Raw genomic sequence first — 72,089 nt, forward strand, 5'->3', positions numbered from 1 at the left:
CCGTTAGTATAACCTTCCCTCCATCAAATGGTACTTTTTCTCCATCATCACTTGTTATAAGGGTCTCTATCACATCAGTAGAAATTTTATCCACTTCAACGTAATGCGCTTGACTGAATTCTGTATAAACTCGAGAGAACTTCTTTCCACTTACTGGGACAACTCGTAGCAATCGTACATTTGCATCTCCAACGAGTCTGTTACTTACAATTGATGAATATACGTATAATGATGTAAATCCATAGTTGATATCCGGAGATGTGATGTTTCCGTGTTTTCCCACATTATAAGTTATCTTCGGATCTAATCCTAAGATATTTGCGAAATCTTGTGAAAACGAAACCTGAACACTCGAATCTCTTACATACAACATAGATTTGTTGGATATTTTGTCGTATTCGAATTCTATAGTTGGATGGAGATTGAAGGGTTTTAGAACATCATGAGTTCGTTGAATTACTTCATCTATATCTTCGTATCTTCCATTTCCAATTTTTATGTCGAAACGACGAAATCTCCCATTAAGTTCCGCTTTTGTGATGCTTATTATTCCTTCTACTACATTTGGCCAATTATTTAAAAACGATATATCTTTTAGAGCAACTTCCCATTGTCCTTCTGTAAAATCTACATATCTGGCTAGTCTAACTGTAAAGTTTGAATTAGTATTTTTAGGAAAGTCACTAAAACTAGCATCAGAAGGAAGAGTTACGAACTCCGACATTTTCAATTCTTTCAATGAAGTTCAATTGCTTATCATCCTCTTTTATTTAACAAAATCTCTTTCATTGACCCAGCTATTGAATGAATCAGGATATCCCATCCATTTAACGAGTATTTCCTTTGTTCTTCCTCGTTTCCGAGATTTGAGAATTTTCTCAATTCGAAAAAATGCGGGTTTTTTTACTTTCTGTAGTTCATCTTCATAAAAAGTTCCATCAACCGGTTCGTTTGCTAAATCACGTAATTTATAGATAATCGGTCTTTCAAAATCAAGCACTTCTGTAATTTGAAAAACTTCAACTGTCCAATTTATTGTGAAACCTCTTTCGAAAACTGTTCTAGCTTTACTAATACGAACGTAATCATCAATATTGAATTTGGGAGTACTGTCAGAACTATATTCTCCATTTTCATAAATCCTATTCCAGATTCTTTCTTGATTTTCATAATTTACATCATTCGGTTTTATTCCTAATGTTGTGTGAATAGTATTGTTATATGCTTTTACCATTTGTGGTAAAACATCAATATATCTACGATCATCCGAATATGTCATGAATCTATACATCTTCACCCGTAATGTTTTGTTGAATCGTTCTATGATGGAAGCTTTAATTGTCTCATTCTCAGATGTAAACCATTTTACTTTATTTTCTTTCAAAACTTTTTTGACATCTCGATTATTAAACTCTTTTCCTTTGTCTGTTTGAAAAACTCTATAATTAGTTCCATCCAATACTTTTTTTAAGGCTTTTGCTACCAATATACCTGATTTGTTAACAAGAGGCTCTACCCATGCTTTTCTTGAAAAAACATCAATCATTGTAAGTAAAAATGTAATTCCATCATTTTCAGCTCGATGAGATCTAACATCCATTAAATCAGCCTGTAATTGTTCACCAACTCCTGCAACAATTGTAGGTCTTCTTCTAAATTTCGTTTTTATTTGTTTGTGTAACGTATAAGCATCTTCACCACTTAACCAATCTCTAACTTCTTGTTCGCTTTCTTTTCTCCGAAGTGCTTCATTCAGTTTTCGTGCTCCACCTAATGAAGATGGTAGATCCGGGGTATAATAGAATTCATTTAGTAAGTCGTCCATTTTCCTCTTGTTCCTACATAAGGTTTTCGTGAAGACGATCTATTCGAATTGGATTTTGATTTATTTGATAAATTCGAGTTCGACTCCTTGATAATTTTTTCAAATAAGTTATATTGTTTCTCAAATGAACTTGGAGAAAAGGGAGAAGATACAATTGAACTATCTTTAACTCGAATCTTTCTTTCAAGAAGATTTCGTAAGTTCTCAGGTTTAATCTCTCCTGTAGATCCTGTTATTTTCCCGGTTAAAGAATCATAATTTCCAGACTTTTTCAATTTTTCCAGAAGATTTTTCGCTTTAGTTCGATCCTGAATCGAACCGAAGTCTTCAATTATTGAAGAAATGGAATAAGATCTAGAAGAATTTGACAATGGTTCTTCTTCGTTTAACTTCGGTGGTAATAATGTGTCTTCTTTTTTTGGCGATTCTTTTAAAACTGTAGAGTCTTGAGACGAATTATCTTCGGGTAATTCAGGTGTATCTTTCTTTAGAGTTTCTTTTGAATTTTGTGGAGCTGAAGGTGTTTGTGACATCATTGAAATCGGATTTCGAATAGTCGGAGACTGTTGAATTGGATAACTCCGAATTGAATTCATTTCATCTAAAAATTTTTGAAGTTCAGCTGCATACAAATTAACTTTGTTATAGTCTGAAATAGTGTTATCGTTATTAATTTGACGCATCCTATCTCTGGTCTTCTTAACCTTACTTACTCTTGGATTTTCTAATGGATTGAAACGAAGTGACGAACTATAGCCATCATTGATAATTTTTGAATCCTGTTGACTTTTAATTTGGTTCCTTTTGTACTCGTCTTCAGAAACCAAAAAAAATTTTTTTGTATACTTAGGAAAGCTCATCTTCCTGCTGAATGATTAATACAAGTTGAGGGATGGCTTTATAATCCGTTTCAATAATCCTTTTCCGTTTTGCAAAATCTTTCGTTTATATTTAAGAGGTTTGTTTTCATCGATAATATTCATCAACTCCTTTTTATGTTGACTCAGAGAATGGTATTGATTTTTCGTTAAAGGTACATTCCCATATATAATATTTTTAACAATTTCAAGTAATGTTCTAATTACTTCTTCTTTCATATGAGGTAAAGCAGAACTTGCAAGTTCATCGGTAAGACTGTTCAGTATTTGCAGAATTACTCTGTTTTTTTTCATTCTCTTAGAAAGTGGAGAATTATCCATGATAACTTAATTATTTTCTTCTTCGTGTTTTAAACAATCCTCCGAGCAATGGTTCAACTAATCCTGGGAGTATAGCACCCGCGATCGGACCTAGTAAAGCCGATAAAAACCCTCCTTTTTGCAAAAGTTGTTTCTTTTCCAAATTCGATGTTCTAGGACTAATCAGTCGAGCGATGTTTTTACTTTGTCGACTCAAAGCTTTATACTGAGCATCAGTTAGTCGTTCTTTTCTTTTAATGAGTAATTTCACACAATCAATAATTGCTAAAATTAAATCCGTTTTAGCATTTTTAATAATCGATTGTTGAGAAGAAATAGAATCTCCAACTAGAGATAATAAAGTTAGTAAATTTCGTTGAATTCTTTTTGTTTCAGCCATATCTATGTGATAATTTTAGTGATGTTATAGTAATCACTCAGAGGAAGATACAGAAGTGGTATGGTGAATATTTAAAGAGAACTTGGAATATATACTTGTTTTATTTAATTATGGAATACAAATCAAAATCGTTTGCTTAATTAGGCTTATAAATAATCATAGGCGTAGAGTCAACAGGAGGGAAATTTCCCATAATTCTCATTGTATCATCGGTTTCTTGTCGGAGGTCCAGTCTCATGAAGGAATATGGTGAAGATGTTGCATCTCGGTAGGATTCCTGAAAATATTTAACTTGTCCAGGAAAAACTTGTTTTCCTAAAAATGTGATTGATGTAGAATCCCTGGGGTTTTTTCCTATAAAAAAATAGTGACTATTCAGCGAAATTGTTCTAAGTTTACCAAAGAATAAGTTTTGTGTAATAGTAAAAATACTAATATTTAGATGGTGACTTTCTCGAGTATACAAATTGTTAGCCATCTTGATATTTGATGATAATTCCTCCATTAGATCATCAATGATCATCCATCTATTTTCTCCATCTTTGGGAAAAGTACTCGGATCTTTCAATCCTTCATGAAATTCCACTCCTTTCATATCCTCAAAAGCTTCCTGCCATATTCCATAGCAATATATAATTTCGATTGGAGGAGGAGTAGATATTAATTGAGATTGTTCAATCAACCGTTTAACGAGTTGAGTTTTTCCTGATCCTGTTGGTCCTGTTATCATAGATGTGAAAGGAGAATGTAACCTCACATCAATTGATTGTAGTCCGTCTTTCTCCATGTTTTGATAATTACTAACATTTGAAGTTTTCATTTAAACTAATTATAATGATGAGGAGATGTTTCAAAAATCATACTTTCATTATTCACAAAATTTTGAAAAAATACTTCTACATAGTTCACAGTAGCATTCATCTTTTCTCCTGTAATCCGAATAAAAAAATATTCAATCAAAGATGAAGCTACAGTTATTGCAAGTAATATTAAAACCACTCCAAAAAATTGAAGCAAACTTTGTCGAAGCGGTTTTGATGTAGATTTAGTGATGTTATCAAAATGATTATGTAATAATACAGCCTCTTCAACTAATCCATCTGTTTCATCTTTTTCTTCTTCACAAGAATTGTAAACTTTAGAATTATCCTTATGAATAGTTTCCATAATTTTATATTCCTTCTAGTTGAACTTCTCAATGATATAATGTTCATATATATAAAACTCTTAACTTATAAATAGTGAATGGACAGTTAATCGATTCCACGAATAGACACGCCCGAACTCGTCCAACATCAGCGTTCATTCAACCGAAACGACATAACACCGTTCACCCCACCGGTCGCCAACCCGACCCCAACCATTCGACGATCGATCGCTCAACTCGTCGACACCCAAACCCATCGCATCGAAACCCGAAACCATCGCCCTCTTCACCTCATCCTTCCCACAATTCCTCTCGACCAGCACCGCATCCTTCCCACAATTCCTCTCAAACTTCATAACCTTAGCTCCCAACACTCACACACCTACCCCCCCAAACTTTCCATCAGACAACACCATTCTCCGAGGTTCTCGGGCCAAAATGTACCCAAAATCCAACTTTAAGTGCATAGGTGTGTAGATCTGCTCTCACTATACTACTCCTGTTTAACAGAAAAAGACAAAGAAGAGAAACCTCGTTGTGTGATCTGTCATAAGGTGATGACTAACGATTCCATGAAGCCTGCTAAGCTAAAATTACATCTAGGTTTCCAACACCCTGATTTAGTGAATCATGACAACATTTTTTGAAAGACAGGTAACATCCTTGAAGAAGATGAGACTTTCTTCTGATGGAGCTTTTCTGGTAACCCAGGACAAGGTGGTTGAAGCATCGTATGCAGTTGCATTACAAATTTCAAAACAAATAAAAAACCTTACACAATTGGGGCGCAGCTAATAAAGTCCTGTGCTCAGCAGATGGTGAAGCTCGTGCTTGGTAAAGTGGCCAAAAGAAAGACATCTGTGATATCATTGTCAAATAACACTATTCGAAGGCGAATAACTGAAATGAGTGAACACATCAAGAAATAGTTGGTATAGGAAATTCGAAATGCACCTTTTGGATTGTTTTCTATTCAACTTCATGAATCCACAGATGTGGAATCGTGTGCTCAGCTGTTGGCCTTTGTTAGATATGTCAACAATGAAAACATGAAAGAGGAGTTCCTTTTCTGCAGTGCACTCAAAACAACTATGCGAGCCTCTGACATTCTTGACAAGGTTTCACAATTTTTTGAGACTGAAAAGCTGTCATGGGGAAACTTATGCGGCTGCTGCAACGATGGCGCACCATCAATGTTAAGATCTAGCTCTGGCTTCCAAGCAAGAGTGAAACAGCGAGTTCCAGATGTCAAAGGCGTACATTGTATGATATAAAGACAAGCTTTGGCTGCTAATACCCTAAATAAATCATTCTAAGCAATCCTCAATCAGGTTATTTGCATAGTAAACTATATCAAAAGCAGGTCCCTGAATTCTAGATTGTTTAAAGAAATATGCGAAGATATGGAAGCAGAGCATCAAGTTCTTTTATATCAAACAAATGTTCGTTGGCTTTCCTAAGGAAACGTAACTGCAAGGACATTCAAACTACGAGAAGAAATTAAGATCTTTTGTGAACAGAACAACAAAGCAGAATTCGAAACATTGCTAAAGAAGGAAGTTTGGCTGCTTAATCTGGCCTATTTGGCGGACATATTCAACCAAATTAACTAACTAAATTACCAGATGCAAGGAAAAAACGCAAAAATAGTCAAGTTCACAGATGCCTTGAAAGCATTCCTATATGCAAACTTGAATTATGGAAGAAAAAGGTAGCTCAAGGTAATTTTTCTATGTTTGAATCGGTTTCCTTGATTCTAGAGCCCAAAGATAAAGAGCCTATTTCGATGCCTGAATCATTACAAAGTAATATTATATTTAACTTGGATTCTTTGGAGTCAGAGTTTCAGCACTATTTTCCTGAGGTGAGTGAATCAGAACTGAGCCTTGTCAAAAATCCTTTCTGCTGTTTTGCTGAAAACGTTCTTGATAAGCTGCAGGGAGAACTCATAAATTTTCAGAACAACTCATCTGCCAAAGATGTTTATGAAGATAAAACCATTGAAGAATTTTGGCCTTCCATGATTCATTCATATCCACAGACAGCCAAACACGCCCTTTGAACTATGCTCTAATTTGTGTCTAAATACTTATGCGAGTCTACTTTCTCCTCCATGGTTGTTCTCAAATCGAAACCACGAAGCCGAATAGATGACATGCGATGTGCTTTGTCAACCATTTCCCCAAAGATTGAAAATTTGGTGAAAAACAAGAAATACAATCTATTCCACTAACCAACTGACTGCTGAAAATTAAAAATCAAAGCAAGTTAGTATAGCTTTATATAAATAAATAGAAACATTTCAAATCTACTGACTCTTATATTATTCTAATTTATAAAGTACGTCAATTTACAATGCTTTGTTATAAACACCATATATTATGTTTATAAAGTGGTCCATGACTTTTAGATAAAGAGCTCAGGGTGTCCATGCCTCCAATGTACTTGGGAACCACTGGTTTAGTAGCCGTTAGAGACATTAAACTCAAAACCTTTAAATTGGCCAAGGTCATTCACAAGTACGGAAATCCGGCCGGCGCCATGTTAAGTTAACTCTGAGTAAATTTTATTAGGTTCAATGTGAGAAAAGAAATCTGGTTTCAGATTTAGAAGCTATGGAAGATTACGAGTACACCTCTAAATCAAAGGGACAGACTTCTGAGATTACTAATTATAATTCATGCAAGAGACAGAAGGATGTAGGTGCACAGTGCTATTCCATCAACTGTCAAAACCGCAGGAATAAACTTTCAAAGGAATAGAAAAAGCATAACATTTCACAAGTGAGTCACTTTTACTACTAGTTGTGTTTCTAAAGTCTGCTATTACTACTACTACTACTAGTTGTGCTACTATTAGTTAGTACTGCCACTAGTTAGTTCTACTACACTAGTCACTAGGTGAGTGATAATCGATCAGTGTCACTACTGAGTGTGACTGTATGTTGTGGGTAATTTGACAAATCACTAAGTTGGTGAGTAAAATTTTTCCTCCTTCAGATTGAAGGTTTTTTATTATTTAAATTTGAAATTTTTATTGTTGTAATATATAGGAACTACAGACCATTGCGTTATTTCTAAAGTTATACATATTTAAAAAAAATTATTTGTAGTACCTATAATATTATTTATTGTTGTACTTAGATATAGCTCACAATAAGGAGGTGAGAGTAACAATACTACTGTTGTTACTACTGTTACTAACTAACTACTACAGTTTCATCTTAATTTTTAGGTTTCCAAACAAATTAACTGAGAACTTTCGTTATTTACAATGGTATCGCACCTGCAAAAGAGTGAATAAGCCTGGTCCTTGGGCACTTATCTGCAACGAACATTTCAATAATTCATGTTTTGACAGAACAGGACAAAATGTTCAACCAAAACCGAATGCTGTGCTCACACTGTTCACACTGCCTACTCATTTCAAGTTTTTTTTCAATATTGAATGGTGCTTTTCAATGATTAAATTCAAAACAATATTGTAAATCACAGTGCTACTAGGTTGTTCTAGTAGGTATATCTAAATTTTTTTCAGAAACCTCTAACAGCACACAAAATAGCAGCAGCTACGACAGCCAGCGCTTATGAATATGATGTCTGCAGCTTACCAGAAGATTTTGATGTGAATCTCTCTAGTAATGCGTCTGTGGCAAAGATTAGTACTTCTTTGCAGTATTTCTGCAATCTTTTTGTTGTCATTTCTGTTGAAATAATCTCATGGATGCAATCCATTTGCATGCCTGATAGAGAAATTTCCATTAAACGTTACGCCTAAGATGTGGGTAAATGAAAATTGAAGATGCCACATTTCCAGTGAATATTGCCACATTTTCATTTTACATAGCGAAATAGTAGCATTTTGACCTATTTTATTTTTAGGATTTTGACTACAGTTTTGAGCTGTAGTCATGATCATAGCTGTATTGTTGCATCTTAAAGGTTTACTTGCAACAAAATTCACATTTCAGTTATTTGGTATCAAAAGGTTCACCATGTCTTACTCTGTTGTGTTGTAGGTGCAAAATATGTGGAAATGTGATTACAAGCTCTTAAAAGCTAAAAAACGAACAGTTAATCGCAGCCATCACGAAAACCCATAGTTTGGAATCTTTTTATTTTGATGACGTTCTCAAACATTGTGGTTATTGTTTTGACACGTGATGTTATCACGTGAATTGGAAGGCCAATAAAAGGCTCGATATAAAGTGCCTCATAGCACTAGTTTATGGCAAACACTTCGGGTTTTACTAAAAATCCTGTTTCAAATATAGATGCTTACTAGTTTACAGTTTCGTTTCAGATTGGTCTAATCGTCTAGTCGTAATCTGATCATGTGACCCATACTTCCTGCCAAACAGTGTGAACAATTTCTGCAGCATTTTTTTACTATTACGGCTGATCAACAGGCTCCTCATGTTCACGAGAGGATGATATGCACTCTTTCGAACTAAAGTTAAAAAATTAAACAAATTTTTATGGTAGGCTTTGAGATATCAGTGTTTAAAGTGACAGCAATACAATGATGATGGAATAGACGCGTAATGACAAAAGACATAGTTTTATTGAATTGGATCCTGCTGGCTGCAGATCGATACTTTCATAATAATGCAAAGCCAGATCCACTTCATTGTGTGGCGTATGTTGTCAGTAGTGTAGGATCTAGTGATGTGCTATGCCTTGGGTAATGCCTTACAGACACAGCAGATGGCATATCCAATCATTGTGCTTCATTGATGAGAATCCTCATTTAGTCGTTTTATGATCTTCAACAGCACCATTATGTTAAAAATCGTACATTCAAACTGCAAGGTGCATCTTTGCGGCATATGAATACTAAAGCAGTAATATTTAAAGGCCAGTAACAATGTAATCACTGTAATATTCATCTGTAGCTGTTGTTGTGCTGTTGTTTCTAATATGATTTAGTTATAAGAAACTCTGATGCACCTTGGCTCAATATTCAGTGATGTGCAAATCTTTTTTACAAGGTTTCTGTAATGTCTATGTATAGGTTTAATCATCTGATTACACTACTTCCTGCATTAATTTCCTTGTTTGCATTAATTTGATTATCCACTATTACAACTGTTTTTAAATTTCGTTTAGTTGATGCAGTAGTTTATTCCATTTTTTACAGATACTGTACCTTACATACCATACATTCATTGGCGATTATCACTTAAATCTTGAAAACAGTTTCTGTTTTGGCAGCATGTGTTGTTTTTATCGAAATATTTCATGTGCAAGGTTTCTCCATTATGGTTTATGCATCTATAATATAATCTGTAATATAATGGAACATTGGAAATAGACATGGAATATTTACCTGAATGTATCATTTGCTGGGTTTATACAAGTTTGCATGAATGATATGGACCACTAAACCCTTGTACATTTAAACTAAAACATTTTACATCCATATCATTTATTATATCCTACTCCATATGTTATAAATATATTTCTTTTATCAGGGCACTCTAAACGATGTGTAGGAGAAGTTTTCATTAACACCTAAATGAAAAATAACCGTTCAACATGCCAACATGTACGTTTCCGTCATTTTTCGCTGTTTGTTTACATACCTGTAAGTAACCAGTACACGATTAGCTTTCCAATATGGCGCATGCGTTACGTATCGCTAGCAATAAAAAAAGTCACGTGGTTACCATTTTAGGGGTTAAAGGTCAATGGCTAGAGTTTCGTTGTTTGAGTACGGCCGAAACACACGCCTGACAAATATTTCATTTAGCCGCATCGGAGGCTATTTTTACTAGTACATGTATTGTAAATAAATAGTCGCCTTAACAAGCTGTTGGCGACATTGTGAACGCCCAGCGGTTCTTGTACGCAATATTGCTCTACATATATATATTCCAAACTATCAATCGTACCAAAGCATTGGAAGCGTATGGATTGTTGCTAACAGTAAAATGAGTCTGAACACTGCACCTTCTAGGTTGAGCAGAGTACCAATTACAGAGAGATATACTAACAACAGCTCTAACTCAGGTTAGCTCACATGAGTTTCTTCGTTTAATCACTCCTCTCTCATATTGCGTTTAGATTTCACTCTCTTTTATCAGTACATTTTTGAGTTCAAGTAATAGCATTAATGACCGGAAGTTTGATGTCTAGTCATATTGCTCAAACAATAAATCATTCGTTTCTTGTAATTAAAAAATCGAACCGGTTGCGGTAAAATAGCAGTTATGCGCCTTTTAAAAGACATTTACTGTTGATGATTAAGAACCGTTCGACTATATCTTTCTACTCCACTCTCATCTTCAGCTTGGCGTCGGTCATAGACTTGCAACTATAGATTGATGATGCGTCGTTTTTATATTGGAAGGAATTTTGGTGTCTGCAAACTTCATATATCGGCATTTGAGGATCACAGCATACTGCAATGAACTTGACAGTTTTGAAGCAGCTAAATATTTGCTTCCAAGTTTTTTTGTTTTCAGAAGGCTTTCCTAATATTTCATTTTAAGTTTTTGTTTCATGAATGCTATTACTAAAATTTGCATCAGGTATGAAATTTATACCTTTTTCTTCCTGACTATGAGACCAAGTCAGGATGGGCTGAATGTAGGAATGGGATCTGAGAGTTTGTATTTAATCAGTCATATTACCTCATTTATGCTTATAATATGACTGCTTTTCCTGTTTTCCTTCCAGCTTCAATTTCCTAAGGTAAAGACATTCTTATCATCCATTATCTCTTCCTAATTTGGCAGCTTTCACTGGCTTGTCAGCTGCAGACAAGCTATGGTTGATCACATAGCGCTCAACACAGTTCCCTTTAGTTTTACTATCCAAAGATGTGCTGCCACTAAATGGCTAGCTAATTTTACTCTGACTTAAGAACCATATTGGCTGTTCATGGAGTAAGATGGCGCCTTACAGTGCCTCGCGTTCCGTGTTCTCAGCTCGAGTTGTGTTACGCAAAACTAACCCGGGTTTGTAAAGAAAAGCAAAGTGAGTAATTGGGGTGTCTCATTCACAGAACTGCATTTGCGCATATTATATACTAGAAATTCCCTTGTCATACAGCCTATGACCAAGGTGATATTGGAAAAAAGAAAGGGTACTGATGGTTGAGAAAGTCAATATTAGCAGTCAAATGACACTGCAGTGCAATAGGAGAATTGCAATGGTAGCTGTAATGTATTGGGTGTTATCATGTATAACAAACAGCAATAATGAAAGAAAAGGATAATATGATTATATCTCTCCCCCTGCAATAGGAGAAATGCAATATTAGAAGTAAAATGCACTGATATTATTAGAATAACCAATATTATTAATATAGTAATACAGTAATAATAGAAAACCAATGCACAATTTTGTTTCCATTTCAAAACGTCATAGCTAACAATATCAAGAAGTTGTGATATTTACATAGATTTTTAGAAAATCTATTTAACAAAACTATTTAGAAAAAATAATAACAGTAACATATTGCCCATCATCGATGTTGTTAGTGTGACTATAACATTTCAATAGTCATCCAAACTTATAATTAAATATTTAATAATCTAATAAGAATCATTAGAAAAAAATATCATCGTCATTTCCTTTACTTTCACTGCATTGGACATCAGTTAGAATACCAAAGTACCCAAAAGTGTCTAAAATGTCAGTTACTTTGAAATCGGCAAAAATGAAACGATTTCAGTACTCCTACGTTAATTACAGAAACCTTCGGCAATTCGACAGTGCTCATAGACTGGTGAAATGTGCACATTATTTTTTCGTGAAATGCGCACAACTTGATTGTTCTATTCTCTGTCGCTCGGCGTTTCAATTGTCGGTCTTAATTTTGATAAAAAAGTAAGGCTTGGCAAGTTTTAATAACGATTTTTGGCAAAATTAATCTGTCTATTTGTGTATAATCTGTTCAGATGGGTAAGTTTTAAGATACTGTCGACACTTTTCAAAGACTTAGTAATATGTTTAAACAGGTTTACTTGCGTTTTGTATCATTATTATACTTAAACGACTCCACAGAAAAATGGTTAAATTTGTTGATGAGATTTCGGTACAAGGGTTTGCGACGTTGTTGATGAACAATTTTCGTGAGTTGTGTGCACATGCATTTATCATAAAACTCTCAAACATTCGCTTCGCTCGTTTGGTCGTGGGAAAATTTAATAATTGATTAATAATAATATTTCAAATATATATATACATATTTAAATTATTTATATTGCCAATATTTGCGCATATTTAGTTATATAAAAATACAAAGACAAAAGTATTTTCCCAATTACTCACTTTGCTTTTTTTTACAAACCCGGCTTAGTTTTGCAAAACACAACTCGAGTTCATCAAAAACCCTGGCCGAGTTCTTTGAACAGCAACTTGAGTTCAACAACTCGAGTTGAGAACACGGAGCGCGAGGCACTGTAAGGTGTCATAGAGTAGGGACCACTGGCCTAAAATCACTACATAGTTAAAAGCGGCTTCAGCTTTAGCTGTACTTGCAGGAGAGCTAACATGGTCGCGCATCACTCTGCGTAACACAAGCCAGTAATTAGACCCTATGGTATCATTAATAATATTGTTGTTGTACTCAGCCTTCTTGGCTACTTTCAGATTTTACGTGGGACTTTATCTACTAGCCCCACTTCTGCTAACTAACTAGCCTAAGATTTTACGATCATTATTCTCATCATTATTGTTATGCAATGCCAATGCCAATCAACGCAGCAATATCAATACTATCCACTCAATTATACATGTATTATAAATAATAATAAACACAACCCCAATAATTGCAGCCAAGTTTCAATACAGTAAGAAAGAAGAAATTCTATGTATACATATATATATATATATATGTATATATATATATATATATAAAATTGGGTAAAAATGAAAGTTAAAGTTAAGTTAAGTTTAAAAAAAATTTATTACCAATAGTTTCATATTGCCATGCAATAATCATCAGATCTACTGTATATATATATATATATATATATATATATATATATATATATATATATATATATATAAATATATAATTGTACGTATATATAGCCAATTTTCATAAATGCAAAATGTTACCATGGTGCTGATGTTATTTTACACTGAGGTCGTTTATCATTATTGATTCACAATGTGCGTGGCTTTTGAGGCTCTTTATATGTAACAAGTTCAGTTTTCATACTATCGGCTATAAAATAACTTGTATTATTGACTATAGCAAAGGCTAGAGCGTGAAATCAGTAATACAAGCTAGATATCACTCATGGCAGTTAAAATATTCACTGTTTAAAGTCTGTTCCTCTATCAGTTGAAGAATTCTTTGCATTTTTAAAGGTAAAGCAATTGAAGAAATAATATGACTGCAAAGGCACAATCTCTGTAGTTCATACGCGAAAAAAGCTAAAGAGCAAAAATCTTTGTAGAATAGAAACATACTTGTTATTTAATGCGTTGACAAGGAGTAGGAGTCAGGCTTTAGTTGCACTTGAATGTAATATTTTTGGAGATGGAGATATTTTTCTCCAGTATAAAAAGTCTCGCAGTTGGTGTTCTCTACAACTATTGGAAACAGCCACAATAATCTTAATTTACTTTCTCATATAACTTTACATTTACGCAACACGCTTGTTTTTGCAGCTGCTCTCAGCTACTGGCAGGACTTGTTCAACAACACCAAATTGTCACCCCCTGAATACAAGTACTTATTCCCTGACCTCAACAATGTTGATAGCCAGGCAGTTAAAGAGCTCCTCAGCAACAAGCTGACACGAGGTAAGTTTTTCACTGGTGGCATTTTCAGTATTTTCTTTTTCAATTTGTTGTTTTAATATGATTTTGGACTGTCAATGTGGAGTCGGTGAAACTTTATGTCCCTTCATCGTTATATGAGGTGCTAGTAGTACGAGATGCTAGTAGTACGAGATACTAGTAGTATGAGATACTAATAGTACAAGATGCTAGTAGTACGAGATGCTGGTAGTACTAGATACTAGTAGTACGAGATACTAGTAGTACGATATACTAGTAGTACGAGGTACTAGTAGTACGAGATGCTAGTAGTACGAGATGCTAGTAGTACGAGATACTAGTAGTACGAGATGCTAGTAGTACGAGATGCTAGTAGTACGAGATGCTAGTAGTATGAGATGCTAGTTGTACGAGATGCTAGTAGTACGAGATACTAGTAGTATGAGATACTAGTATTATGAGATACTAGTAGTAGGAGATGCTAGTAGTACGAGATACTAGTAGTACGAGATGCTAGTAGTACGAGATGCTAGTAGTACGAGATACTAGTAGTACGAGATACTAGTAGCACGAGATGCTAGTAGTGCGAGATACTAGTAGTACGAGATGCTAGTAGTACGAGATACTAGTAGTATGAGATACTAGTAGTATGAGATACTAGTAGTAGGAGATGCTAGTAGTAGGAGATGCTAGTAGTACGAGATGCTAGTAGTACGAGATGCTAGTAGTACGAGATGCTAGTAGTACGAGATGCTAGTAGTACGAGATGCTAGTAGTACGAGATGCTAGTAGTACGAGATGCTAGTAGTACGAGATACTAGTAGCACGAGATACTAGTAGTACGAGATGCTAGTAGTACGATATACTAGTATTACGAGATACTAGTAGTACGAGATACTAGTATTATGAGATACTAGTAGTAGGAGATGCTAGTAGTACGAGATACTAGTAATACGAGATGCTAGTAGTACGAGATGCTAGTAGTACGAGATGTTAGTAGTACAAGATGCTAGTAGTACTTGATACTAGTAGTACGAGATGCTAGTAGTACGAGATGCTAGTAGTACGAGATGCTAGTAGTACGAGATACTAGTAGTACGAGATACTAGTAGTACGAGATGCTAGTAGTACGAGATACTAGTAGTACGAGATACTAGTAGTACGAGATACTAGTAGTACGAGATGCTAGTACTACGAGACGGTAGTAGATTTTATATATGCATACATGTTTAGCATATTGGAATAAGGGGAGCTCAATAAAACTGCCCAGATATCCACGCCTACTGGACAATAACAGATTTCCTGCAACAACGTTGAAATACAGTCAAACATGGATAACTCGAACTTCAATGGACCGAGCAAAAGTGTTCGAATTATCAGAGCGTTCAAGTTATCAGAGCACTGTCACAAGTCCATATATTTACTTATTTATTAGTAGATACATGTACATATACAAACTATAATATAAATCAAAAGCACAAATGGCTTGTTTCAAATTAAATGCTTCTAATGTAAAGTTTAAAACGTTTTCATGAAAAAGTATAGAGATTTTTCTATCACTTGAGATTGGTTTGTTGTTTGAGGTGATGTTATTGCCAGGACGTTTTTCAGATTGACATTGGCAAAACTTGATCGTTGTTGAAATGCTCAAAAGAAAAGACATTTTTTTCTTTTGGGGTTTTACCCACGATCAATTTTGCCGTTTTTTCTTGAAGTTTATGCAGATTACCTTACTTTACCTGGGATTCGTTAAGAGCAACACTCCGAGGCAGTTCAATTAGAAGTTTTACGAGGTTTTACGGTACATTCTATATCACTCACGCTTTTTTAATAGATACTTATTGAATGTACACACGCATTCTGTGTATAGGTCAAACGATGAATAGTTTTTTTAACTAAGACAGCGTATACGTTTAATTACAACAATTTTTAAGACGTTTTAAACATTCAACATTCCGACGTTGATTCAACGCGGAATCAACGTCGGAAAACTATTCGTCACGGGCTAGCCGGGTCACGCACTCAAGGATTTTCGCCACGCACATACAAAACAACATGCAATTTTTGTTTTGTGTGTGCGTGGCGAAAATCCTTGCGCGCGTGACCCGGCTAGCCCGTGCTATTCACCATATCGCAGTATAAATCAAATTTCACCAAACTTTTAGAAAAGCCGTTGACAAAAATATTTTGCCGATGGTGGTAATAACGACGCTTATGAATTACGAAAAGATGAAGTTTACCTCTATGGCTTTGAATAAAGTGATTTTCTAAAGCGATAACAACCGTTTCGGTAGCCGTTGGGCAAAAAAACAGTTCGAATTAACAGTGTTGAGTTCGAGTTATCTATAGCAATTTATCATTACGTGGGAACGGACCAAAGGAAATGTTCGAATTAACCATGTGTTCGAGCTATCCATGGACGAGTTATCCATGTTTGACTGTACTTGATTTTGGTTTATCCAATTTTTTTACTCTCATTCTCATAACTGTAAGACTTTTAATAGTAGTCATAGGTAACTGCCTGCAACACCCCGTAGAGGCTCCAGCGATGCATGTGGGTCTCCGCTAACCTCAACGGTTTAGATTCAATTTTCAGAACTGAGCTTACTCTCAGAGACTGACTGGTCAGGTCTGAATGCAGTTGGTCTCACAGCCTTCTGGTTGAAAGTGCTAAGTGAGCCTCGAGTCCCCCAACTGAAGCAGTGCAAGCGGCTCTTCGTCCAGAGGCTCATAGCACAGCTTGCTCACACTGACCTTCTCTCCCAGGTACTATTCTCCCTTCTCCTTCACCCTTTCCTTGTTTGTCTTACGCTTCCTGCTGTCATCCAGGTCTGCCTTTTATTGTACCAGTTACCAGAGATGTTTATAAGGCGTTAAATATGGCTCGATTCAGTTATATTCTCATCAAAAAATTAACAATTCAGCTCCCATTTTTTCCCCGTCATATTTTCTGTAAGAATCGATTCAATCCACATTTAATTGCAAAACACCACAATTCATTTCTCAATTGTTTTGCTATCTTAAAGGTTGACTTGCAACAAAACTCACATTACAGTTATTTGATATCAAAAGATTCACCATGTCTTACTCTGTTGTGTTGTAGGTGCCAAATATGTGGGAATGTGATTACAAGCTCTTAAAAGCTAAAAAACGAACAGTTAATCGCAGCCACACGAGACCGCCGTAGTTTAGATTCTCTTTCCAAAACGGCTCAAATGTGATGTAGTTGTGGTAGATGGTTTCTGTTTACACTTTCATGCAACCTTATTCGTCGAAATATTTTCACAAATATACTTTACGCATTCAATAAAACCATGTCTATTGTTTTTACCCGTCTGTTTTATCGTCATTGTAATGCTATCACTTTTAGCAGGTATATCTTATAACTTACCGTAAAAATTCATTTAATTTTTTAACCTTAGCTTGAAGGAGTACATATCATTGTCTGATAATCATGACGAGCCTGTTGGTCATCTGTGACAATCGAAAAGTGCTGCAAAAATTATTTTGAAGTATTGCGTCACATGATCAGATTACGACTTGCTGATTAGACCAGGCCGAAACAAAACTGTAAAGTAATGAGCATCTATATTTGATACAAGGTCTTCGTTAAAACCGGAAGTGTTTGTCATAAACTAGTACTACGATAAGTTTTATATTGCGCTTTTTATTGGTCTTCCAATTCACGTGAGAACATCACGTAACAAGACAATAACCAAACTGTAATGACTACGTCAGAGAAATAAATAGATTCCAATCTACGGCGGTCTTTTGTTGTTGAGCTTTTAAGAGTTTGTAATCACTTTTCCACATATTTGGCACTTACAACACAACAGAGTAAGACATGGTGAATCTTTTGATACCAAATAACTGTAATGTGAATTTTGTTGCAAGTCCACCTTTAACTTCAATGACCCGGTTAAATTTAATTCTCTTAAATGAACACAATAAGTTTTTACCAAAAAATTAATTTATGCCATTATAGCTGAATCATTATAACAAAGCAATTACTAATTTTGCTACATGCATTAGCTCAGTCCATGGACTGCTTCTATAGCAAATATCAACTATTTCACTATAAATTTCATTGCTTTTATGGATGGAATGAAGTCATGTCCACCATTTTTGTTGACATACACTTGGTATTTTTCTGGTAAAAACAGAATTTTTGTCATCTAAGTTCAATATAAAGTTTTATATAATTAGCAAAATGTTCTGCACAAGAGTCAATGCATTTGAAAAACCAAATCAATGAATAAAATTGTTGTGTGAGACTGACTGCAAAAGATATAAATCTCAAAGTTTGCCAGCTATATCTACTATGGTATGTCCAGCTATATCTACTATGGCATGTCCAGCTATATCTACTATGGCATGTCCAGCTATATCTACTATGGTATGTCCGGCTATATCTACTATGGTATGTCCGGCTATATCTACTATGGTATGTCCAGCTATATCTACTATGGTATGTCCAGCTATATCTACTATGGCATGTATGCTATATCTACTATGGTATGTCTAGCTATATCTACTATGGTATGTCCAGCTATGTCTACTATGGTATGTCCAGCTATATCTACTATGGTATGTCTAGCTATATCTACTATGGTATGTCCAGCTATATCTACAATGGTATGTCCAGCTATATCTACTATGGTATGTCTAGCTATATCTACTATGGTATGTCCAGCTATATCTACAATGGTATGTCCAGCTATATCTACTATGGTATGTCCAGCTATATCTACTATGGTATGTCCGGCTATATCTACTATGGTATGTATGCTATATCTACTATGGTATGTCTAGCTATATCTACTATGGTATGTCCAGCTATATATACTATGGTATGTCCAGCTATATATACTATGGTATGTCCAGCTATATCTACTATGGTATGTCCAGCTATATCTACTATGGTATGTCCGGCTATATCTACTATGGTATGTCCAGCTATATCTACTATGGTATGTCCAGCTATATCTACAATGGTATGTCCAGCTATATCTACTATGGTATGTCCAGCTATATCTACTATGGTATGTCCAGCTATATCTACTATGGTATGTCCGGCTATATCTACTATGGTATGTCCAGCTATATCTACTATGGTATGTCCAGCTATATCTACAATGGTATGTCCAGCTATATCTACTATGGTATGTCCAGCTATATATACTATGGTATGTCCAGCTATATCTACTATGGTATGTCCAGCTATATCTACTATGGTATGTCCAGCTATATATACTATGGTATGTCTAGCTATATCTACTATGGTATGTCCAGCTATATATACTATGGTATGTCTAGCTATATCTACTATGGTATGTCCAGCTATATATACTATGGTATGTCCAGCTATATATACTATGGTATGTCCAGCTATATCTACTATGGTATGTCCAGCTATATCTACTATGGTATGTCCAGCTATATCTACTATGGTATGTCCAGCTATATCTACTATGGTATGTCCAGCTATATATACTATGGTATGTCCAGCTATATATACTATGGTATGTCCAGCTATATATACTATGGTATGTCCAGCTATATCTACTATGGTATGTCCAGCTATATCTACTATGGTATGTCCAGCTATATCTACTATGGTATGTCCAGCTATATCTACTATGGTATGTCCAGCTATATATACTATGGTATGTCCAGCTATATATACTATGGTATGTCCAGCTATATATACTATGGTATGTCCAGCTATATATACTATGGTATGTCCAGCTATATATACTATGGTATGTCCAGCTATATATACTATGGTATGTCCAGCTATATATACTATGGTATGTCCAGCTATATATACTATGGTATGTCCAGCTATATATACTATGGTATGTCCAGCTATATATACTATGGTATGTCCAGCTATATCTACTATGGTATGTCCAGCTATATATACTATGGTATGTCCAGCTATATCTACTATGGTATGTCCAGCTATATCTACTATGGTATGTCCAGCTATATCTACTATGGTATGTCCAGCTATATATACTATGGTATGTCCAGCTATATATACTATGGTATGTCCAGCTATATATACTATGGTATGTCCAGCTATATCTACTATGGTATGTCCAGCTATATATACTATGGTATGTCCAGCTATATATACTATGGTATGTCCAGCTATATATACTATGGTATGTCCAGCTATATATACTATGGTATGTCCAGCTATATCTACTATGGTATGTCCAGCTATATCTACTATGGTATGTCCAGCTATATCTACTATGGTATGTCCAGCTATATCTAGTATGGTATGTCCAGCTATATATACTATGGTATGTCCAGCTATATATACTATGGTATGTCCAGCTATATATACTATGGTATGTCCAGCTATATCTACTATGGTATGTCCAGCTATATCTACTATGGTATGTCCAGCTATATCTACTATGGTATGTCCAGCTATATCTACTATGGTATGTCCAGCTATATCTACTATGGTATGTCCAGCTATATATACTATGGTATGTCCAGCTATATCTACTATGGTATGTCCAGCTATATATACTATGGTATGTCCAGCTATATCTACTATGGTATGTCCAGCTATATCTACTATGGTATGTCCAGCTATATCTACTATGGTATGTCCAGCTATATATACTATGGTATGTCCAGCTATATATACTATGGTATGTCCAGCTATATATACTATGGTATGTCCAGCTATATCTACTATGGTATGTCCAGCTATATATACTATGGTATGTCCAGCTATATATACTATGGTATGTCCAGCTATATATACTATGGTATGTCCAGCTATATCTACTATGGTATGTCCAGCTATATCTACTATGGTATGTCCAGCTATATATACTATGGTATGTCCAGCTATATCTACTATGGTATGTATGCTATATCTACTATGGTATGTCCAGCTATATATACTATGGTATGTCCAGCTATATCTACTATGGTATGTCCAGCTATATCTACTATGGTATGTCCAGCTATATCTACTATGGTATGTCCAGCTATATATACTATGGTATGTCCAGCTATATATACTATGGTATGTCCAGCTATATATACTATGGTATGTCCAGCTATATATACTATGGTATGTCCAGCTATATCTACTATGGTATGTCCAGCTATATCTACTATGGTATGTCCAGCTATATCTACTATGGTATGTCCAGCTATATCTAGTATGGTATGTCCAGCTATATATACTATGGTATGTCCAGCTATATATACTATGGTATGTCCAGCTATATATACTATGGTATGTCCAGCTATATCTACTATGGTATGTCCAGCTATATCTACTATGGTATGTCCAGCTATATCTACTATGGTATGTCCAGCTATATCTACTATGGTATGTCCAGCTATATCTACTATGGTATGTCCAGCTATATATACTATGGTATGTCCAGCTATATCTACTATGGTATGTCCAGCTATATATACTATGGTATGTCCAGCTATATCTACTATGGTATGTCCAGCTATATCTACTATGGTATGTCCAGCTATATCTACTATGGTATGTCCAGCTATATATACTATGGTATGTCCAGCTATATATACTATGGTATGTCCAGCTATATATACTATGGTATGTCCAGCTATATCTACTATGGTATGTCCAGCTATATATACTATGGTATGTCCAGCTATATATACTATGGTATGTCCAGCTATATATACTATGGTATGTCCAGCTATATCTACTATGGTATGTCCAGCTATATCTACTATGGTATGTCCAGCTATATATACTATGGTATGTCCAGCTATATCTACTATGGTATGTATGCTATATCTACTATGGTATGTCCAGCTATATATACTATGGTATGTCCAGCTATATCTACTATGGTATGTCCAGCTATATCTACTATGGTATGTCCAGCTATATCTACTATGGTATGTCCAGCTATATCTACTATGGTATGTATGCTATATCTACTATGGTATGTCCAGCTATATATACTATGGTATGTCCAGCTATATCTACTATGGTATGTCCAGCTATATATACTATGGTATGTCCAGCTATATCTACTATGGTATGTCCAGCTATATCTACTATGGTATGTCCAGCTATATCTACTATGGTATGTCCAGCTATATCTACTATGGTATGTCCAGCTATATCTACTATGGTATGTCCAGCTATATATACTATGGTATGTCCAGCTATATCTACTATGGTATGTCCAGCTATATCTACTATGGTATGTCCAGCTATATCTACTATGGTATGTCCAGCTATATCTACTATGGTATGTCCAGCTATATAAACAGTTGGTGATAAAATTTTGGTTAAAAATTTACTAAAATGCATACTAAACCTTCTTTTGAGTATGTTTTAGTAAGCTAAATTCATTTAAGTTAGATTCAACGATTATGTTAGACGTCTGTCTCGAAAGTAAGAACTCTGCATGTAGTACATTGTAATGTTACATTATCTTGCATATCATAACCACTAAATTCACTAAAGTCATTGCAGATACAATTTTAATATACTCAATTCGACAATTTAAAGTTTTTTTAAACTATATGTATATATATTTATATATCTATAGATATAAATCTCTATGTTTGTCTGTACAGCTATAGTTATTAAAATCATGGAATGAAAAGCTCACTTTGGGCTGGATTTGAACTCACAGAGAATGCAAGTTTCTAGTCACGCATTTAACCACTAAGCTACACAGTCTTTATCATATATACCATATAGCCTTTTATTGATTGCACACATTAAGTGACGTATTAATTGATACGTTTCACCCACGAGTTACAATGTCTCCGCTATAAAATACTTTTGCCTGTTTTTATGAAGAATGATGCTTTTTGTCCTCGCCATACTATGAGGACTTGGTTGTCCGCCGTATAATATCAACAACAACTTCTCTCGAAATTAAAATTGGTAATTATTGTACTGATTTCGACAAAAATAACAAAAATGTTGATATGCTATTTTGCCACTATATCAGTTTGTCCGCTATGATAAAAACGGATTCGAAAACAAATGAGTGATGAAACTGAATTAAAAGTTTGAAGTTTACATAATAAAACCTCCTTCAAGTATGTTTTTAGTGAGCTAAAATCATTTAGCACAGTTTTATTCAAGAACAGTTAGATTCAGTGTTTATGTTGCACGCCTGTCTCGAAAGTAAGAACTCTGCATGTAGTTGATTGTAATGTTACATGAAGGTATTGCAGATAGCTATAGTTACTAAGGTTAACATATTGTTTTGTTACTATTTTTTACTGAGGATGATTTTCACTAAGTTGTGTTTGCATTAGACAATTACTATGGGTTTATATACCACTCTATACGTCTATACGATATTTTCGTCTTATGATGCCAACACTGAAATGAACTAAAATTATATAATCGTATACCAAATAAAATTTTATTGTAATTGTAGCAAAACAGACTATATTTAGCTATTACTAGCTAATGATTTCACATTTACATTTAAACACTTTTACAGTATTATTTTTCCGTCTAATTTGTTTCAACAAAACACTTCTTTCATTATATGACATTTAAAACTTACAGTTGTTTGAAAAAGTTTGAGAACCTTTACAGTTGTTTTTTTTCTCTTAATTCATTTGAACTGCACAAAAACACACTTTTCCATTGATATGAAGTTTGAAAGTTAGAATAGTAAATGTTGAAAAAAAAATTTCATGTCCAAAGACTTTTTTATTACTTGGGCAATGCCCGGCATTCATCTAGTTATCTAATATAAAAATGTAGTCAAACAGTCTTTGGTCCAGTGTTGAAGGATTTTACCAGCAGATATATGTTTAGGTCATTGTTTAAAATGTTTCTGATCATCCATCGTAAGACAAAAATAAATTGAAACCACGATTTTATGTAGTTTTTGTGAGTAAAGGAAAAACGACCTAACTGCTTCGTTTTTTTAGGCAAAATGATCACATACCTTCCAAAGTTTATTGAAGGAAAGTTTTGGATGTGTCTATTAGCACTGAAACGATTTGTAATCATTGTTTTTGTATAGGTACAAAGGTGAGTCGTTATAAAGGTTTTTCAATAGAATGAAAGATATTCATGAGCTCATATAAAGCTCATAAAGAAGTTGTCAGAGCTCAGGTTAAAGAATAGAGAAAGCATAATATTATTATGTTTTATTATTCATCTTGAGGTGTTGACTGATGTTCTAAAAAAAGAATCAAGGAGATTGACCAACCAGAAGCTGAGATATAGCCAGCCAAACACAGGTCTACCAAAAAACAAAAGTGTTTTGGTAATCATCAATATATGACGTAAAAATTCGACTTGTGTGCCATTGGTCAATTAAGCCAACTAATGCGCTCTCCTATAACAATCACGGCGTTTTAATTGGGTTAATCCCTGGGAGTATAGAACAATCAAATTGGGCCTAACAATCATCGCTCCTAGAATTCCGAACCAGTCCCACCGACGTGTAGATTAGTTTTAGCATAAAATAATTACACGCATCTATTATTTCGCAACATTTCGCTATCTTGCTAGTTCAGCTCAGTTTTGTTGTTCTCCTACTTAGCTTCCCTATTCAGACTCATCTTTAGCGTTGTTCAGATTTTTTTAATTATAGCTAATAAATGGAATCAATTAAATCAATCATCAATCTCGGTTATCATTTGGAATTTTCTACAAATTATATTAGTTACATCATTTATTCTATACGCAGTTATATTATTATTTTGTATAATATGCATTATGAATATTATATAAATCATAAAAAAATAATCATAGATAAGATAATAGATCAATAGAAAAATCAAAGCAAAAGTTATCGTTTTCTTTTCTTATAGCAACAGCAGCACGGTCAAGTTAGTCTTTTTAAGATTATGGCTGTAGTGAACTTCTAGTCTGTTAATAGTGACGATAATCATGAAAATCAACTGAATGCTGCAGTAGATACACAGTAGAAACATGATGAAGGAACAAAAAGTCCCATTCCTATTTCTTATTCTAAACAAACTGCAACTCGCGGATATCGCATATAGACTATACGCGCGCCGTTCGTTGAACAGATGATCTTCGGAGCATATCCGTGGAGAGCGAGTTAAAATTTGAAGCACAGTAGTCAAAATCTGCTCTTCTGCTTTGAAAAATCATGGCGAGGGGTTGTGGGCAAATGCCTTTACCACACAATGTTTGGTTGATTTTTCTGAGAACCCAGAGCTAGTATGTAAATTATTTACTATCGCGAGAAGCGTTTCACATCTCGTAGCCAAAACAATCATTATACATAACGGTGGTAAGAGTGCGCAACTCCGGCACATGACCATTAAGTCGATTTTATACGTCACAGTTTTCGGGATTTTCGAAGGGTTTTCCTCTGATTCTTTATTAGGTAGACCTGTGTTTGGCTGGCTATATCTCAGCTTCTAGTGGGTCAATCTCCTTGATTCTTTTTTTAGAACATCAGTCAACACCTCAAGATAATTAATAAAGCATAATAATATTATGCTTTCTCTATTCTTTAACCATAGAGGTATAATAATTATATTAGTGCATAGAACATGTCATTGACCGATAAAATATACGCAGTGATATTGAGATCTTTTAAAACGTGTGCGACTTGTAACACGGGACTGCATTGATGTCTTCACTTTGGTGCGTACGTAGTAACAGACTGGATTACTTAAGATATCACTGTTCGAGATGGATTTTTTTTCAGCGCAGGAATAATAAAGGTAGCATTGGTGCATTTTGAGTCGAGTCGTTGTGCTGCAATTAAAAACAGCGAATCTAGTCAATTTCTTACTAGTGGCAGTAGAGACTCGATTCTATTCTTACTGGTAGGACGCTCCGAGTCGATACAATTCTTACTGGTAGGACGCTCCGAGTCGATACAATTCTTACTGGTAGGACGCTCCGAGTCGATACAGTTCTTACTGGTAGGACGCTCCGAGTCGATACAATTCTTACTGGTAGGACGCTCCGAGTCGATGCTCGTTTGGTAGATGAGCATTGCATAGTCGAGCAAGGATATTAATTCGACTACCCATATCTGCCAGTTGCACATAGCAAACAAAACTGGCCTTGGTATTCACTAGTCACAGAGTTTCTCTTTCTCTACTTGAGGGTGCCATTCTGTGCCTCGATTGTGTAGATCTATCAATGTCATATCTATGTTATAGATGTATACTAGAAGAATGCCCGGCGTTGCTCAAGTATTTAAAATCAGCTTATAATGTAGTTGCTTGCCACTTGCCATTCGCCGGGCACATCGCCAATGGCTACCGTAATTTAAGCTAGCTATCTACTAGCTCTTGCTAATTTACATAGGATGACATTGCACCATGAGGGAGAGCGATAGCGTCTATTCACCCACATAGTGACATATCGCCCAAAGAGTCATTCAATCTCAAGTAGCTAAATTGGTATGGCAATTGCCTGGTAAACAGGAAGTTCCGAGATCAAATCCTCTGTGATACAGATTCTTCATTCCAATATTTTAATAGCTATAGCTGGACAATTGAACTACAGACTTTGAGACATATATATATATATAGATAAGCACACATAGGCCTATACATAAAGCTATTGCTAATTGCACTGTTACATAGAGTTATTGCTAATGGACCCTGTTCCATAGAGTTATTGCTACTTGAACCTGTTCCATAGAGTTATTGCTACTTGAACCTGTTCCATAGAGTTATTCATCTTTTCACCAGTGTTTTAACTCATCCATATTGTCTATTCTTGCTTCTGTTGGCTATTCATCCATGTTACTAAACTTGCATAGAGCTATCCATGCTAACAGCAGTTACATATAGTTATTTATTTTTAACTAGTTCTGTTTACTCACAGCATTTACATAGAGATATTTATGCTTGTTCTACATACATAGAGTTGTCTGTACTTGCTTCATTTAATTTTGTATGCTGGCGGCAATTACGTAGAGGTATTTAGACTTGCACCATGTGCCCGCATTTACGTACTTGCTTCACTTGTTCGTACTTGCTGGTTATTCGTACTCGCTTCACTTGCATAGAATTATTCATAGAGTTACTCATCCTTGTAGATAAAAGAGGAAGTGATAGAAAGCTCAAGAGATTCTCCAGGTCAGTTAGATGCTGTTGCTAACTTATTAACACGTTGTAAGTGGGAATAAGAGAGGGCAGAGGAATGACCGATGTGACCGACTCGCAGCCAATCTGCGATTAGTTCTGCCAGCCAATCTTTGAAAGATTATAAAATTGAGACCGATTCTTAAGCAGCGCCAATCTATATATATACATATATATATATATATATATATATATATTTCTCAAAGTATGTTTGTGGATATGTCGTATGTCTGTCTGCATTCCAGCTCTAGCTATTAATATCTTGATATTAAAATGCCGCCTTTTGATGGATTTGAACTCACGATGAATGCATTGACAAGTTTCTTATCCGGACGCTCTATCGCTGAGCTAGAACGACATATTTCATATACTGTATACCCCATGCGCATGCAAATTATTTTAGCCTTGCGCCCACGCGCGTTATTATGCCTCTGTTAAGAAATATTTTCGGGAACTAAGTTTATGCGACACTGCGCTTTTTCGTTTTATTTTTGGTTGGGGCTAATTTATTCCGCCCCACGATATCGACAATAATTTATCTCGAACTTAAAATTTGGCGATTTGTGTACTGATTAAATAATGTAGATTATTAAAGGATAATAAGGATAATGCATTATTAAAGGATAATAAGGATAATGCATTAATAAAGGATAATAAGGATAATGCATTATTAAAGGATTATAAGGATAATGCATTATTAAAGGATAATAAGGATAATGCATTGTTAAAGGATTCATCACTGAACTCGCCATGGCGAGTTATCAGTTATACGGTATATCCGGTGTCCGTTATAATAAAATTGTTTCGCAATTAATAAATTTCTGTTAAAAATTTAAAATTTACTAAAATACATGCTAAAACTTCCTTCAAGTGTGTGTTTAGTAAACCAAATTCATCTAAGTTAGATTCAGCATTTATGTTACACGCCTGTCTCGAAGGTAAGAACTCTCCACGTAGTCCATCGTAATGTTAAATTATCTTGGGCCCGCAGATCATAACCACAAAATGCACTAAAGTCATTGTAGGTACCATTAGTTACTAAGGTTAACATAGTATTTTGGTACTATTTTTAATTATGATGACTTTTACCAGGAGGTGATTGCATTAGATAATGATTATGGGTTTCCATACCACTCTATGTACGTCTATAGTCTACGCTATTAGCCTACATGCCAATTTTTGCATGCCAACACTGAAATGAACTAAAATCATTTAATTGTTACCAGATAATTTTTTATCGTAATCGTAGACTACGATTAGAAATAGACTATAATTAGCCATTACTTGCTAATGGTTTCACATTTACATTTAAACACCTTTACATTTTTATTTTTCTTTCTAAGTTATTTCAACGAAACACTCCTTTCGAGTTATGAAGCTTTAAATTAACAGTTGTTTGAAAACCTTTACAGTTGTTTAATTTAGCTGTCCTGTACAAGACTTTTCCCTCCTGACATGAAGTTTGAAGTTATAGTGGTTTGACAAAGTTTGAAAATCGTTACAGTTGTTTTTATTTTCTCTATTAATTTATTTCAACTACACAAAACACCTATATCATGATATGTAGTTTGAAAATTAGAATGGCAAATTTCGTTATATGTTAACACAAATCAATTTTCGGTTCAAAGGCTTTTTTATTCCCCGGGCAACGCGGGCTAGTACAGCTAGTTTATTTATATATATAAATCTCAATGTTTGTCTGTCCAAATATAGCGATAAAGTTTTAGGAATGAAAAATTCGTTGCTCACTGGATTTGAACTTCGGTATTTATCTAATGCACTGAACTGGCTGTACTATGGAATAACTTGTACACATACTAATTACACCTACTAATCTTTCATGATTTCATGCTCAACACTGCAGTTAGCGTGATGAAAAAGGCTTGAACTCAGATGTCCAACAAGACTTGCAATTATCGTAGGTTTGTAGTAGGCACTGCAGCCGATGCAGTATGAATTACACAGAAATAAACACAATACATAGAAATAAACACAGTACACAGAAATAAACACAGTACATAGAAATTAACACAGTACACAGAAATTAACACAGTACACAGAAATTAACACCGTACACAGAAATAAACATAGTACACAGAAATAAACACAGTGCACAGAATTAAACACAGTACACAGAAATAATCACAGTACATAGAAATAAACACAGTACACAAAAATAAGCGCTGTACACAAAAATAAACGCTGTACACAGAAATAAATGCTGTACACGGAAATAAAGAAAACTAGAGTTTAAAATTTAGAATGATAAATGTTGTATATGTTGATTAAAAATAAATTTTTTGTGCAAAAACCTTTTTTATTACCCGTGCAACATTGGACATTCAACTAGTCTGCTATAATAATAAGAGTGGTCACTGTCCGAATTCACGGGTAAATGTTGGGAAAAAGATTGCATTGTGCGGATTTAAACCCATTACCCACCATCAATGTCATTCATTAATCTTACAGGAATGCTGAATTAATGTGCGTATACTTATTCCTTGAGCTTTATTGACACATCTGACGATCTGTGACGCTCAGGATACTAGCGTTAATAACTACTCTGTTATTCTCTATCGTCAGGTTGTGCTGGTCAATTAGGCATGGGGTTTATTGTTCAACATGGAGAATTTACTTCTCATTTAACTTGTGACTTGTAACTTTAACTCATGTAACAGCGTGACTTGAGATGTTCACGACATCAGTGTAAAGTTATCTAAGTATAAATGCAGCAAATGTCCAGTTCACGTGTCTCCGCGTGTCCATTTTCTAGTTCACGTGTGTCCATTGTCCAGTTCACGTGTCCCCGTGTGTCCATTGTCCAGTTCACGTGTTCAATTGCCCACGTGTTCGATTGTCCTATTAGATTATTTTCCTATCATGTACTTTTTCAGAGAGAATTTGGTAAGATGTTATTTTACTAAAATTTTCATTTGATAGTTGATTTTACTGGAATAAGAATATTGAAAGAGATCTTGGTACAAACTAGTTACAATGTTTACTAGTTACAACTGGTACAACGTTCTATTTTTTAACCCTTCCGTATAGTGGCGTTTAATTGAAGGTGGTGTTCAAATAAAGAGTGGCACTGTACTTTTCGACTTCCTCATCAGATTTTTGAAATGATAGATTGAACCTTTTCACAGACGAAGCGACGCTAACGTTGAATAGATTTTACACTCTCTGTTGAGCGGATCGACTTTAATATTGTGGGTCTCAGCATTCTGCGGGTCTACATGTAAACTGTTTTCCATTTATGTTGAAGTATCAGGTGGAGTTATATGAGGAACTACTTCGGTTATAAAATATTAGCGTGGTGCTGCTAAGTATCTCAATGGGGATGCTTTTCAAAGGTTTAAATAAAAAACCATAAAGATTTAGAGTTAAAAACCATACATAAGGTTTTTAATTTTTGAAGATGTTTTTAACGTTTTAAAGTTAAAATACGTCATAACAATGGCTGTTATTACATTGTACGGTGTTTCTAAAGAGTTGTCTCATCGTTAATCAAAACACGTTAAAGTCTTCAAGTCATATTGTAAACCACATTATGGATGAATCTGAAAACAATAGATATGATTTAGACCTTAGTAACTTTGAATCAGAGTGTAGTTCTGATGATTGTGACAAATCATGGCAACCACTACAAAAAGAATGAAAAAAATTAATTGTTATTGATGTAATTGAGTCATTATTAACACTTTTTTGTGGGTACTTTTTACTGATCACTTGCTATTATGGGTTCGTAGAGTTTAAAAATGTCAAAGTAGTAGGCAAATGGAAGTGGCGTTCAATTAAAGGGTGGCGTTGTATTTTTCAACCCTTCTTCTATAGTGGCATTCCATTAGAGGTGGCGTCCAAATAGAGGTTTTACGGTAAGCTGATTGTCAAACAGGCTTATTTTGAAGTTGCCTGCCCGTTTAGTGTGTGATTATTTTCGGTTCAGCTTATTTTAGTGAGAACCTGTTGATAACTAGATTCAAAATCAATGGGGGTTTGTCTAAGTAGTCTGGCATTCAGTTGGATTGCCGGTTCTGATATTACATGTATATTTAATTATGTTATAGTAGTACGTAATATATATGTTGCAATATATTACGATATATGTAGCACTGTTTATAGATATATATATATATATATATATATATATATATATAGAAGTCCTATATATACTATCTGTACTACCTGGCATTTCCCGGGTAATAAAAAGGTCTTTGCACAGAACATTTATTTGTATTTAACATATAACAGCATTTGCCATTCTAACTTTCAAACTACATATCATGAGAAAAGTGTTTTGCCTAGTTGAAATTATTTAAGAGAAAATGAAAACAACTGTAAAGGTTTTCAAACTTTTTCAAACAATTGTGATTTTCAAACTTCATACCAAGAGGAAAATGTTTTGTGAAGGTCAAATAAATTTTAAAAAATAAAACAACTACAAAAGGGTTTAGATGTAAATATGAAATAATTAGCAAGTAATTGCAAAATTAAGTCAGTTTTTCTACGATTACAATAAAAGATCACTCAGTAATGATACAATTAGTATGAATTAAGAAAACAAAATAAAAGTCCTGACTATGTTGGATTATTAATAACAATCCTCACACAGAAGCGTGTGTATAAAAAGGTTAATGTTCCACCAGAAGTTATCCATCAAAACTTTGAATACGACGATACTGGTACTGTCTTTGTCTGACCGAATGGAGAGAATGTCGAGGCTCCTTCTATAATTGTCCACTTTAGAAGAGTTGGCCTTGACCCCAAATATACTAATTGAACCGTACAAAAAATATTGCTTAACAGGTGCATCGGAACGCGTGGGTGCAGTGCTAAAATAATTAGCAAGTGAATTCGTTATATGGTATATGATAACAACTTAGTTCATTTTGTCTAGTATGGCTCAGTGGTAGAGAGCCTGGATTATAAACTTGCCTTAGCAGTCTCCATGCGTTCATATCCATCAGATTGCGGATTCTTTATTTTAAGATTTGAATAGCTATAGCTGGAACTACACAAATACACACAAACTGAGAAATATATGTATGTGATATAACTCGGTTCTCGAATGTTTCGGTTCTCCACCAATTCAGTTTTCTACCAAAACAATTTGAGATCTGCTCGTCTCGGATCTCAAACTTGTTTGAGATACAAACCGAATGTTTGTAAACATTCGGTTCACGACCAAACCGTAGCTTGCGCATTGGAATTGAACGTTTGGAACAGCATGAAAACATTCGTTAACAAAGGGAGAAGCGAGTCGCGCTTCATAAATTCTTTATAAAAAGGGAGGAACCATTTGGGACGACGTCTCCTCTACGGAAGAGATTTGCTAAGGAAACAACTCCTCCAGTCGAGTTACCCTAAATTGTTTTAGAGGAGGATTCTCCTTCAGAGATATGAATGAAGTAAATTTTTGATGTAACCGATCTGTTGCATTTTTTGCTGTTTCATTATCAATTTCTGCAATTTTTGATATTGTATCCTAACCTAGATTGCTTTCGATGTTTTAAGCGCAAAACATACAAAACGTTTACTTTTCAGCTTCTTTTTTCATCATTCTAGATAGAATTTGTTTTATTAAAATTAGACACAATCTATATCTACCTGTTTTTATTTATAGTATGTTTATGGTACAGTTTATGTTTACAGTACAGTTTATGGTGTAAAATGTTAACAAAATGCTTTACCGAAGTTGATTTTCCGACTTGGAATAGATTAAAATTGTCATGCGTTAGTTCTAATGAGAATAATTGTTTCGGATCTCGAACAGCTCGGTTTTACAACAACTTTCTGGAATGGATTATGTCCGAGAATCGAGGTTCCACTGCGTATATACATGTATATGCATGTGCTATATATGCATGTGCTATATATATATGAGCTATATGTAAAAACTAGCTGTGCTACCCGGCGTTGCCCAGGTATTAAAAACCAGCTTATTAACAATGAGAGGTAATGAGATTTGCTTGCCACTTGCTATTAGCCTGGCACTTTGCTAATGGAAAATTTGAGTAAGCTTGCTAATAAGATCTATGGCTTTTACGGAGCCAAGCCATGACGAAAGCGCTAGCCTATTTGCTATCATATACCGACATTGCCTGGATAATCAATCAGGCTCTGTGGTTTAGTTAGTAAGGCGTCGGACTGGTGAACCGGAAGGTTTGAGATCAAATCTTCTGCGATACTATTTCATTAATCCAAGATTTCAATAACTATAGCTGGATGCACATATACACCAACAGTGAGCATCGTATACATATATGTATATATACATATATATATATATATATATATATACATATATATACATATATATATATATACATATATATATACACATTAATGTATACGATGCTCACTGTTGGTGTATATGTTATATCCAGCTATAGTTATTGAAATCTTGGATTAATGAAATCGTATCGCAGAAGATTTGATCTCAAACCTTCCTATATATATATATATATATATATATATATATATATATATATATATATATATATATATATATATATATTAGTGAAACATGGATAACTCGCCCTCGGATATAGCGAACACAAGGTTAATTCGAATGGATTTGCTTGGTCCGTTCCCACGCAATAATAAATGGCTCTATATAACTCGAACTCAACGCTGTTATAATGAACTGTTTTTTGCCCAACGGCTACCGAAACGGTTGCTATCGCTTTAGAAAATCACTTTATTCCAAGCCATAGAGGTAAACCTCAACTTTTCGTAATTCATAAGCGTCGTTATTACCTCCATCAGCAAAATATTTTTGTCAACGACTTTTCTAAAGGTTTGGTGAAATTTGATTTATCCTGCTATACAATGAATAGCACGGGCTAGCCGGGTCACGCGCGCAAGGATTTTCGCCACGCACATACAAAACAAAAACAGCATGTTATTTTTGTTTTGTATTTGCGTGGCGAAAATCCTTGAGTGCGTGACCCGGCTAGCCCGTGATGAATAGTTTTCCGACGTTGATTCCGTGTTGAATCAACGTCGGAATGTTGAATGTTTAAAACGTCTTAAAAATTGTTGTAATTAAACGTATACGTTGTCTTAGCTAAAAAAAACTATTCATCGTTTGACCTAAACACAGAATACGTGTGTACATTCAATAAGTATCCATTCAAAAAGCGTGAGTGATATACAATGTACCGTACAACCTCGTAAAACTTTTAATTGAACTACCTCGGAGTGTTGCTCTTAACGAATCCCAGGTAAAGTAAGGTAATCTTTGCATAAACTTCAAGACAAATTGGCAAAATTGATCGTGGGTAAAACGCTCAAAAGAAAAAGATGTCTTTTCTTTTGAGCATTTCAGCAACGATCAAGTTTTGCCAATGTCAATCTAAAAAACGTCCTGGCAATAACATCACCTCAAACAACAAACCAATCTCAAGTGATGGAAAAATCTCTATACTTTTTGATAAAAACGTTTTAAGCTTTACATTAGAAGCATTTAATTTGAAACAAGCCGTTTGTGCTTTTGATTTATATTATAGTTTGTATATGTACATGTATCTACTAATAAATAAGTAAATACATGGACTTGTGATAGTGCTCTGATAACTTGAACGCTCTGATAATTCGAACACTTTTACTCGGTCCCTTGAAGTTTGAGTTATCCGAGTTTCACTATATATATATATATATATACAGTGAAACATGGATAACTCGCCCTCGGATATAGCGAACACATGGTTAACTCGACTGGATTTGCTTGGTCCGTTCCCACGCAATGATAAATGGCTCTATATAACTCGAACTCAACACTGTTAATTCGAACTGTTTTTTGCCCAACGGCTACCGAAACGGTTGCTAATGCTTTAGAAAATCACTTTATTTCAAGCCATAGAGGTAAACCTCAACTTTTCGTAATTCATAAGCGTCGTTACTACCTCCATCGGCAAAATATTTTTGTCAACGACTGTTCTAAAGGTTTGGTGAAATTTGATTTATACGTACTACTATACGATGAATAGCACGGGCTAGCCGGGTCACGGGCGCAAGGATTTTCGCCACGCACATACAAAACAAAAACAGCATGTTGTTTTGTATTTGCGTGGCGAAAATCCTTGAGTGCTTGGCCCGGCTAGCCCGTGTTATTGCGCCCAGTGCCCCAATGACAATACAATATATATATATATATATATATATATATATATATATATATATATATATATATATATATATATTGGGCTATAGTATTGGGCAGTTGAGTTGTGGTGATTGGTTGAATCACTTTTGCCAGCAAACTTTTTAAAACATTGAAAACAAAAGGTAGCAAAGAATGTGCACTGGCCCTACTATTGATGATGAGCAGATAACTCCAATGCAGTGAAGAATGCTCAGCTGCTACTAGCAGTCTGTCTATGGTTCACTTATCCAACTTGCTTTGTTTACATGTTGCGACTACATCATAAATCGCTATTGTAGCCGACTTGGCATATTACATAAGAGGCCTTTTTAATTTTTAGCTATCTATTTCCTAAGGCTTATCGGGATTCATGTGGGGACAACTCTAAGCAGAACCAATTTCTCTCTGATTATGGCATTATGTTGTGCCAAACATATTTTGCAGATCATGGAACTGAACTCCCAAGCCTTGATGTCAGTAGTTCGGCAGCTGAGGAAGAGGGGATGACTCCAGCCAGCTTTGGCTTTGCATATGACTTAGTAGATAACCAAACCAGGGATACATTACATATTAGTGGAAAAACAGCTCCAATGTCCTTGGAGCCTGCAACAAACACAGTTGCACCATCCTTTCAGCTGGGCACAGATCTAGTTCCGCTGTCCTTTGAGCAGCGTGCTGATCCAGTTTTATCATCGTCTGGCTCGAGTGAAGTCACGGATCCAGCGTCTTTTAATATTGAAGAAGTTGATGTCTCGGTACCTTTAGACTCTAGTCGCTTATCTTTGAGCAAAATCGTGAATGTTGAGCCAGCTGAAGTGGAAAAAGGAGATGCACCTCCGCAGTCTGAACAAGTAGCTAATTTGGAGCAAAATTGCACAACACCTTTCAGCTGTCCAAACAACGATCAGAGAGAAATAGCTGGTCGGCTTCTATCATCAGGCGACTCGGGTTTGTCTGATTCGCTACTCTATCAAGAAGATGGCAAACCACTTTCAGTTGCTTCGGAAGCGCTTGATGAGTCGTTCATGTGGACGGAGACGAAGGATGGTACGACGAGTAATTTTCGCTGTAACTCATGTCCGTACACATGTGGCTACAAAAGTCGTATAAAGCAGCACATGCGATCCGTACACAGCACACTCAAACCGTACAAGTGTCATTTGTGCGAACATTCAACAGCAGTTCGAGCGTCCCTCACCAAGCACATAAACGCTGTTCATCGTAAAATAAAGCCGTACAGCTGCTCTCTCTGTAGTTATACCTGCAGCCTCAAGAGTTCTCTTGAGGTGCATTTGTCCGGTTTTCACAGCAAGCAATACCGATACACCTGCCCGCACTGCAACTATGCCGCTTCTTCCAGAAATGTCCTTGACATTCATGTTCAAGCCGTGCATTTAAAGGCTAAACCGTACAAGTGTCCCCACTGCGAGTACAGCAGCGGATATCCCCAGTACATTCCTAAGCACATCGCAGCCGTCCACGAACGGCAAAAACCATTTGCCTGCCCCCACTGTCCCTATCGGTCATCTTACAAGACATATCTGCAGAAACACTGCGACGCTGTGCACAGAAATATTAAACCTCACTCGTGTCCCCACTGCCCGTATACAACCTCTTATCCACAGTATCTCACCACTCATATCTCAGCCGTCCATAACGACGAGAAGCCCCACAAATGTCCATATTGCAATTTTCGATGCGCATACAAGCAGTATATTAACAAGCATGTTGAGCTAGTGCATGCTGGAAAAAATATGGATAAAATGGCTGACATTAGAGTTGATGGACCAAATGGAGAAGCTGATGCGTCATCAACTAAAGACTCATCTGCGCTGAGTGCAACATTGCGTTCCTTTAGTAATCATCATTTAGACTGTAATAGACTCAGCTCGGGTTTCGGGGAACTAGCTGAGAATGCTGTCAGTAAGGCAAGTAGTCATCCCGCCCTGCCAAATGAGGTTGCAGTGTCACAGTTGGGTCAGTCATCACCCAGCTACATCGACAGTCAATCGGTGAAGAGTGAGCCTCCAAGGAACGTATGGCCAGAGATGGACAACTCCTAGCATTGTTTCCATCAATTTTTTGCTCTATTATTACGGCACAAGCTGTTGTATGTGACTGTGTTTGGGCTATAGCTGGGTTCTATTTGCCTTAATAAAATTCATTGATTGATCTGTATGCTTGTTTGTCATCTGCTGAATTACACTTATTTCAAATTGACTTTTTGTCTTTAGTTTGCTGTCTGTAGTTTTGCTTCAAGGTCATGGTATTACATGCTTCAAGGTCAGGGTATTACATGGTGTTACGTGTTGTTACATGACTCAAGCTATGCAGTAGTTGTCTGTGAATTGGCCTCCGTTTTCCCTCAAAAACATGAACACGGCATTGAAGTAATAATTTATTTTTATTTTCGCACAGCCTATTTTCATAATTTATTCATAATACCATATGCCAAATAATTAGGTATAGCATGGCACCAAGTGTGCCCAGTTGCATGTACAACTGTCAAGGTCAAATCTTAGTCCTGGCGCACAATTCAGTGTTTTCGGTGTCATCGTTGGTGTGGCTTGGGTAAAGGTTGTACAATTGGTGGCTGGAACTCGCCTGTAAATGTTACCATGTTGAGTGCAGCCGTCTACAAGTGAGAAAGAAATCATGCACAAGTTCAGTTTTGTATGCAGTTGTGTTGCAGGGTGAATCAAAGACTTGCATGCTATTAGTGCAGATGCTAACAACACTTTGTATTTGTTTTCACAATTTCCGGATAATTCATGACTGCTTAAATTTTGCTGATCAGTTTTTGGTAAGTTTAGCTGTTCAGTGAGCAAGCTGTGAGCACTTATCTATTCTTTGCTGTAACAAGAGTCATGTACATACGTTTGTTTGAAGCTACGGTTGGAGGGTGGAAGAGAATTGTATTGCACAGGGTTTGAAAGTAGCCTAACACCTTTACACCTCAGCTAATTGGGTACCTTCCAGTGCATCGGAATAGCCATACGTATTACTCTCCACGCTATATTGGCACGCATGACGATCTCTCATAACACTCAAAGCTGCTAGGGCACTAGCCTTTATAATTCTAGGACTTCCCTTCTTATCTCACTTATAGAGCGGACAAATCTTAACTATAGATTGCTGTTTCATCATTATTTTTCTTGTAATGATTGATAAAATGTATGTTGTGCATCTTTGTTGAACTGGTTTTACTATGGAGTGCATTTATTGGTGCAAATAAAGAAATAATTTCAAAATTTTGCACAGCTCATACAAGCCAATAGAAAGGTTACTTTTATATTAAACATTCTTTGACAACAAGTTCTGTCTCTTGCGTCGCGCAGTGACTTTTACTTTTAGGAAAATAGTTTTGTTAGCTGTTATAGTAGTTTCGCATGCATCTTTCGCACTGATGACACTCATCTTAGGTCTTGCAATGCACCAATAAACTGCGATACACATGAATCATATCAGTAATTACTGGTATGGGCGGCTATTATTCATTCTCACCAAGTTTTGGGCTCTGTCTGGCCGGTTCCTCCATTCGGCAATTATCTGGACATTTGATCCTTGACCTTAAGTTGCAGGTGCATGTGTTCACATCAAATGCCAATCCCAGAGGGCACCTGAATGTGATCTGTGGTAGAGTACCTGTGCTCTGCGTAAACCTCTGACAGTCAAATGCTGGTAATGATTTGTAGTAGTTTCCTTTTTCCATACACATGCAGTGGTCAACTGTATAAGATAGGAATTGTCTGTCCTCGTTAAAAATATCAACCTTGATCATACATTTACAATTGAAGAACACATGATAACAGAATCAATAGTAATATTTTTATCTAAAACTACATTTAAGCTTGTATTTTATTTTAATTGCTTTTAATATATGTAAAAGCAGTTAAAGATTTATCATACTAAATTTTATTAATTTTTAACGACTGCAATAATGCCATAACATCATCTGCAATGCCCAAACCTCAGTAGTTGGAAACTATTTTTGAAAACTACTAGTTGAGGCGAAACTGGTGGCTCACCTAATTTTGTAAAATCATTTGAGGAAAGGATGACTCTTACTTTGCATATTTGCTTAATAACTGCAGAGCGTGTTACATTGCCGTTATAAAAACACTAACCGAGTGTCTGGTACTGCACGGGTAATAAAAACACTAACCGAGTGTCTGGTACTGCACGGGTAATAAAAACACTAACCGAGTGTCTAGTACTGCACGGGTTATAAAAACACTAACCGAGTGTCTGGTACTGCACGGGTAATAAAAACACTAACCGAGTGTCTGGTACTGCACGGGTAATAAAAACACTAACCGAGTGTCTGGTACTGCACGGGTAATAAAAACACTAACCGAGTGTCTGGTACTGCACGGGTAATAAAAACACTAACCGAGTGTCTAGTACTGCACGGGTAATAAAAACACTAACCGAGTGTCTAGTACTGCACGGGTAATAAAAACACTAACCGAGTGTCTGGTACTGCACGGGTAATAAAAACACTAACCGAGTGTCTGGTACTGCACGGGTAATAAAAACACTAACCGAGTGTCTGGTACTGCACGGGTAATAAAAACACTAACCGAGTGTCTGGTACTGCACGGGTAATAAAAACACTAACCGAGTGTCTAGTACTGCACGGGTAATAAAAACACTAACCGAGTGTCTGGTACTGCACGGGTAATAAAAACACTAACTGAGTGTCTAGTACTGCACGGGTAATAAAAACACTAACTGAGTGTCTAGTACTGCACGGGTAATAAAAACACTAACCGAGTGTCTGGTACTGCAGGGGTAATAAAAAAGTTTTTGCACAAAAGATTTATTTTCGTTCATACTTAAGGATAAACTTACACAACCTTTTTTTGTAGATTTGATCAGAAAGTATCAGATTTTTATTTTTTTCAATTGTTTTTTCTGGTTGAAGTGATTTGATTGTCAGGATGTTTCAAAATATAAATTGATAAATCTTGATTGCGATTGACACACTCATATCAGCATAGAAAGTGTGATTATAGCGTCGACAATTGCAAAGAGGCTCACAGAATAAAGAAGGGTAACGCTTCACCTTGAATGCAATAGTCGATATAAACTATCGCAACGATATCCAACTAGTGACATCATTTTACGTTTATTTTTCTTCTGAGAGTTTTAATCATATCAACTTTACTTTATTTTAATCAAAACACATCCTGGCATTCAGATCGCCTCAAACATAAAAAAGTAACGTAAATGTTAAAACGATACTTTTGGATGAAATCTACAAAAAATTGTGTAATTTCATCCTTAAGCTGATATTTTCATCTTTACTATAATAAGAGCCATGTCATTCTTAAATTAGTTAAGGGCTGGGTGAAATAATACTGCGCCTCACAGGGCTTGAACCTGTACATTCAAGTGGGTGGATGTGAAGCCAAGTCCGCTACTACTAAACCATGCAGTCACTTTGCCATGCATTGCAGTAGTTGAAGCCTGCTAGCGTACAAGCGCATGGCTGGCGCGACTGGATGCTTGCGACTGGATGCTTGCGCCTGGATGCTTGCGCCTGAATGCTTGCGCCTGGATGCTTGCGCCTGGATGCTTGCGCCTGGATGCTTGCGCCTGGATGCTTGCGCCTGGATGCTTGCGCCTGGATGCTTGCGCCTGGATGCTTGCGCCTGGATGCTTGCGCCTGGATGCTTGCGCCTGGATGCTTGCGCCTGGATGCTTGCGCCTGGATGCTTGCGCCTGGATGCTTGCGCCTGGATGCTTGCGCCTGGATGCTTGCGCCTGGATGCTTGCGCCTGGATGCTTGCGCCTGGATGCTTGCGCCTGGATGCTTGCGCCTGGATGCTTGCGCCTGGATGCTTGCGCCTGGATGCCTGAACTTTTGGGTTGTGTATTTTAAAAAATTGTTATTATGTAACTGATCATATGATACAAATGAACACTTATTTATATATACATATCATATATATACGTCCGATATATATATATATATATCTCCCTCTTGGAGAAGAGATTGAAAAATGCTGGAATGTAAGAACAACTGTAATCCCTGTAGTCATTGGGGCACTGGGTGCAATAACACTGGCACATAAAATGTGGCTTGCCCAAATACCAACAACAATCAACTCAGGTGAGTTGCAGAAAAGTGCGCTATTGGGAAAAGCTAAGATCTTGAGGCGAGTGCTCAAACTCCCAGGTCTCTGGTAAGAGACCCGAGTTAGAGCAGAAATTACCACCCATACAGGTTAACCGGGGTGAGGAAACAATTTTTTATATATATATATAATATTATAATATATATAGAGTAGATGACTACTATGAATATCCTTTTTAAGGAATTTTTTTAGCATAAAATATTTATTGTAATGTTTTTCTATTTGAGTTTGCATCTTGTTGCCTCTTTTGAACAAAGAACATAAACTTCACCTTACTATAGATTGAGATAGAATAACTCTCGCATTCAATCACTAATCTTAGATGATAGCAATAATAACTGGTTTTGCATCTAGCTCACTTAAAGGAAAAGGTGAGAAATTCACTCGCAGTACATAATGCTTTAGTTTTATTATTATGCATTATGAAGGAAGATGTATCAAACTCATTCCTCCTAGACAGAACTTGAGCAAATGCACTGTCTATGCTAACAAAGCTTTAGTCTCAATAAAAACCTATTTTTGACAAGTTCTTCGGAAGGGAGCCTTGAATAATATGATTCACAATGATTATCACACTTTTCAAATAAAAATACAATAATCTTTTTGAAAACACCTGATAATAGACATACACTGCGTTTCCATGACCCGCATAATTCGCAAATTAGAGCCAATCCGCAAGTTATCCGCGTCATGGAAACGGCATAAATCCGCATATTCGCATAAATTCGCAAGCTAAGCGAGTTTTGCGATCCGCAAAACTTTATCGAATCCATCGTGCTTGCGAATCATGGAAACGGTACTTGTGATTAATGCGCATTTGATTATCGTTAGCTATTACATTAAAAACATTTTCAAGCTTCAGTCGTTTTTATTTCGATTTCAGCAGTCTCAATGCGCCAACGTTCCGAACGATCGCTGCTAAGCTAAGCGTGACAAGACTGCTTAGCTACTTATAGAGCCATTAATTAGGCTAATACTTGACCTATGGGGTCAAGTACTGGTGTTAAATCCGCATCGCCAGGTGTTCATTGAAACACTCGATTGCTAAGTAACTCAACTTGCGGATCGTTCGAATTATGTGAATCATACGGATTATGCGAGTCATGTAAACATAGTGATAGAGTATACATACCTCTATTCGCCTGCCCAGTTGTCATGGCAACTGTGATGGAAACGGCGTTACCATCTCCTTTTTTCTTATTGTCATTAGAGTTGTGTTCTCTTTTTGTTCCTTTATGTAGTCACGCCCCTAGAGGAGGTTGGCCCTTGCCACCTCATTTGCATATTTGATTATATTTAAGGCCGAGCTTCGGTTCAGTTAAATCGTTCAATACATGCTTTGCATTTGGACCCACACCCTTCTGTTACTTTGCGCAATAACAGAATCACACTGAGCACTTAATTACTCCAAGCTTCAGTCTACGGACTGTGCTTCGGGAGTAGAGCTATAGAAACACTGTCGACCCCGTCGACCTCAGGTCGACCCGGTCGAACGAGCATAATATTCCCCAGGGAGCAATTCCTGGTGTAAGGTGGTTGAAGTAGACCGGTGGTGTAAGTCGACCTAGTCGCCTCCGCGTGTTGGTCAACGGGCAACCCTTACCCGGCCCCTGTGGAGAGTGAATGCAGACCGGTAGAGTAAGCCGACCCAGGTCGCCTCTACGTGTTGGTCGCAGGATCCAACACACTGGTGGCAGCAGTGGGATTTAACTGCGGTAATTAGGACTTATAAGACGAACCTAGTAACCATGCCAAACAGCCGACGGAATGCTACCAGAGATCTGGCTGAGGCAGAGTTACAGCAGGTCGACCAAATTGGTCAGCTGACAGAGGCTATCACTAGAGCCTTACAGATACCCAGAGGGGAAGCTAGCTTCAAGCCTCCGAAGTTCGATGGGAGTGAGGATGTAGAGTTATTCATCTCCCAGTTCGAAGAGGTTGCGGAAGCAAATGAGTGGAGTGAGAAGGCCACGCTCCTCCACCTGCGGGAGACCCTGAAGGAGGGAGCCAGAAGCTGTAGTCGAGGGGACTCACCTGCCTCCATCTTCTCGGCTTTACGCACGAAGTACGGGCTCTCCCCGAGAGAGGCTAGGAGTAGGCTCCACCTCAAGAGGGAACCAAAGACGAGCCTCCAAGAACATGCCACAGAGATGGAGCGTCTGGTGAAGATAGCGTACGCTGACCTTCCAGACTCCTACCAGTCCAGTATGGCCATGGATGCGTTTTCTCTGACACTGGGAAATACGCCCCTCCAACGCCACCTGTTAGCAATGAAGGCACAGAGCTTGGAGGAAGCAGTGCAGGCAGGGAATGAGTTCCTGCAAATCTCGCACACTCTTCCTCGGCCCGGTGCCCGACCCCTAATAATGACGGTGGAGGAGGAGGAGGTTACCCCCGCTACAGTTGCCCCCGTCCATTCGGATTCCCCATCAGCCACCTTGAACGACGTCCTGATGGCTATAAAGGGATTAGCGGATGGACTGAGGGAAGGAAAGCTGTTGGGACAACGGGGAGTGGAAAAAAGGGGACCAAATTGTTGGGGTTGCGACCAGACAGGGCACACCCAACACCCAACCGGTGCCCCCAAGCCCCCCAAGGACAACAGCCTCAAGTCACGAGGTCGGGAAACGGCTACCATCCACAGCAGTAGGGGGAAGTACTGACTGTGGATCAAATATACCCTTGCAAGGCCAGTGGCAACGGCCACGACGGACTAGGCGACACAGGCTCCCCCCCTGCTCGCCACCGGTCCCCTTGCATAACCAATATCAACCCTTACCTGAGTGTGCAGGTCTCCCACCCTCAGAAGCCAAGGACGAAACGTACGTCTGGCCAAAGCCGTCTCGGCCTTCCAAAAAAGGCCCCCAGAGGACGAGCAAAGCCAGACGGACTCACGGAGACGAATCATGGAAGCCGCATAATAGCAGCTATTTCTTGCCAGGTCGCATCGGAGGTCAGCCCGTCCAATTCCTCGTGGACACCGGATGTACCTCTAATTTGTTGGGACGACATGTTTTTGAGCGATTACCTAAAGATGTCAAAAGCAAATTAGAGGTCCGGGAGGACTATGGACAAATGGCAGATGGTACCCGGCTGCAGTTTCACGGACTCATCACTCTCCCGGTCAGAGTCAGGAGTGTCCAGGTTACTGTATCTCTCGTGGTGTGTGCCCTGAAGGAGGACGCCATCCTGGGCATGCCCTTCTTGGTCGACCACCACTGTGAGATGAACTTTCAGCAACCCACGTTGGTGTTAAATGGACAGAAGTTGACTTGCACTGACCGAGAGGGTCGACCTCTGACAAGCAGCGTTCAAATAATGCGAGCCACAACGCTTCCCCCTCGAACCGAGGTCCTGGTTGCCGGACGTCTCACGTCCTCATCCTATCAACCGGTCGGGTTAATCGAGGGAACTAAAAACGGGTATATGGTGGCCGCCAGCTTACACCAACCCGGTGAGAAGGGGAGAGTGGCCATCCGTTGTATGAACCCCACCGACCATCCCGTCAACGTGACGGCAGGAACGGTCGTGGGACAATATACCGGAGTCGGGCCGGACGAAATAGGGGTCCCCTGGACAGCGAAGGGAGAAGCCGAGATTTCCAAAGAACCTCCCCCTCCTGTTTCCAACGTACCTCCCCACATGCTGGACTTGCTCCAACAGGCGGCACCACATTGCTCGTCCCCTACCGAGCACCGAAGGATGGAAGACCTTTTGATCCGTTATGCAGATGTATTCAGCCAAGGAAGTGAAGACATGGGGCGTACCACCCTGGTACAACACGAGATCCCCCCTCCTCCCAGAGGCACAACCCATCCGTCAACAACCGTACCGTGTAGGACACGAGAAGGAAGTCGAAATTGAACGACAGGTTTCGGCCCTGGAAAAGCAAGGCATGATTGAGCCCGCTCACGGGGCCTGGAGCTCTCCGGTGGTCTTGGTAAGGAAGAAGGACGGGGCGTGGCGATTGTGTGTGGACTATAGAAAACTTAATAGTGTCACTCGCCAGGACGCCTACCCCCTCCCCCGGATTGACGAGAGTTTGGACGCCTTGTCTGGCAGTAGGTTCTTCAGTACCTTGGACATGATGAGCGGATACTGGCAGGTACCCCTCTCCGCCGAGGCCCAGGAGCGGTCGGCGTTCGCCACACGCAGTGGGTTGTGGAGGTGGAAGGTGCTCCCCTTTGGACTGACCTCCGCCCCGGCTACCTTCCAGCGGCTGATGGAGCGCGTCCTCCAAGGGCTACATTGGAAAACCTTGCTGCTGTACCTAGACGACATCATCGTCATGTCAGCCGACTTCTCTGGTCATGTCACTAGGCTGGCAGAGGTGTTAGAGCGATTGAGACAGGCCGGGCTAAAGCTAAAGCCCTCCAAATGCAGTTTGTTCCAGACCCAAGTCAAGTACCTGGGCCACATAGTCAGCGACACGGGAGTGGCTACTGACCCTGAGAAGATTCAGGCCATAAGCGGATGGGCAGTACCCCAGGATGTGACGCAGTTAAGGTCATACTTGGGTACCACTGGGTACTATCACAGATACGTGCCTGACTACGCCTCGATCGCCAAACCTCTCACCTTGTTGACGAGCAAAGGGGCCCCCTGGAAATGGGGAGAAGAGGAACAGGAAGCTTTCCTTAGGCTCAAGTGGTCGCTGACACACGCTCCAGTACTGGCATATCCCGACCCCTCCTTGCCCTACGTGCTAGATACCGACGCTAGTAATGTAGGGACCGGGGCTGTGTTATCCCAGGTCCAGCAGGGCAAGGAGCGACCCATAGCCTATTATAGCAAGACCCTCTCCTCCGCCGAACGCAATTACTGCGTAACCAGAAGAGAGTTGCTGGCAGTTGTGCTGGCTGTCCGGCATTTCCGGCCCTACCTATATGGCAGAGAGTTTACCATCCGGACCGATCATGCCTCCTTGGTTTGGTTGCACCGGAGGAAGGAACCCTCTTGCCAGGTGGCCCGGTGGCTGGAGAGCCTGGCCGAGCACAAGTACCGAATTATCCATCGAAAAGGCGATAAGCACGGGAACGCCGATGGATTGAGTCGACGACAGTGCGTCGACTGCCGGCAGTGTGCTGCTATTGAGAAGCGGGATCAGGGGCCAACGAGGTCACAGGTATGCGACTCTCTAGTAACCCCAGGAACAAATTGGGAAACTGCTGTGCCAGTGGACCAGGTTCCGGTACAGCCACCAAGAGGCACAGGAACATCCAGTCCCAACCTCCGCCAGTTGGATGAAGATGAATGGCCTCGACTACCTGGCAGCGGACCTGCTTTAGGGCCCGGCCTCCCGACTCCCACACCAACCAGTCCAGTCCCAGTACGGCTGCCGGGCGGTGCAGGGTCACCCGGAGTGTCGGACCACCCTCCCAGAAGGCTTCAGAATCCTCGGTTACAAGCCATCAAGGTAAAAAGCGAAACCGGAATCGTTGAGGGAACTGGTGAAAGCACAGTCCCAAAGGTTCCAGAACGATTGACGGTGGTGCAGACTTCGCTGGATGAAGTACGGGCACTACAACAGAGAGCCGCTACCGACCTAGGGGTCATTTACCAGGCCGTCAGGAACCGGAGGAGAGTGGAAGAGGCCGTGCTGCAAGTAGGCAGCCCCGAGCTGCAGCGATTGGCCCGGATGTTCCACCAGCTCCAGCTCGACGAGTCGGGTGTATTGACCCTTCATCTCACCCAGAATGGGCGAGAAAGGGTGGTGGTGGTGTGCCCGAAAACGCTGAGACAGGAAATCCTGTGGAAAGCCCACGAGCAAACACACTGCGGTGTGGAGAAGACCTTGAAACGCGTCCAATTGGACTGGTATTGGCCGGGTATGGCTGGAGATATCCGGAGAGCAGTTCTCTCTTGCGAAGTTTGCCAGAGGGCCAAAACAGGAAAAGGCCGGACCTCCGGGAACAGACAACGGCTGTACGCCGGAAGGCCATGGCAACGCCTAGCCGTAGACTTGGTGGGACCCCTACCTCAGACCCCTCGAGGAAATAGCTGGGTGTTGGTGCTCACTGATCATTTCACTAGGTGGTCAGATGCTTTAGCCATCCCCGACGCTACGGCCCCAACGGTAGCTCAGATCCTCGACGAGAGGATATTTAGCTACTTCGGGCTACCCGAGGTTATCCATACCGACCAGGGGAGCCAATTCGAGTCCTCTTTATTCCAAGAGCTATGTGACTTGTGGGGAGTCGATAAATCTAGGACCACCCCGTACCACCCCGAAGGGAATGGGGTGGTTGAGAGAAACAATCGTGTATTGGGTGACTCCCTACGAGCCCTCTTACTGGGCAGAGGACAGGAAGATTGGGATCAGTTACTGCCACAAATCATGCGGACGCTGCGAGGGTTACCGCACTCCGCCACTAAAGAAACACCCAATTATCTGATGTTGGGTCGAGAACTACGTCTTCCTGACCAGTTGCTGTATGGGAACAGGCTGGAATCATTCACAAGCATACATGAGTATGTTCAGACTGTCCACGACCGGTTGATGCAAGCCCACACTCTCCTCCGAGACAGGCAAAAAGAAATTGTGTCAACTGATGCGAGAGAGCCTCCGCTATTCAATGAGGGTGACCTCGTGTGGTTACTAAGCAAGCGGCGGAGAAGAGGGGAAAACCCGAAGCTGGCAGCCAAGTACTTGGGACCCTATCGCGTGTTAAGGAGTCACGAAAACCATACTTACAAAATAGAGAGGTATGGACAGCGATCCATTCAAGCTGAGGGAAGGTTAAGACTTTGTCGCCCCAGTCCGGTGCAACAAGGACGAGCCCCAGTTGAAGTCGAGCCTGCTCGACGTCCTAACATGAGGGGTCAACCCCGAAGGCGAATCTCACGAGGAAACCATAATCCAGAGGCCGCTATTCCAGAACCGCTCCTGCCTAGCCAACTGACGGAGTTACGAATACCTCAGTCGCCAGGAAGGTCAGAAGCACTTCGATTTCCCAGCGGAGATTCCTTGGTCCCCCCAGGGGAACGCAACCCTAACTCGATGATTGACCCCGACCCTGGCGGCGAGTTGATACCCGAAGAGGAAAGAACCACGGAAAATACGGGAGCCCAGGCTAGTAATACCGGGGCTGGGAATGCATCACGGCCCCAACGAATAAGGAGGCCTCCCGCGTATTTGGCCGATTACGACACTAGCGCCGTCCAATCGGGAGAAGCCATCAGAGTTCAAGGTCAGAAGGCGGCCATCTTGGGCCCCAGACAGAACGCGCTCATTACTTGTTGTCAACTCGAAGCGCACGCACCTATATCCCTTCTAAACATGGAAGTTACTAAAGAAACAGTGAAGAAGGCTGCACCGATCATCGGAGCTTTACCCTTATTGCCTGAAGTAACAATCATGCCACTGGAGCTCCACCCAGTGCCGGGTGAAACCCTGGATGACTCGGAGACGGATTCGTTGAAGGAGAATCACGCTCCACACTCCCCACTACCGACCAAATGGATCTCGGAGGATACAGCTAAGACAATCTCGAAATTATGTCGAGAGAAGGGTATTAGCTGCCCACTATGCCAACAACTATTATCTACCCCTCGACGGCGCAGAATTCACATAGCCCAACATTTCACACGCTTCTTCTGTAAGTGTGGGAGAAACTCCACGTCTAGGGATACCATTGCGAAACATCAGGCTCGAATTAAAGATGCAGAGGTACGGAAGGCTCACGGCGGAAAAGGTATTACCATCTACGAAGTCGACCGCGCTAGCTACCCGGCATGGAGCCAAAAGGTCCACTTAATTAATCCTCCAGCCTTCGAAAAGCCCACACCCTACGGGCCAATTAAAGCCAAGCCGCCTACGCGAAGAGGGCCCCAGGCACCTCTCCCCTCTCCCCCGAAGAAGAAGTGGTGCAGTCCGCCCAAGTTGGAACGACCGGTTCCAGCTCCCAGAAAATTGACTACGATAGGCAGCGTCCAGAGCCGGCTGGGAGACATTCGACCCCGGGTCACGGTGGACGTCTTGCGAGAGGAGGCCTCCAACCTCCGACGGGCGGCTCGTCGTCTGGAGGACCTGGCGAATCGCATGTCGACCTCTTAGAAGATAAGATCGACATTGTTATCATTATTTCTCTTGGTACGTTTTAGTAATTGGTGTCTCCCATGTTATTATATCTTCTTGTTTTTGTATGTTGTAGCTAGTTGGTGATTTCTTACATTTCTTGTATCTTTTTTTTTCTCTTTCTTTTCTTTTGGTTTTATATAGCCGGTGGTCGTCTATAGGGGCGGCGTGTGTGATGGAAACGGCGTTACCATCTCCTTTTTTCTTATTGTCATTAGAGTTGTGTTCTCTTTTTGTTCCTTTATGTAGTCACGCCCCTAGAGGAGGTTGGCCCTTGCCACCTCATTTGCATATTTGATTATATTTAAGGCCGAGCTTCGGTTCAGTTAAATCGTTCAATACATGTTTTGCATTTGGACCCACACCCTTCTGTTACTTTGCGCAATAACAGAATCACACTGAGCACTTAATTACTCCAAGCTTCAGTCTACGGACTGTGCTTCGGGAGTAGAGCTATAGAAACACTGTCGACCCCGTCGACCTCAGGTCGACCCGGTCGAACGAGCATAATATTCCCCAGGGAGCAATTCCTGGTGTAAGGTGGTTGAAGTAGACCGGTGGTGTAAGTCGACCTAGTCGCCTCCGCGTGTTGGTCAACGGGCAACCCTTACCCGGCCCCTGTGGAGAGTGAATGCAGACCGGTAGAGTAAGCCGACCCAGGTCGCCTCTACGTGTTGGTCGCAGGATCCAACACACAACAGACAATGGCAGGGTTAGTATGACTGCCTTTATTGTCCGTGAATACATTATATGTTTAAAGCTATTTTAACATTGAGCCACTTAGCTATTCAGGTTGGGTTAGTAAACGCGCAGAACCAAGGCTAAGGCATATGAGGTGTTGTATGTAAATGTTTTATAGTCAACCTCCACAATGAGTTATCTGCAGACAAGCGGAGAAAATAGTAACGGGCATTCTAAAGACAAAAACCTAAAATAAAACTAAAATAGCTAATACCTTGTTTGATTAGCCCTAATGCATTTACTCACCATCTGTTTTCTGAGTACAGAAATATGATTCAAACTCAGACTTCATATTTGTTTAGATCGCATGACTAATCCATCTGATACCGCGTCTGCCAACAGCTTTGTCCCTACTACTTTGAGCCTACTAACTTTCTATATAAATATATATATGTATTTAAATATATATATATATTTATCCTGCAACAAAACACGAGCGGAACAATTGTTCCATGACCGAACACGAGTGAAGCAATTGTTTGGGAGCTTTATGATAAATGCATATGCGTGCACAACTCCTGAAAAAATTATCCATCAACCGCCGTAATCAAACCCTTGTACCGAAATCCCATCAAAAAACTTAAATATTTTTGTGTAGAGTCGTTTAAGTATAATAATAATACAAAACACATATAAACCTATTTAGATATGTTACCAAGTCTTTGAAAAGTTGAGGCAATATCTTAAAGCCTGCCCATCTGATCCGATCAACTATATTCAACTGTATCCAATAAATTACAGGAACATATTTGTCTAGATCGCATGACTAATCCATCTGATACCGCGTCTGCCAACAGCTTTGTCCTGCATTACAATCTATATTCCTGGTTGATAGCCAGCAGTCTTGGAGTCGTGTCTGGCAGTGTTGGCCTTTACCCGCTCAGGTAGAAAATAAATCTGTTTATAGCCTTGTTTCGTAAAAGAAAGTGGGAGAGGGTTGAGGTTAACCCTCTTCCTTCTTTGTTTAATTTTTCCCGGTTAAACGAAGAAGGAAGAGAAAAACAATTCAACAAAATTAGAGATTTTGGTATATATGAATGTATATGTATATATATATGTATATATGAATGTGATGAAACGGCCATTCTTTAGACTTTAACTGTTTCTAGATATCACATAAGCACATGGGTATTCTTCCTCACAATAGATATCTACTAGCTATGCGGCTCTCCTCGCCAAATGTCACAATAAATAGATTTGTCTCTCTTGTTTATCTTACTTCTCTGTTGTTTATCGCCATTCGCTGGAGAAGTAGATTGAATATGTATATTTGGTTTTAGATTTACTTTGGTAAATACTAATATATATAAGTTATGTATGTATATATATGCACATACATATACATAAATATACATACATGTATGCATATGTATGTATATATTATATATACGTATATACAAGTCTTTCATGTAAAAACTGTTTTATTACCTGTGGAGCGCCAGGCATACGGCTGGTATATGCATGCACTTATTTATAACAGATATACACATGTTGTTTTATTCATCGTTTTTTTTTTACGCCATCAAGCCGTTTGCACATGCGCTCGTTCACAAAAAAGTTGCCATATTTGTTAAATACGATCATTATTCTTTTATTTAATAGTATTTTTTGATGTTGTTTTGATACTATGATAAAAAAATTGCAAACAAAAGCATTGTCTTCAAAAATCCATCGCAAAAGCTTCCTACTTTAACGATAAAACTGTTTATAAAGATGGCCGGCAACGAAAAACGACGTCACAAAAAATGAAGGAATCCTTGATATGCATACAATAGACAAACACACATGTATATTCACCTCGTGTATGCATTTTTGTTGTTTATTATCAATCTCAAAGTTTGTCGTAGTCTGTTCACATATCTGTCTGTATAGCTATAACTGTTACAATCTTGAAATGAAAAGCTCAGTTCGCATGAGATTTGAACTCAGGGCTATCGTTAAGGAATGTTTCTAATCACACATTTAACCAATGAGCTACACAGTCCTGCGACTTCTATCGCTCTTATCATATACCTCAAACCTTTCTCTCGATGGCACACGCTAAATGACGTATTAATTAATACAGTGCAGTGCGATATCAACGGTATTAAATTTTGGTGATTGTTGTACTAATTACGACAAAATAGCAAAAACGTCGGTATACTATTTTGCCACTCGTTATCGCAGTTCATCAGTATTCAATATGGTAAAAATGGATTCGCAAACAAAAAAGTAATAAATTTTTAGTTCAAAGTTTGAAGTTCAGTATGTGTTAAGTATGTGTTAAGTTAGCTGAATTCATTTAAGTTGGATTCAGCGTTTAGTTACACATCTGTCTCGAAGGTAAGAACTCTGCACATAGTACATTGTAATGTTACATTACTTGCAGAACTTGCAAGAAACTTATACATACAGTACTTATACATGGAGTACTTATACAGACATTACTTATACATGGAGTACTTATATGTAGAGCACTGATACACAGAGTACTTATACATGGAGTACTTATACATAGAGTACTTATATGCAGAGTACTTATACATGGTGTACTTATACATAGAGTACTTATATGCAGAGTACTTATACATGGAGTACTTATACATACATTACTTATACATGGAGTACTTATACATGGAGTACTTATACATAGAGTACTTATAGACAGAGTACTTATACATAGAGTACTTATACATGGAGTACTTATACATAGAATACTTATACGCAGAGTACTTATACATAGAGTACTTATACATGGAGTACTTATACACAAAATACTTATACATAGAGTACTTATACTTATACATAGAATACATAGAGTACTACATGGAGTACCTATACATAGAATACTTACACGTAGAGTACTTATACGTAGAGTACTTATACATAGAGTACTTATACATAGAGTACTTATACATGGAGTACTTATACATGGAGTACTTATACGTAGAGTACTTATACATGGAGTGCTTATACATAGAATACTTATACGTAGAGTACTTATACATGGAGTACTTATACATGTACTAGCATCAGTCTTGGGAGCCGCTGCCTTGCAAAGACCTTGCAACCGTTATTCATCTATGGTGTCTTTCCTTCGAGGTGCTGCCAAGGCTCAGTGGTACAGGGTAGCGGGTTTCCTCCGACTTGGACATCTGCCAAACTCTCTAACCTAATTGCCTGACCAAAGTAATGCATAATTGATTTCATAAATGATGTAACTTCCATTCTTGCTATGGAAAGTTTGACAGGCCATTTAGGACCACCGCAAGTCGAAAGATGGATGAGTATAGAACTAATGATGCCTCTCCCAGATGTCTGGCAGTGAACACGGTGCACTCATGACACGTTTTCTTATATATTTTATATCTCTTATATAGAATCTTTTATATTCTCAGCTCAGGAGCTGATATTGAAATACATTCACTATGTGTTCTCGGACAACAAGATGTTATCTCTTCCAATAACACTTTACTCAAAATTGTAGGCGATGAAACGCAATGAAATATTACATAAAAGTAAAAGTTATTTATACACTGTTAAACATTCTTAAAAGAAACATTAGGAAAGATGTTTTCTTCGTGTCAGGTGGAGTGGAATTTTTGCCCATTGTAATCGTGTCACCAATTGACCTACTTTCACAGGTTTTGTATACATACTTTGATTGTTTTATTTAACACTTTTTAATCTGACATAACTATAGTAACAGTTAAATACAGAGTTTGTAAGCGAGAAAAAGGCTACTGAAGAGCCAGCTTCCAGTCTATCAACCTTTTCCTTCCTTATATTCATTATATTCATGTCAAGTTGCTTTTCTCCATTCTCTCATTCAGATGTTAGCAATCAAGGATCCAGTGAGAAACTGAAAAACAAGAGAATAATCCTTCTGTAGGCAGCTACTTAATTCTTCAATACACCAAATAAACTTATAGCGTAACTGTTGATCTCATATCTTCATTTGAGCTGTTTAAATGTTAATCACCTACATATATAATAGATATACATGCTTAATATATATATATGATATATATATATAATATATTTATAACATACATGTATATACATGTATATATATATATATCCCTTTTATCGATATAGATAGATGTATATATATATACTATATATATATATATATATATATATATATATATGAGTTATATATATATAACTACAGTCAAACATGGATAACTCGCCCAGGGATAGCTCGAACACATGGTTAATTCGAACGGTTTCTTTGGTCCGTTCCCACGTAATGATAAATTGCTATAGATAACTCGAACTAAACACTGTTAATTCGAACTGTTTTTTGCCCAACAGCTACCGAAACGGTTGTTATCGCTTTAGAAAATCACTTTATTCAAAGCCATAGAGGTAAACCTCATCTTTTCGTAATTCATAAGCGTCGTTTTTACTACCATCGGCAAAATATTTTTGTCAACGACTTTTCTAAAGGTTTGGTGAAATTTGATTTATACTGCTATACGATGAATAGCACGGGCTAGCCAGGTCACGCGCGCAAGGATTTTTGCCACGCACATACAAAACAAAAACAGCATGTTGTTTTTGTTTTGTATGTGCGTGGCAAAAATCCTTGAGTGCAAGACCCGGCTAGCCCGTGATAAATAGTTTTCTGATGTTGATTCCGTGTTGAATCAACGTCGGAATGTTGAATGTTTAAAACGTCTTAAAATTGTTGTAATTAAACGTATACGTTGTCGTAGCTAAAAAAAACTATTCATCATTTGACCTAAACACAGAATACACGTGTGCATCCAATAAGTATCCATTCAAAAAGCGTGAGTGATATACAATGTACCGTAAAACCTCGTAAAACTTTTAATTGAACTGCCTCGGAGTGTTGTTCTGAATGAATCCCAGGTAAAGTAAGGTAATCTTTGCATAAACTTAAAGAAAGATCGGCAAAATTGATCGTAGGTAAAACGCTCAAAAGAAAAAAATGTCTTTTCTTTTGAGCATTTCAACAACGATCAAATTTTGCCAATGTCAATCTAAAAAATGTCCTGGATATAACATCACCTCAAACAACAAACCAATCTCAAGTGATAGAAAAATCTCTATACTTTTTGATAAAAATGTTTTTAACTTTAAATTAGAATCATTTAATTTGAAACAAGCCTTTTGTGCTTTTAATTTATATTATAGTTTGTATATGTACATGTATCTACTAATAAATAAGTAAATACATGGACTCGTGACAGTGCTCTGATAACTTGAACGCTCTGATAATTCGAACCCTTTTGCTCGGTCCCGTGAAGTTCGAGTTATCCATGTTTGACTGTATATATATATATACATTGTATATATATATATAGCAACAAATATAGCAACTCGTAAACTGCTGACCATGCGTGGAGCACTCCATCTAAAATCTGATACTACTAGATTGTATCTTGATAGAAAAGATGGCGGTAGGGGACTCAAAAGTGTACAGCAGACGGTAAAGGAGGAAGAGCAAAGCATCAAAGCCTATGCAGCCTCCATGGCCTCTTCAGATAAGTTGCTAGCTGAATTTCAATCGGCTGCTCTTACAATGGACCTTCACCCTGATGATGAAAAAACTGACTGGCACACGAAACCTCTTCATGGTGCTTACCACCGACAAATATCTAAGGTTGGCGATCTTCACCAGACATATATGTGGCTGAATAAAGGAAACCTAGCGGCCAATACAGAGTCGCTAATCATGGCAGCCCAAGAGCAAGTGCTCCCAACAAGGCAACTCCAAACAAAAATCTATCACACTAGAGACGATCCGAGATGCAGACTGGGTAAAGATGCACCTGAGACCATCCAACACATCAGCAGTGGATGCAAGCAGCTAGCAAGAAATGCATACATTGAGCGGCATAATCATGTCGCAGGTGTTGTGTATAGAAGTCTATGTGATGAGTATGGCCTTAATAAACCGCAACACTGGTGGGAAACTCCTGGTAAGGTCAATGAAAATGACCGCGCTAAGATCCTCTGGGACTTCTACATCCAGACTGACAAGCATGTCCTAGAAACCAACCAGATATAGTGGTGGTGGACAAGGAGAACAAGAGGGCTACTATAATATATATAGCAGTACCCAATGACTACAATATAGACAGCAAAGAAAAAGAAAAGGTAGAGAAATATTTCCCTCTTGGAGAAGAGATTGAAAAATGCTGGGATGTAAGAACAACTGTAATCCCAGTAGTCATTGGGGCACTGAGCGCAATAACACCCGGGCATAAAATGTGGCTTGCCCAAATACCAACAGCAATCAACTCAGGTGAGTTGCAGAAAAGTGCGCTACTGGGAACAGCTAAGATCTTGAGGCGAGTGCTCAAACTCCCAGGTTTCTGGTAGGAGACCCGAGTTAGAGCAGAAACTACCACCCATACGGGTTAACTGGGGTGAAGAAACAATTTTTTATATTTTTATGTATATATATAGATACATATATATATATATATATATATACATATATATATTTAAAAAGGTTTATATGTGTTTTGTATCGTAATTATACTTAAACGACTCCACACAAAACTGATTAAATTTTTTGATGAGATTTCGGGACAAGGTTTCGGTACTGTGTGGGTGATTAACTTATGAGAGTTGTGTGTGCATATGCATTCATCATAAAGCTCCCAAATACTCGCTTCACTCGTGTTTGATCATGGGAACATAAGTCACCCTTATCATATAAGACCTACATATATATATTATATATGCGGGTGATTAACCTACATATATAATATACATATGTAATATGTGATTATATATATGCGATCACCTACATATATATATATATATATATATATATATATATATATATATATATATATATATATATATATATATATAAATATATATATATATATATATATATATATATATATATGTAGATGATCACATATATATAATAACATATTACAAAAATTTAATCATTTTTGTGTGGAGTCGTTTAAGTATAATTACGATACAAAACACATATAAACCTGTTTAAATATATTACTAAGTCTTTGAAAAGTGTAGACATTATCCTAAAACTTACCCCTCTGATCGGATAATACATAACTAGACAGATTAATTTGGCCTAAAATCGCCATTAAAACCTGACAAGCCTTTTCTAATCAAAATCAAGACTGGCCAACAAAACGCCCATAAAGCCGTGCGACAGAAAGTAGAACTATTAAGCCGTGCGCATTTTACGAGAAAAACGTGCACATTTCACCAGTCTATGGCAGTGTCCAAATGTCAAAGGTTTCTGTAATTAACGTAGAAGTACTGAAAAGTAATCGTTTCTTTTTTGCCGATTTTAAAGACAACTCTGACATTTTGGACACTTATTATGAGTACTTTGGTTTTCTAACTGATGTCCCACGCAGTGAAAGTGAAAGAATTGACATTGATATTTTTTCTAACGATTTTTATAAGATTATTACAATATTATTTATAAAAATAATTGTTCAATTTTAAAGGATTATTATACGGTTTAATTATAATTAATTAATTATAATAATTAATTATTAATCATTCGAATTTATAAGATCGAAGATTCAAATTTGCTCAAAGTATATAGTATATAGTGTATAGTGTAAGACCGTATATAGTATATAGTGACCGATGGTGTCCAATATGTTACTGTTATTATTTTTCTAAAGATTTTGTTGATGATACCACGGCTGAGCCCAATATCGCGGTTATGCCAGGCCATTTTTAATATCTGCAAAATTAAGTAATAGGCCTACATTTTCTTATAGATATACATCTTTTGCTATGACAACCAACTAAAGTCTGTTTAGATTTTTAATTTCAGCGTTAATATTTGCATGTAAATACAAAAATCTAGATAAATATTACAACTTCTTGATATTGGTTGCTATGACGTTTTGAAATGTAAACAAAATTGTGCATTGGTATTCGTTCTCAAACTTTAACACCAGTTTTCTCAGAACTGTGTTTTCGCACTAACGGTAAACATGCATTCAGTTTATTGACCATAAAATCTGCTGTAATTAAGTTCGAATCAACTTTTTTTGCAAAATAACTGATAATTTTCTCCTTCTGCTAGTGTAGATAACTCTGAATCTCACACACCCGACTTAACTATGGTTTCTGTGATCATGACCCATTTCTTCACTTTGGTTATAGATCGCTGTCAAAACCATTCTACATTCAACACAACCAACTTTCAAACTGTGTATATTACACAGCAGCTTGCCATTTTTCTTCTAATATTGCATTTTTCCTATTGCAGGGGGAGAGATATAAACATATAATTTTTTCCTTTCATTATTGCTGTTTGTTGTACATAATAACACCCAGTACAGTACAGCTACCATTGCAGCTACCATTGCAGTTCTATGGCACTGCAGTGCCATTTGACTGCTAATATTGAATTTCTCAGCCAGCAGTACCCTTTCTTTTTTCCAATATCACTGTGGTCGTGGGCTGTATGACGGGAGTTTGTAGTGTATTTATATGATGAATTTTGCCAAAAGAATTGCAAGAACTTACTTTGAAATCAAAGTTTAAATTAAATTTGGTAAGCATTTTGCATGAAACTACCTACACCTGGTACTATTACCTATTCCGTACAACTGTTATTTTTACCTATTACCTAAACTTGTTACCTAGTAACTACGCCTACTACTATTACCTATTATTGACAACTACTGTATTCGACCTACTACCTAAACCTGTTATTTACTAACTAAACCTACTGACAATTATCTCTGAACTACACCTACTACTCATCTACTATCTATTAACTATACTTACTACATACACCTGCTACATGTACCTTTTACCTCCGGCTATCATCTACTATCTATTAACTATACTTACTACATACACTTGCTACATGTACCTTCTACCTCCGGCTATCATCTACTACCTATTAACTATACTTACTACATACACCTGCTACATGTACCTTCTACCACCGGCTATCATTTACTATCTATTAACTATACTTACTACATACACCTGCTACATGTACCTTCTACCTCTGGCTATCATCTACTATCTATTAACTATACTTACTACATACACCTGCTACATGTACCTTTTACCTCCGGCTATCATCTACTACCTATTAACTATACTTACTACATACACCTGCTACATGTACCTTCTACCTCCGCCTATCATCTACTATCTATTAACTATACTTACTACATACACCTGCTACATGTACCTTTTACTTACGGCTATTATCTACTACCTATTAACTATACTTACTACATACACCTGCTACATGTACCTTTTACCTCCGGCTATCATATACTATCTATTAACTATACTTACTACATACACCTGCTACATGTACCTTCTACCTCCGGCTATCATCTACTATCTATTAACAATACTTACTACATACACCTGCTACATGCACCTTCTACCTCCGGCTATCATGTACTACCTATTAACTATACTTACTACATACACCTGCTACATGTACCTTCTACCACCGGCTATCATCTACTACCTATTAACTATACTTACTACATACACCTGCTACATGTACCTTCTACCTCCGGCTATCATCTACTATCTATTAACTATACTTACTACATACACTTGCTACATGTACCTTCTACCTCCGGCTATCATCTACTACCTATTAACTATACTTACTACATACACCTGCTACATGTACCTTCTACCACCGGCTATCATTTACTATCTATTAACTATACTTACTACATACACCTGCTACATGTACCTTCTACCTCTGGCTATCATCTACTATCTATTAACTATACTTACTACATACACCTGCTACATGTACCTTTTACCTCCGGCTATCATCTACTACCTATTAACTATACTTACTACATACACCTGCTACATGTACCTTTTACCTCCGGCTATCATATACTATCTATTAACTATACTTACTACATACACCTGCTACATGTACCTTCTACCTCCGGCTATCATCTACTATTTATTAACTATACTTACTACATACACCTGCTACATGTACCTTCTACCTCCGGCTATCATCTACTACCTATTAACTATACTTACTACATACACCTGCTACATGTACCTTCTACCTCCGGCTATCATCTACTATCTATTAACTATACTTACTACATACACCTGCTACATGTACCTTTTACTTACGGCTATTATCTACTACCTATTAACTATACTTACTACATACACCTGCTACATGTACCTTTTACCTCTGGCTATCATATACTATCTATTAACTATACTTACTACATACACCTGCTACATGTACCTTCTACCTCCGGCTATCATCTACTATCTATTAACAATACTTACTACATACCCCTGCTACATGCACCTTCTACCTCCGGCTATCATGTACTACCTATTAACTATACTTACTACATACACCTGCTACATGTACCTTCTACCACCGGCTATCATCTACTACCTATTAACTATACTTACTACATACACCTGCTACATGTACCTTCTACCTCCGGCTATCATCTACTATCTATTAACTATACTTACTACATACACTTGCTACATGTACCTTCTACCTCCGGCTATCATCTACTACCTATTAACTATACTTACTACATACACCTGCTACATGTACCTTCTACCACCGGCTATCATTTACTATCTATTAACTATACTTACTACATACACCTGCTACATGTACCTTCTACCTCTGGCTATCATCTACTATCTATTAACTATACTTACTACATACACCTGCTACATGTACCTTTTACCTCCGGCTATCATCTACTACCTATTAACTATACTTACTACATACACCTGCTACATGTACCTTTTACCTCCGGCTATCATATACTATCTATTAACTATACTTACTACATACACCTGCTACATGTACCTTCTACCTCCGGCTATCATCTACTATTTATTAACTATACTTACTACATACACCTGCTACATGTACCTTCTACCTCCGGCTATCATCTACTACCTATTAACTATACTTACTACATACACCTGCTACATGTACCTTCTACCTCCGGCTATCATCTACTATCTATTAACTATACTTACTACATACACCTGCTACATGTACCTTCTACCACCGGCTATCATCTACTACCTATTAACTATACTTACTACATGCACCTGCTACATGTACCTTCTACCTCCGGCTATCATGTACCTTTTACCTCCGGCTATCATATACTATCTATTAACTATACTTACTACATACACCTGCTACATGTACCTTCTACCTCCGGCTATCATCTACTACCTATTAACTATACTTACTACATACACCTGCTACATGTACCTTCTACCTCCGGCTATCATCTACTATCTATTAACTATACTTACTACATACACCTGCTACATGTACCTTCTACCTCCGGCTATCATCTACTACCTATTAACTATACTTACTACATACACCTGCTACATGTACTTTTTACCTCCGGCTATCATATACTATCTATTAACTATACTTACTACATACACCTGCTACATGTACCTTCTACCTCCGGCTATTATCTACTACCTATTAACTATACTTACTACATACACCTGCTACATGTACCTTTTACCTCCGGCTATCATATACTATCTATTAACTATACTTACTACATACACCTGCTACATGTACCTTCTACCTCCGGCTATCATCTACTACCTATCAACTATACTGACTACATACACCTGCTACATGTACCTTCTACCTCTGGCTATCATCTACTACCTATTAACTATACTTACTACATACACCTGCTACATGTACCTTCTACCTCCGGCTATCATCTACTATCTATTAACTATACTTACTACATACACCTGCTACATGTACCTTCTACCTCCGGCTATCATCTACTATCTATTAACAATACTTACTACATACACCTGCTACATGCACCTTCTACCTCCGGCTATCATGTACTACCTATTAACTATACTTACTACATACACCTGCTACATGTACCTTCTACCACCGGCTATCATCTACTATCTATTAACTATACTTACTACATACACCTGCTACATGTACCTTCTACCTCCGGCTATCATCTACTATCTATTAACTATACTTACTACATACACTTGCTACATGTACCTTCTACCTCCGGCTATCATCTACTACCTATTACGGTAACTATACTTACTACATACACCTGCTACATGTACCTTCTACCACCGGCTATCATTTACTATCTATTAACTATACTTACTACATACACCTGCTACATGTACCTTCTACCTCTGGCTATCATCTACTATCTATTAACTATACTTACTACATACACCTGCTACATGTACCTTTTACCTCCGGCTATCATCTACTACCTATTAACTATACTTACTACATACACCTGCTACATGTACCTTCTACCTCCGGCTATCATCTACTACCTATTAACTACTTCTATTACTTGTAAGTACCCACTATCAACTTCTACTAGCTAAGCATATTACATCCTACCTTTTACCTTCACTTACTATCCACTGTCTATGGCTACTACCTACTGTCTATTAACTTCTCATATTACCTTCTTATCCGCTACCAACACCTACTATACTTACACATGCAATGTGCATCTACTATCAACACCTATTACATACATCCACTTTCTATATCTACTAACTGCTACCTACACCTATTACGTACATCCTTTTTTTATATCTAATAACTGCTACCAACACCTATTACATACATCCACTTCCTATATCTAATAACTGCTACCTACACCTATTACGTACATCCTTTTTCTATATCTAATAACTGCTACCTACACCTATTACCTACATTTACTTTCTATATCTAATAACAGCTACCTACACCTATTACGTACATCCACTTTCTATATCTAAAAGCGGCTACCTACACTCATTACGTACATCAACTTTTTGTATCTAATAACAGCTACCTACACATATTACATACATCCACTTTCTATATCTAATAACTGCTACCTACACCTATTACGTACATCCACTTTCTATATCTAATAACTGCTACCTACACCTATTACGTACATCCACTTTCTATATCTAATAGCTGCTACCTACACCTATTATGTACATCCACTTTCTATATCTAATAACTACTACCTACACCTATCATGTACATCCACTTTCTATATCTAATAACTGCTACCTACACCTATTACGTACATCCACTTTCTATATCTAATAACTGCTACCTACACCTATTACGTACATCCACTTTCTATATCTAATAACTGCTACCTACACCTATTACGTACATCCACTTTCTATATCTAATAACTGCTACCTACACCTATTACGTACATCCACTTTCTATATCTAATAACTGCTACCTACACCTATTACGTACATCCACTTTCTATATCTAATAGCTGCTACCTACACCTATTATGTACATCCACTTTCTATATCTAATAACTACTACCTACACCTATCATGTACATCCACTTTCTATATCTAATAACTGCTACCTACACCTATTACGTACATCCACTTTCTATATCTAATAACTGCTACCTACACCTATTACGTACATCCACTTTCTATATCTAATAACTGCTACCTACACCTATTACGTACATCCACTTTCTATATCTAATAGCTGCTACCTACACCTATTACGTACATACACTTTCTATATCTAATAACTGCTACCTACACCTATTACGTACATACACTTTCTATATCTAATAACTGCTACCTACACCTATCATGTACATACACTTTCTATATCTAATAACAGCTACCTACAGTGATTAACAACACCTCATACTTTCATTCAACTTACAGTTAACAAAAGGATGTGGACACTTGGAGGTTTTGCCGAATGGCCAACTGGAGCAGCTTTTTGTGGCAGTTGGATTTCTGTGATCGGATGAGATGAAATTACGCGCTTAGTAATTCTGTTTGCCACATTAGACGTTTTTGTCTGACTGGCTGGCATTGGGTTCTCTGTAGTTTTTGAAATAACTGTAGGTCCAAGAGGTTTGAAGACTGTCACCATTTCAGTTGCAGTTTTCCTGCTTGAAGTGGAAGAAGTAGAAGTTAGAGTTGGCGGATTGTTTGCCTGCGCGAGCGTAGACACAACTACAAATGAAAAGATCAAAATTTTTCTCACCAGTCTTTACATTTCACTGACAAAACAAATTTGTGATTTTTTTTCTATTCACCACTAAAAAATTAAATTTTCCGATTAAATTGTTTGCACCCTTTGAGCTAAATGCCATTTTACTCTAATTGTTATGATTCTACTAATTTTTCAGGGTATTAAGAAAGTGTACTCTGTTGCTATGACTAGCCCTATGTTTTCAAACTTTTTATAGACTGGTTGACATTTTGTTTGGAAAATATAAACAGCGCTTAAGCAGTCAAGTGCACCTTATAGGACACTGCAACCAAAAGTTGAATTTGTATCTTTTCAATAATCATTAATTTGTTTTTACAATAACAAACAAAATACTGTGGTAAGTTATTTGAACCTTATTTTGAAACTTCTTAAGGTATTAGAAACTCAGATAAAATTTTATTTCTCTATTACTATACTTCAACAATTAGAATAAGCAAATTTAAAATAGAAAGACACAATGAGGTGGAAAAATGGAAAAGGTTTAGCAGGGGGCAGGCAGCCTGCAAAGGGCAGCAGAAGAAGTACAGGTGATGGTAGTAGAAGTACAGATGGCGGCAGAAGAAGTACAGGTGATGTTAGTAGGAGTACAGATGGTGGCAGAAGAAGTACAGGTGATGGTAGTAGGAGTACAGATGGGGGCAGAAGAAGTACAGGTGATGGTTGTAGGAGTACAGATGGCGGCAGAAGAAGTACAGGTGATGGTTGTAGGAGTACAGATGGCGGCAGAAAAAGTACAGGTGATGGTTGTAGGAGTACAGGGAACGGGTACTGATGACAATGGCAAGGAAACAGAGATAAGTAAAAGGAAAGCGGGAGGTTTGAAGTGTAACTTAAGAGATACGAGTATGAAACTTTTTGAGGCGTTTAAATTGACTAGAAATATGAAAGAGTAGTAGATAGGTTTGAGGTGTACATTGCAAGAAGGTAGAACAAGACTGTGAAGCAGCACAAGTTCTCAAACATGAAACAGCAGCCAGGAGAGCAACTCTGTGTTTTCTTTCAGAGAGTAGCTTCATTGATAACTGGCAGCGGGCAAAAGAAAATAAAAGAGGATTTGATTGTACACATCATCAACACGAATTCCAGAACGAGAATTTGGTGAGTGTGATGATACAACCAATCTAACAATAATTTATAAACATGTATGCACTATGAAACAGTAAAATGAATGATAAATACTGCAAAAATAGAGGGGTGAGTAATTGAGCATGGTTGAGGGAGCAACCCAGAAAGAAAGCCACGCCTGTCAAAACTTTGGCACTTTATGGCACTTCTACAAGCATTGCTTTTGAATACTGTGCTATTCTTGTTGAAGGAAAGAACATCTTAGCTAGGACTGCTTCAGTAGAAAGAAAAGAGGAGAGGAAAACAACAATTCATGTTATGGCTGAATGGAAAAAAGGACACCTGACAAAAAATTCTAACATCCTAACACTTGACACCACCTAAAAGTGCCAAATGTCATGAGAGGAAAAGAAACTGGATGTAGTAGCCATAGATAACAGAAAAATAGAGAATACTGATTATCAGTGTGTAGTAAGAGGTGATGAATATTGTGAAAAAAAAGGAAGGAAATGACTGATTATATGGTGTGTGTTATGTCAGAAAGTAGCAATGACTCCTGAGGACTGGATTGAGCAATATCAACAGGAGTAGTAGCTTCCATGTGTTGTTCAAGGGGAATGGCTAAATGACCCTCTTTAGAGTTGACTTAGTGGTGGATATTACCACCCTGAATGTCACCACAATGAGACAACTCGGTTTAAAACCCAATACACAGGACCAACAATGCCTGACAGATGCAGCAGAGGGGCCGATAGAGCAAACAAGAGCAGCGAGGGTGAGAATGAAGGTAAACAGAGAAGTTAAGGCAAAGTACCGAGTAATTGTGAGACTCGGTAGAACTTGCTGGGTTTTGTGAGAACATTGCTGGCATTATATAACCCTACTACTGTAGTTTATACTACTGTTACTAGTCTGTAACACTGGTACAGTAGGTTACACTATGCTTACTAGTCTGTAACACTGGTACAGTAGGTTACACTATGGTTACTAGTTTGTAACACTGGTACAGTAGGTTACACTATGATTACTAGTCTGTAACACTGGTACAGTAGGTTACACTATGGTTACTAGTCTGTAACACTGGTACAGTAGGTTACACTATGGTTACTAGTCTGTAACACTGGTAGAGTAGGTTACACTATGGTTACTAGTCTATAACACTGGTACAGTAGGTTACACTATGGTTACTAGTCTATAACACTGGTACAGTAGGTTATACTATGGTTACTAGTCTGTAACACTGGTACAGTAGGTTACACTATGGTTACTAGTCTGTAACACTGGTACAGTAAGTTACACTATGGTTACTAGTCTGTAACACTGGTACAGTAGGTTACACTATGGTTACTAGTCTGTAACACTGCTACAGTAGGTTACACTATGGTTACTAGTCTGTAACACTGCTACAGTAGGTTATTCTATGGTTACTAGTCTGTAACACTGGTACAGTAGGTTATACTATGGTTACTAGTCTGTAACACTGGTACAGTAGGTTACACTATGATTACTAGTCTGTAACACTGGTACAGTAGGTTATACTATGGTTACTAGTCTGTAACACTGGTACAGTAGGTTACACTATGATTACTAGTCTGTAACACTGGTACAGTAGGTTATACTATGGTTACTAGTCTGTAACATTGCTACAGTAGGTTACTCTATGGTTACTAGTCTGTAACACTGGAACAGTAGGTTATACTATGATTACTAGTCTGTAACACTGGTACAGTAGGTTACACTATGGTTACTAGTCTGTAACACTGCTACAGTAGGTTATTCTATGGTTACTAGTCTGTAACACTGGTACAGTAGGTTATACTATGGTTACTAGTCTGTAACACTGGTACAGTAGGTTACACTATGATTACTAGTCTGTAACACTAGTACAGTAGGTTACACTATGATTACTAGTCTGTAAAACTGGTACAGTAGGTTATACTATGGTTACTAGTCTGCAACATTGCTACAGTAGGTTACACTATGGTTACTAGTCTGTAACACTGGTACAGTAGGTTACACTATGGTTACTAGTCTGTAACACTGGTACTGCAGTTTATTCTATCACTGCCTTTCTGTAACACTAGTACTCAAGTGTAACAAAATGTCTTTTGAGCTCCTATTAAATTACATTCGCTTCATCTGTGCAGCGGCGCACATATATTTTGTTAGTTATTTTGTTAATAAGCAAATAAATATTTAATTTTTATAACTTAAAATTTCAAGTTGAAAAAGAAATTTATACTTAAGGATTTAAAGTTTGTGGGAAAATTCCATACAATTTGAGCACTCCTCTGTCGTGGATAACTTGCAGGTACTGGTGTCACAGCATGAGCACTCTGGTTTGTGCAAGTAATGGAAGAAGTTGATGTGACCGCAATCGCATTCCTCATCTTCAATAGATCAATAGCCAATAGATTTGATCTGCGCTTAAGACAAGTACATTCATTTCCTATAGCTTGCTAGTTCTTTAGAGAAACACAAAAATCTGGTGATTATCTGTGCTTATATCTGCGCTCATCTAGTGCTTATATGAGTCAAGGTCAGATACTGCAGTTTAGCTTCATGCTTACAAACTTCTAGCTTAAAATTCTATAAAATGAGAGAACTCACCATGAGCTACGCTTGTCTATAGTTATCTAATATATATGTCATTGAGTAAACAACTCCACATTGCATAAATGATACTCCTTTAATTAAGAGACTGTCAAGCTGTTAAATTATGTTAAATTTACCTATCTACAGTAGAAACCATGAAATAAACTAACAAGTGGACTATTTTTTTATGTGTCAAATCAGATACTCAAACCCAGATAGGCCTGTGTAAAGCAATACAATAAAATAGCTACGGGCTATTGCTTTAGCATACACATTTCCTAGCATGCCTTCTAAAAGCTAAAAAATGTTTGACTTGACTCGCAAAGAGCTTTACAACATACTCATTTCAAAGCTTCTCTAAACATTTCAGTTTCTTAAAAGAAAGTCAAGAAGCTAATGCAATGCCAAAAGAAAATTTAAATGGTATAACAACGTTTTTATCAACATATTGTATGTTAACATAAATTAAGACCATGAAATATTTTCTTACCTACAGCATTGCAATATATTAAACTACATTTGACCTGCTGAATATGTTGCCTCCTGTTTTCTAAGCTTAAGTGAAAGAAATAACAAAAGCAAAAATATAAAAGATGCTATTGAAACAGCAGCATGGCACTATTACTGGGATCAGTTTCAAAACTTTCAGAATAATTAATCTCTCTTTTACCTTTTGCTCTCTCAAACACTCTCTCATACACTCTCTTATATACTCTCTCATACACTCTCTCATACACTCTCTCATACACTCTCTCATACTCTCTCTCATACACTCTCTCATACACTCTCTCATATACTCTCTCATACACTCTCTCATACTCTCTCTCATACACTCTCTCATACACTCTCTCATATACTCTCTCATACTCTCTCATACACTCTCTTATATACTCTCTCATACACTCTCTCATATACTCTCTCATACACTCTCTCATACTCTCTCTCATACACTCTCTCATACACTCTCTCATACACTCTCTCATACACTCTCTTATATACTCTCTCATACACTCTCTCATACACTCTCTCATGCACTCTCTCATACACTCTCTCATACACTCTCTCATACACTCTCTCATACACTCTCTCATATACTCTCTCATACACTCTCTCATACACTTTCTCATACACTCTCTCATATACTCTCTCATACACTCTCTCATACACTCTCTCATATACTCTCTCATACACTCTCTCATACACTCTCTCATACATTCTCTCATACACTATTTCATACACTCTCTCATATACTCTCTCGTACATTCTCTCATACACTCTTTCATACACTCTCTCATACATTCTCTCATACACTCTTTCATACACTCTCTCATATACTCTCTCATATACTCTCTCATACACTCTCTCATACATTCTCTCATACACTCTTTCATACACTCTCTCATATACTCTCTCATATACTCTCTCATACACTCTCTCATACACTCTCTCATGCACTCTCTCATATACTCTCTCATGCACTCTCTCATACACTCTCTCATACATTCTCTCATACACTATTTCATACACTCTCTCATATACTCTCTCATATACTCTTTCATACACTCTCTCATATACTCTCTCATACACTCTCTCATACACTCTCTCATACACTCTCTCATACACTCTCTCATACACTTTCTCATACACTCTCTCATGCACTCTCTCATCTACTCTCTCATACACTCTTTCATACACTCTCTCATACACTCTCTCATACACTCTCTCATGCACTCTCTCATATACTCTCTCATGCACTCTCTCATACACTCTCTCATACATTCTCTCATACACTATTTCATACACTCTCTCATATACTCTCTCATATACTCTTTCATACACTCTCTCATATACTCTCTCATACACTCTCTCATACACTCTCTCATACACTCTCTCATACACTCTCTCATACACTTTCTCATACACTCTCTCATGCACTCTCTCATCTACTCTCTCATACACTCTTTCATACACTCTCTCATACACTCTCTCATACACTCCCTCATATACTCTCCCTTTCTCCCTCACTCCCTCTCTCTCTCTCACCCTCTCTCTCCCGCGCTCTCCCTCGCTCTCCCTCTCTCTCCCTCTCTCTCCCTCTCTCTCCCTCTCTCTCCCTCTCTCTCCCTCTCTCTCCCTCTCTCTCCCTCTCTCTCCCTCTCTCTCCTTCTCTCTCCCTCTCTCTCCCTCTCTCTCTCTCCCTCTCTCTCCCTCTCTCTCCCTCTCTCTCCCTCTCTCTCCCTCTCTCTCCCTCTCCTCTCTCTCCCTCTCTCTCCCTCTCTCTCCCTCCCTCTCTCTCCCTCTCTCTCCTTCTCTCTCTTTCTCTCTCCTTTTCTCTCTCCCTCTCTCTCCCTCTCTCTCCCTCTCTCTCCCTCTCTCTCTCTTTTTTCCTCTCTCTCTCTCCCTCTCTATCCCTCTCTCTCCCTCTCTCTCCCTCTCTCTCCTTCTCTCTCCTTCTCTCTCCCGCTCTCTTTATATCTCTTTATTTACATCTCTCTATTTATATCTCTCTCTTATAAAAACGAACAGTAAGTCGCAGCCATCACAAAAGCGTCATAGATTACCAAATAACTGTAATGTGATTTTTGTTGCAGTCAACCTTTAACTGACTTTGTTTCTTTAAATTTGAAGATTGAAAAAAACTGTTATATTACCATAATGTTTGAAAAAACATATTCCAAATGTGTATCATTTTAAAAAAGATACATACCTCCTTCAACAGCATAGTTACCACAGGTCTGAAACCTTTTAGGAACTTGAGGTTTATTATCCATACAAGTTTTCTGATCATCCTCAGAAACATTTTTGTGTAAGTAATCAACATCACACACAGTCCACACCAAATTGGCATTCGGTCTTTTAACTTAATTAATAAATAAAGTAACAATTAAACTGTAATATTCATGAACAAGAAAAGGCATTTTGGTTCATTTTTTGCTCGTACACAAGTATTAGTTTGTGAAAAGATAAAGAAATAATATAAAATGACAGAAAGGTATATAACTTGAGCTATATTATATCAATATCAGTTTTAATAGCAATATATCAATATGTTAATATTAACATCCAGAAGCTTGTACGCGTGTAACTTGAGGTAGAGAGAAGAGCATGGAAAAAAATTTGACCAAAGATCTAGTTAAAAAATTTTTGAGATTAAATGCTTGTAGAAGCTTAAAAATTAAAACTTAACTCACAATCTGGAAATATGAATTGTAATAATGTAATATGTAATATGTAATATGAATTGTAATGCAATAAAATGTATGTTTATGTCAGAACATTCAGTATATTGAAAAGGGTGTTCAGCTTTTTTTAAGTTCATGCTAAACGTCTCAAACAATAGAAAATATTGGAACTAGCTGTAAATTTGAGGAAGTAGGCATTTGCAGTACTGCTTGATTAGCTACACTCTAATCTAACGCAAACATACCTTTTCTGGATGTCATGAAGCACATCTTTCCAAGTGGACATCTACATTTCCATGTCGACGGGTAACTCAGTCCTATGATGCGTCCGATTGCAAATGTAAGAGTGTTTGCAGTTCTCCATTTGTCATCCTGGCCATAGTCCTTCACAATGCCACCGTTATCTGCCATGCACACACTTTCAGCTGTTTCTACCGTGATCTCGTCACGCATATCCACGGATGTTAGAAGTATCGCCGCGTCGTAATAAATTTGTTTAGGATTCCTCACAAAATTTTTTGCATAAACTCTGAATGATTGCAAAATTTTCCAAGAGTCATATTGGTTTTCTATTTTTTCATAATAAAATGGCAAGGGTTTGGTACTATCCATAACTTCTAACTCTTTCAAAGCAACAAAGTAATTTACTCCCACAAAATTCAAATTTGTCAGAAACAATATCTCCCTTATGTAGTCCAATGC

General features: G+C 37.8%; 2 protein-coding genes across 2 annotated transcripts; one reads left to right on the forward strand and one right to left on the reverse strand.

Moving 5' to 3' along the window:
- Window positions 1-10,446: 10,446 nt before the first annotated feature.
- On the forward strand, window positions 10,447-37,703 carry LOC137401731 (uncharacterized). The gene is made up of 5 exons (XM_068088191.1): window positions 10,447-10,561; window positions 14,180-14,314; window positions 16,887-17,056; window positions 27,340-27,379; window positions 35,976-37,703. Exons 1-5 carry the CDS (start codon window positions 10,483-10,485, stop codon window positions 37,592-37,594), a joined length of 2,043 nt encoding a protein of 680 aa, XP_067944292.1. The 5' UTR covers window positions 10,447-10,482; the 3' UTR covers window positions 37,595-37,703.
- Window positions 37,704-69,066: 31,363 nt separating this feature from the next.
- On the reverse strand, window positions 69,067-69,984 carry LOC137402524 (golgin subfamily A member 6-like protein 4). The gene has a single exon (XM_068089024.1). It carries the CDS (start codon window positions 69,982-69,984, stop codon window positions 69,067-69,069), a length of 918 nt encoding a protein of 305 aa, XP_067945125.1.
- Between the last annotated feature and the right edge of the window lie 2,105 nt (window positions 69,985-72,089).

This window comes from Watersipora subatra, chromosome 8, assembly GCF_963576615.1.
Source record: "Watersipora subatra chromosome 8, tzWatSuba1.1, whole genome shotgun sequence".
Lineage (NCBI taxonomy): Eukaryota > Metazoa > Bryozoa > Gymnolaemata > Cheilostomatida > Watersiporidae > Watersipora > Watersipora subatra.

Excerpts from the sequence above, each read along its gene's own strand:
- LOC137401731 (XM_068088191.1), top strand. The coding sequence starts at position 10,483 with ATGAGTCTGAACACTGCACCTTCTAGGTTGAGCAGAGTACCAATTACA. Across the intron at positions 14,315-16,886 it reads CAGCAACAAGCTGACACGAG|AACTGAGCTTACTCTCAGAG; the intron begins GTAAGTTTTTCA and ends TTCAATTTTCAG. Across the intron at positions 27,380-35,975 it reads AAGCTCAAGAGATTCTCCAG|ATCATGGAACTGAACTCCCA; the intron begins GTCAGTTAGATG and ends CATATTTTGCAG.
- LOC137402524 (XM_068089024.1), bottom strand. The coding sequence starts at position 69,984 with ATGTATGAGAGAGTGTATGAGAGAGTGCATGAGAGAGTATATGAGAGA.